Source organism: Eulemur rufifrons, chromosome 20, assembly GCF_041146395.1.
Source record: "Eulemur rufifrons isolate Redbay chromosome 20, OSU_ERuf_1, whole genome shotgun sequence".
Classification (NCBI taxonomy): domain Eukaryota; kingdom Metazoa; phylum Chordata; class Mammalia; order Primates; family Lemuridae; genus Eulemur; species Eulemur rufifrons.
This window is the reverse complement of record NC_091002.1, coordinates 24,483,342-24,552,527: the sequence shown is the minus strand read 5'-3', so window position 1 is coordinate 24,552,527 and position 69,186 is coordinate 24,483,342. Positions and strand designations below refer to the sequence as shown.

The following is a 69,186-nucleotide window of genomic DNA, read 5'->3' as shown; positions in this document are numbered from 1 at the left end:
CCGTCGACGCTGAGATGTTCCATCAGTAGGGCCAGAGCTCTCCAGTGAGATGTACGAAACCAGGCTGTGGGCCTGAGTCTAAGCCGTTTAGAACAAAAGGGAATGGATGTTGGGTACAGTTACCTGGAACCCCGACCCTGCATCCCCAGTTAACCACACCTCTGCACTCCGCCTTCCTCTCCTGCATAAGAATGTGCTCCATAGTCCATTTCTCAGTGTATGGGGTTCACTTCAGGATCTGCCTGGGGGGGAAAAATGGAAGAATGCCAAGATAATACACATTTAGAATTCCAGAAGGTCAGAATCTTGGCCTCAGAGGCCCTGGGAACCCCAAGACCCTGGCAATGGGTGGGAAGCAGCAGGATGAGGGGCCTGTGGCTCCACAGGATTGAAGCCCTGAGCTCTGTCTTTGCATGAAACCCTTGTGATGCAGCAGCTGTGTGGGAAGTGGGTGGCCCCTGTCAGGGCTCTTTGGTGTGACTGTGAAGGGGACAGGCTCAGGTAGAACTGGGTTCAAATCCCACCCTTCCGCTGACTCTGAACTTGTTTCCCCTTCTGCAAAATGGGAGTGAGAACAGTACCTATTCTATAGGATGATCATGAGAAAATGGGTGGAGGAAGCCTGAGTGCGGAGCCTGGGATGGTGCAGCACACCACCTCCACCGCGAACTGTCCAAAAATCACCAGGCGGAAGGAACAGCTTGAGCAAAGGTGTGACGGGGGCACCGCAATCAAACCCTCCACCTCACCCTGCTCCCCAGAGACGATCCCTCCCTAGAGACGATCCCTCCCTAGAGACGATCCCTGTACGACCACAGAGGCTGCCAACTGCATGCACTTGAGCTGCCCTCTGCCTGAGGCGGGCCACACGGGCACGTGGCAAGAAAGGCCCAGGGGTGCCTGCCAGCCTCCCGCTGGAAGGGGTGGGGCGGGGCAGGCGCAGTTCCCAGAGTTGGCCACAAGGTGGAGCCGTGACCCCGCTCATCCGTGTTTCTCACACCTCTCAGAATGCGAGGATTTCTGTAGAAAGTAGCATTTTTAATGCCAGGCACTGTGCTGGGCGCTCCGTTTGCATGATGTCGTTTAAGTTTCACAGCCACTTCCTGAGGTCAACAGCATCGCTGTCTTTATTTTAGAGATGAGAAGACCGAGGCTCTGAGTGGTGATAGGACTCAATGTGTGGACCCGGGAGTCGAATGCTTGGGTTCGAATCCCAGTTCTTGGGCCTGCTGGGGTACTTAGCCTCCCCGTTCCTCGGGCTCCAGGCTGAAAAGTGGGGCTAATAATAGCAAGAATGTTTTCAATAGGCCGTAGTTATGTGTTTATTTTTATCCCATGCCCAGCCACGGATCATTTCACTCAGTCCTCACAGTCACCCTAGGTGGCTGTTTGCACCCCTGCTTGGCAGATGAGGAAACTGAGGCTGAGTGAGGTTGGCTGCCCGGCCCGCGCCCACAGAGTCGGGCAGAGCCGGCCCTCACCCCCAGGTGTTCCGGCGGAGGGCAGGAGGGGGAGGTGGTGGGTGTCAGGGGCCTCAGGGGTGCCCTACCGTGTCCTTGCTGAGTCTCCCTTGCCATTCTGGCCTCAGTTTCCCCATTAGTACCACGAGTTATTGGGGTGTATGAAGTGGAGCCCCTTCACCACCCCCTGGTTCTCTGACTGCTCTGGCTGGGCCAGCTGGGGGACACAGCCAGCCCCCCAACCTCCTCATTAGTGGAGTGCCTCCTAGAGCCCCCCCCACCCCACCCCCACCCCCGCCTATCCCCGCCCTTCTCGCCCTTGTGCTTAGAGAAGCTATGAATCGGGCGCCAGCCGCGGCAGCTATTGTCCCTGTGACTGGGGTGGGCAGCCCCCTCCCCAGCACCGCCAGGGAAAGAGACCCCCCCCCTGGGGCCAGGGGTTCCCCGGTACACCCACACCAGCCCTCAGGAAGTGGGGGCCTGGCCGGGCTGCCTCACTGGGGGCAGGGGTGGATTTCGCTGCTGTCAGCTGGGAAGGAGGAGGGAGCGGGGTCCCCAGGGGACCGGTGGCTGAGTGTCAGAGCGAGGGAGGCAGAGAGACAGGAAGAGAGAGAAAGCATGGGGAGGAACAGGAGGAAAAGGGAGAGCAACCGACAGATAGAGCCCGGTTTGTCCCGATAGAACGAGGAGAGACGTAGAAACCAGAGACACAAAACCAAAACGCAAGGCAGACAGGGCGCGCGCCCGGGGGACAGGAGCGAAGTCGCCAGGTGTGAAGGCCTCCGGGCAGCCCGGGCCGAGGGTCCCGCGGGCCGCCCCTCCTCCAACCATTCTCGGGTGACCTTTGCCAGCGGCCGGAGCAGGGGAGGGGGTATCGATCGGATCGCCGAGGCCGAATTACAAAGAAGCGCGCGCTGGGCCGGGGGCTGAGCACGGCCCCGCCTTTGCTGTTGTGGCGCCGGCCGGTGCCCCGTCCCGGAGCTCTGTGGCACCGGGCTGGAGGCTCAGCGGCCCCCCTCCAGGGCCCTTCGGAACAGGGGAGTGGCACCCCAAGCTGATAACAGCGGCTCGTCGGGGGACACAGCCCCCCAACGCGTGCGCGTGTACACACACACAATGAGCTACCCTGAGCGCTGTTTCAGGGAGATGCCTGCACCCTCCCCGCAGTCTAGAAAGAACTAGAGAACCCCTAAAAAAGGGCAGAGGAGGCGACGGGATAAGGGGGCGACGAGACGGCACAATCCCTTTTTCCCTTTTGGCGACGGTACAAATGGGCAGGGGCACAGATCGCAGTCTAGCCTCCTGCGAGGGGGTCTCGGGTTGGCGGGGCGCACAGTAGGTGCTGGGGAGCCCCGGGCCGCCGCCCCCGCGGTCGAGTGCTGCGAGCCGCGCTCCTACCTGCGAGGCACAGCGCAGACACGCTCTGGAACTCGGGCTCCTGCAGCCACTTCCACACCCTGCGGAAGGTCTCGCGGCCGGATTTGAGCTTGCTCCACGGCTTGGTGTTGTGCAGCAGATCGAAGAGCGTGCGCTGAGAGCGGCACAGGATGCGCTGCGCGAAGATGGCCTGAGGGATGCTGTAGCGCTTCAGCCCGCGGTGATGCGCTGTGCCGCTTCGTTGGTGTCGATCTCCTCCGCCGCAGCGCCCGCGCTGGGGCCGCCGCCTCCCGCGTGCTGCCGGCGCGCCCCGGCCGCTGCCAGCCCTCCCAGCGGCCCCAGCAGCCCCGCGGCGTCTCCGCCCCCGCTCCGCCGCTGCCTGCGCCGCCGACGCCTCCGGGCAGCCCGCGGGCCGGAGCGTCCTCGGCGCGTCCCAGCAGCGCCGCGTGCGGCTCAAAGGCGGCGGGCGGCAGCAGCTTGTCCCTGGCCAGGTGGCCTGGCTCACCTTAGGCGGCCAACGGCGGGGGCCGGGGCGGCGGCGGGGGCTGCCGGGCACCGTGCAGCGGCGGCGGCAGCGCGTTGGGCAGCGCCGATAGCGGCGACCCCATGGCGGGCAGCTCCTTGCCGTAGGGCCCGTAGAGGAGGCCCACGGAGGCAAGTGCAGCGCGCTCGTCGCGCATGAGAGTGAACCTTGTTCACCTTCATAAAACCAGCTTGAAGCCCTGGGTGGCTGCACCTCTGCAGCCTGTGAGCTTCCAGCCCCTCTCTGAGGGACTGTGGGTGGCGTCCCCTGCACAGCGTGTGAGGCGCCCTGGGCTGGGCCCTGGGAATGGAGTTAGCCTCTCTCGCGGCGGGGATAAGGGTGCCCAGAGACTGTCCAGGGGGCTTAAGGAGACCAGGAGGGCAGCTTCGTGTTGCATATCCCAAGGAAGGGTTGGGGACCCCAGCCCACCAAGAGCTGCCTATCACCTTACCAGCAAAACCCATAAAGCTTGCAGAGCACGCACAGCCCCAAGCAACCTCAGCTGAATCGGCCCCCATTTGTGAATTGTTCTGGCTTGGTGGGGGGAGGCTCAGGAGTGCTCAGGCCTTACAATTTCCATTTAAAGTATAAACGCTGGCTGGTATGATGTTGGGCACCTGTGGTCCCAGCTGCTCAGGAGGATCACCTGAGCCCAGGAGTTGGCGGCTGCAATGAGCTATGATGATGCCACTGCACTTCAGCTGGGGCAACAGAGTGAGACCCTATCTCAGAGGAAGAAAGAAGGAAAGAGGAAAGAAAGGAAAAAGAAAGAAAAATAGCCAAGCTGAAGAGCTTCATGGAACAGAGATGCTGAGGGACCCTCAGCCCTAGCACCTGGGGGCCCAAGTCTGACGCTTGAGCACAGATTTCTGGAGGGGAGAAAGTCCTCAGGGAAGGCCCCGTCGGGCTGGGTGGGCTTCCCCCTGGTCTTGGGATGGGCTCAAAGGCTGTAACCCCAGCCCGGCGCCCAACACTGCACCTGCACTTAGCAGGTACTCGTTTAACGCGTATAGGACAGATGAGCGACAGATTCAGGTGCATGGACCACACACACGCCCTCATACCTGAGATTACCTGCGCGTCCTTCCTTCCTGGCCCCACGCTGCCCCGCTGACCTCCGCTCCAGCCAGTCTTCGAGGCCTTCCTGGGCTGACCAGAACCTTCCCAGGCCCTGCTTTACAAGACCCCCCGAACCGCACCCTGCAGCTCCCTGCTCCACCCCAGCCCTGCCCTGACACCCCCAGCTCCCTGCAGGCCCCAGCCCTGCCCTGCCGCTCCACAGACACCCCCCCCCGGCCCCGCCCCCAGGTCCCCACCCTGACCGTGCTCAGAAGGCTGCGTCCCCACGTCCAGTCCCGCCCTTCCGTTTACCTAGGCCCCGCCCCTAGTCTGGCCCCGCCCCGTCCTCTGCCTCGGCCACGCCCACCACGCTGGGAGCCGCCCCTGCTTTGGCCCCGCCCCAGGCCCCCTTCCCCACCCCTCCTGCTCTGCAAGGATCCTCTGGCTCCGCCTTCTACCTTGACCCCACCCCCCCACGTTCCGCCCCCCCCGCTGAGCCCCCCCGTCCCCCCCCCACACAGCCCCGCCCCCATCCCAGCCCGTTCTGCATGGCTTCTCTCGGTCCCGCCCTCTGCCTTGGCCCCGCCTCTGCTTCAGTCCGGCCCCGCCCCTAACGTGGCCCCGCCCTCGCCCGGCCCATTCTGCAGGCTCTCTGGCCCCGCCCCGGCCCGGCCCAGATCCCGGCCCCGGCCCACGCCGCGCGTTCTAGGGCGGCGGGCGCGGTGGGGCGGTTAGCCCGGCGCCAACCGCTAACTGCCCGGGCTAACCGCCCCATCACGCCCGCCGCCCTGGACGCCCGCGGCCCGCCCCAGGCAGCCCGGCCCCGTCCGCCCCGGCCCGCGTAGATGAGCGGGGGCGACCCCACTGCTGTGCGTCCCCGGGCGCCCGGGCACCCTCTCTGGGCTCCGCCCTGGCTGAGGGCTGCGGGATCACAGCAGCGGCGGAGAGAGCGCCCCCTCGAGGTTCGCGCGGTCGGGCCCTGGTCGGACCAGTGGGGGCGGGACCGAGGCTAGCACCGCGGTGTCTCTGCCCCGGACTGGCGGGCGGTCCCGGCCTCCCCGGCCTCCCCTCCACAGCGCGACCCCGGCCCTTCCCGCCGACAAGCCTGTTTCCCTCATCTGCGGAATGGGCGCGGGCCCCGCCCAGCCTCCCGGAGGCCAGGGCCAGCCCTGCCCCGCGGGGCTCCGGGGACACCGGTGACTCAGACACCCGCCCTGAGCGCTTGGGCTTCTGCTGGCGACCAGAGGGAGAGAAGTGGAGGAGCGGAGGCCTCCGGAGCTGGGATGGGGGACACCGGGGCAGGGGGGGCGCCCAGCGGCGGCTCAAGGCCCAGCCTGGCTGGGCTGGGAAATACGAACTGAGACCCAAGGGTGAGGACATGGCCATGCAGAGGGAACAGCCTGGGCGGGGGCCTGGTCAGGAGGGCACTGCTGGGGTGCTGGCGGGGTGCAGGGAGCTGCCCAGGGCTGGCGCACACTGTTCCACCCTCCACCAGGAACAGTTAAGAATCGGAAAAACCTGGTGCCTTTGAGTCAACCACGCCCCAAGGTGCAGACCTTGTCAGGACCTGCTTCTGAAGATGTGGTCATTGCCCACTGCTTTCCGGAGTCTAAAGTGAAAGGAGGTTTATTTGAAGGGAAGAGACCAGGGCAGCCTGGTGGAGGAAGAGGCTAGATGGTGCCAGAATTGGAGTTTATAAACCTTTGGGGGAGGGGCCAGCCAGCGAGCAGTGGCAGGGGCCAAGACCATTAAGCAGAGTCTGCGCATACCTTTCTCCCTTTTGGGAGCAATGAAGCTCACCCGTGTGATCTACCCCAGAGCAAGGAAGAAGAAAGCTTTCCCTGCAAATACCCTGTGGGCCACTAAGGGCCAGTGTTCTAACCTAAAAAACCAGGAAAGACTATTCCACGTGGCTTCACAAAAAGAAGTGTAGGAACAGAGTGAGCCTAACCAAGCCCCGGGGTCAGATGCACCCTGGTTTATTAGAAAAAGAAAAGGATGTGGTGTCCTTGTCATCAGAGGAAGGCTTCCTGCTGGCTGCTTGACTTTTACTGGCAATGAATGCTGCCCTGGGGGCAGGGGTGGCCCCTCCACCAACTCGGGTGGAAACTGGTCCTCAGTGGGCATTGGCTGCCGCTCCGCCAGGGCTCTACCTCCATAGGCTGCTCCTACAAAGACCACTCTCCTGTACTTGGCAGAGTCTCCACCACTGTCTCCTCCTTGGAGGCGTGGGGCTCCTTTGGTGAGACGTATGACTGGCTCTCCCCCAACGATACTGATGTACTCACAGATGACGGCCTCTCCGCTGAGGATTCTGTCTGGCGGTCCCAAAACGGCTGGCCCAAAGGCAATGGCTTGGTTGCTGAAGGTTGTGGCTGACTCTCCACACCTGTGTGTGTCATACGAAGGTGTTTGAATAGGATCCAGGAGTTCTGGGCTGTGACAATGGGGCTTGGTCCAACCCAACCGCAATTCATCATAACTAGAATGTTCCACGTCCAAAAGTATCCGGAGCTTATGCTTTCCTAGCAGGGGACAAAACAGGAGGCTCCGCCCACCCGACCCTTGGGCCTTGGAGGCCAGGGACCCGCCAGCGACTCACCCAGCAGAGGGCGCCCGGGAAACCCGTCCCCCATTGGCTACTGCCTGGTGGTCCAAGACCCCCCAGCATGGATTCCCTAAGGTCGTGGGGCCGGGGCCACAGCGGGACCCCTCTGGACCTGATGCACCTCATTGCCTTCTTCCACAAAGCGCATATATAGACCATATTGGCATGGAGACAAATATATTAATATGGTATATAAAAGTTTTATGCCACCTGAAAGTTGTTTTTTCTCTCCGCTCCACTTCTGATATTGAAAGAAATTAAAATGCTTTCATGGGCCTGGGCTTGCGGGGCCCAGAGGATATGTCCAGTGGGCAGGAGAGCTCCTGATCCAGGTGGGTAACTTGGGGTGGGGACGGAGCACTACTGGGCCCAGGTTTTAGTGGGCAGTTGGAGGAAGGAGCCTCTTAAAATTGAGCGCCCAGGAACACCACAAGAGGAACGGGATCCAGTATGTGTGCGTGTGTCTGTGTGTGCCTACATGTGTGTGCATATGTGTGTCTGCATGTGCATGTGTGCATACATGTGCCTGCATCTGTATGCATGTGTGTGCCTGCATATCTGTGTCTGTGTCTGTGTGTGTGTGTTGGGAGAGGGGTTCATTGCTGAGTGGGAATGGGGACGCTTTTTACTTTTAGGATTCTGCCCCAACACCCAAAATTTCTAGAAGCATAACTCAGATCCAGCTGCTTAAAAAGCGGGGAGAAGAGCGAGTCGATAAGGACAAGAGAACACTCCATACATATCTTTGGTTCAAGAAGAAGGCACTCACGGACCTCACTATCTTCTCTCTCTCTCTCCCTCCTCCTCTCTCTCTCTGGTGGGGAAGGGGCAGCCCCTTAGGGCAGGCCCAACCTGGTCTCACGGCCACCAGGGAAGTGTAGCAACCAGCACTAGTCCTTGGGGGAAATCTTTGGTATCAGGCATGATTTTTCCAATCACAGACATGAACGTTTGAGTGAGGTAGGCTTTAACTGGGGGAGGAGGAGGGCATTTCACTAGAAATGTCTTTTGCATTCTCGGGGGAGTAGGCAGGTGGCCCCCTCCCTGTGAGGAGCAGACTGTCCCGTGGGGCCGCAGGGAGGGTGGGGTTTCCTCCCAGCCTGGGGTCTTGAAACCGCCCCCCCACTCCGGGGAGGCGGCGCTCGGAGTCTTGGGCTCCTTGGCTTCCCGGGCACTGCGGGGCAGTGTTGGCCCACTGTACTGTGCAAAACTGAGGCACAGACATCCCCCCGGTGGACCCTTGGATGCGGAAGGGCGCTTGGAAACTGGTGGGCCTGGCTTAGCACTAACTTTAGAGAGCAAGAGATACTCAGAGAGCTGACATGCCTTGCTTAAAACCACATAGCTGCTAAGTAACAGAGTCTGGATGGAGACCCTTCATCCTGTCCCTGGATTGCTGGGTTATTTTTACCGAGCACTTAGTATGTGACAGGCACTGGGCTAATTGCTTTCCAGGCTTAGATCTCAAAGCAGCTACATCAGGTGGACGATAGATCATGGGTTCCCAATTTGCAAATGAGGAAATGGAAGCTCAGAGAGGCAATGTGACTTGCCCAAAGTCACACAGCTAGAAGGCAGCAGGTTTAGGACTCAAACAGATGTCTGGCTAATTACCAAAAGTTCCTGCAAGGCAAATAACGCTCAGAGTTACCCCGGTTTGGGAATCCTGCCGACGTCTTCTGTACTATCTGTCCCCACCTACCCCACGGTGTCATCTCATTTTCTCTTTCAAGTCCCAGGGAGCTCAGTTCAACCCAATTCAGTGCTTACGAAGGGCCTTCACCCAGGCCAGGCTCTGTTCAGGGACAGCAGCTGCTCATTTGCTTGGGGCTATGAATGCGCAGAACATTTTCCAGAATGTCACCTGCTTTGCGGAAAGCAATTGTCAGTGTGCACGTTTGCCTCCGCCCCTGCCACTGAGATCCCAGAGGGCTCAGCCCTCAAAAGGACAAAAGGATGCGTGGCCCCAGTACAAAACAACTTGCATTTGTTCAATGAGTGAATGAACGAATGGGGGGATGGATTAGATGAAAGGTCAAGTTCACTTTAGCAGGAAGGACCCAGAGAGCTCGTTCATGCAAGAGGTTCACTCACCCAGTCAGTCACGGCCAGAGAGGTGAACCAGACCCTGCACGGGGACCTGGGAGCTGGAGTGGTCTCGTCCTCGGAGATCTGGACCGGTAGGACAAGGCTGACCTTCTTCCCTCTCTTGTCTCCCTCCATCCTTCCCTCTCTCCTTCCCTCCATCATGTCCCCTCTCTCCCTCTTTGTCTTCCTTCACTCTCTCCTTTCCTTCCTTCCTTCCCTCTTTCTCTTTCCTCCTCCCCTCTCTCCCTGTCTCCTTCCTTTCTTCCCTCTTCCCTCCTGCAAACATCATTGACTCCCACTGTAGACTAGACCCCGCGCCAGCTCTAGGGGACCCAAGGGGGAAAAAGACAAGGTACCCAGACTTCAAGGGACTCAGGGGAGAAGCCAGACCCATTGAAACCTCCTTTAAATTCTCTCTGGGAGTTTTGGGCAAAGTGCTCGGGGAACATTCCATGGGACAGGAAGAAGAAGACCCCAGCGCACAGGACGGTGAGACGCCCTGTCCATCAGTCCGTAGGAAGCGGCTCCCCATTTCCTAGTGGCAGGACCTGGAGGGCGCCTGTTTCACCCAATAGGTGTTCCAGGTACAGAGCCCAGGGCTTAGGGAAATGTTTGCAAGCTGAGAAAATAGAACGTGCTGCCTTCAAAATCAGAAAAGAAAACGGCAAGGTGGAAATTGCTAAAAGTTTAATTAAAGGCCTTCAGAGTATGACACTATTAATTGTTACACTTAGCTGTCATAAGAACGACGGTAGTGTCTGAACACATATTGTTGCCTTGATCTGGCTTATCTGCCAAGAATTCCCGAGTGGGCAGTTCCAGAGTGAGAAACTAGGGCCTGTCAGAAGTTGGATGAATGATCCACTGCCTGACTTCAGAAGCAAAATGGTGACAAGCCTTTGCTTTTTAACAGCAAAATTAAGAAATTGCATTTGGTGGGCCAGGTGGGGTGCCCATCCGCGTGCATGTGGTCCTGTGGAGAAGGGGTGGGAGCCGGGCAGAGCCTCGCAGGCGCCACCAGGAGCCCTGAGCCTGTCCCAGCACGCCCGCCCTGTGTGGCGTCACCCTGCCACTCGCCCTCTCTGGTCTCAGCAGGCTGGATGACCTCATGGGCCCTTTGGAGCCAGGGCTCTGGGCGGTGTTTGGAAAAAGATACCGCTGGGAAGCTTAAGGGCTGGGTCCGTGGGACCAGGAAGCTGCCACGGCCAGGGATTAGCAGTCACGCTCGGGGTAGCATGTCCTGGGCCTGGGACAGCTAATCCTTAATGCCTCAATGGAAGTTTTCAATGAGAAATTCATCTCACGACCCTCATGGCTGGGGCCTTTGTCCCTAAGACACAAACACCTTCCATGTGAGGAGACTTCATGTACCATGGGGAGGGAGGAGGGGGAGGAGGAGGAGGAGGAGGAGGAGGAGGAGGGACACACGGGAGGAGCTGCCACCCCTTCTCTTTCCAGAGTGACACAGATCAGCCAGCCTGCACCTAGGTGGCATCTGAGGGGACCAGCCTCCCACCCACCACAAGGACCCTTTATATATATTATGGAATATTAATATTATATGGTGCTCCTCGATGTACGATGGGGTTATATCCCAGTAAGCCCACAGCAAAGATGAAAAATCCTAAGTGCCACCATCCTAAGCCAGGGACTGCCTGGATGTGTAGTCATCATCATCGTCACTGTTGTTGTCACCACCATGCGTGGAGGGCCCACCATGTACCAAGCCTTTCACGTGCTCACCCTGGCAGCGCCCTGGGAGGTAAGAGCTGCCATCAGGCCCATTTCACAGACTGAGAACTGAGGCTCAGCAGGGCGAAGCCCCTGGCCCAGGCCACGCCGGCAGCAACAAGCAGGGAGCGGGGATCCAAACCCAGGCCTGCCCAAGCCCAGGGTGGGCTCTGGCCGCCACCCTCAGAGCCCTCTCACCGCCCGTTTGATGTCCCAGGCTCTTGTCCCTCCCTCATGCCACAGAGATCCAAGGACGGGGATCCTGCCATCAGGCCCATTTCACAGATGAGGCAACTGAGGCCTGGGGCAATGCCAGGTCTCAGGTCACCACATCAAGTCCCCTGGGGTGGGAGAAACTCTCTTTGTAAGATTTCAGCACAGCCCTCAGCTCTGTGTCCCACAACCAGGGAAGAGGTGCCTCAGGTGTTTGTGGAACTTGGTGCCAGCAGCCAGGGAAGGGGGTGACTTCCCAAGGCCACAAGCAAGGCCACAGCAGGGCTCTGATGGGCCAAGCTCCTGGGGTCCAACTGCCACCATCTCCCTGCTGCCACCCTGCTCTGTGCTCTAATGGTGGCGCCATGGTCAGCATGCGGAAAAGGAGCTCCCAGGGCCACTGGTCCTGTCCCACCCTCTGCCCTGGTCGTGTCATATTGAGGACAGGCCCCCAGGCCATCGCTGGGTGCAGGTGGGTGAGCGGAGAGGGCAGCCCTCTCTTCCAGGCCTCCCCAGCCCCAGGCCAAGCGGGTGCCATCTGTGTTTCCTGTGCTGTTCCGGTTGACACAGGCCCCACGCGACAACAGGCGTTACAACCAACTGAAACAGCAGCGGCTGAGGGAGAAACAGGATATTCAAGCCCAAAGACTTTCCTGTTCTGCCACCTGGCCTCAGCTTGACGTGGGTGGCCGGGCTTCCCTGAGGCCCCAAATGACCGGTTCTTGTCCTCGCCAGGCCTGGGCAAGCCGCCTTCCTCTCTGAACCTCGCTTTCCTCAACTGGAAAATGGGGCTGTCCAAACCTGCCTCTCAGAGTGGCATGAGGACGGAGGGGACAATGTTCCTGCAGTGCCAAGCCCAGTGTCAGACACAGAGCAGCTGCCAGGCATCTGTCTGCACCTACCTGGTCCTGGGCCCTGGCGGGCAGGAGAAGCATGCGACTCGCTGCTGCCCCCAGGAGGTCACATGCTGAAACAGCCACCCCCTCCCGGCAGAGGCACAGACCTCATGTCTCAGCTCTGCCCTTTTCTGTCTGCCGGGCCTTGAGCAGCAAGTCGTCCTCCCCTTCTCAACCTCACCCTTCTCATCTGAAAAATGGGGGCAATAACACCCCCTGGAAGTTTGCTGAGGAGATGAAACCTGATGAAATAGGAAAATCCCCTGGTACACAGTAGGTGCCAACTAAATGGCCACCGTCATTGTCAGTAGTCTGTGCTACGTGAGCTGTAGGGTGATGAGGGTCATGTCTAGGCTGAGCTGAGGCTCTGGGGGTCAGAGCTCACGGCTGAAAGGCACCTTGGAGTCACCTGGTCCGGCCGTTCCCACCTGGTGGGCCACTCTTGGGCAACTTGGGTGCTCCGGCCCAGAGCCACCAACTCAGGTTATCCAGGGGACTCGGGGTCTTGGGAGGTGGGGGGTGGCGAGAGAAGGAGAGGGGCAGGCGGCTGAAGGCAAGATCTCCACGTGGGATGGCTGGACTCAGGTAGAGAGGAAACCCAGGAGGAAGAATCGCAAATGTGCGCAGCGATAGTCTTTCAACAATAGACCTACAGAAATTCCGAGTCACGGCTCGCGGTCACGCAAGTACCCCGGGATCCTAGCGGTCACCTGGTCCCATTTCTGCACATCTCTGGTGGTGGGGTCTCACCACCTTCCTAGGCAGTGGCCGGCTCTAATAGGAGGCCCCAGAGAGAGACTTCGAGCATTCTAGGGCCAGGTCAGCATCTTGGTGACCCACGTGGGAGGAAAGCCCCGGAGCGCAGGGACTGCCCTCTGCTCAGGACAGAAAACAAATCAAATAACCAAACTGCGATCAAGCTGTGAAAGACGCCGACAAGGAGCTGAGGTTGGGGAGGGTGGGGAGGGTCACCCCAGCAGGCAGTCAGGAAGGGCGTTCTGGGAAGATGACACCTAGAGCCAGAGACAGCTGGGAGGAGAGGTCTGGGCAGAGAACAGCCTGTGCAAAGACCCAACATAGGACAGAGGTTGGCATCTTTCTGGAACGTAGGAAAGCTGGGTAGGGGGGGAGAGGTGGGGAGAGGCAGAAGAGGAGTTTGGGGGGGCGGGCAGATGACACAGGCACCAAGCTGCTTGGATTAGCAACTTCTGAATAGAGCAAATTTAGATAACAGATTAGTGTAGTAAGGGAACTGTCCGACCTATGAGCAATGCAGGGTTTTGAGTTGGTGTCCATTGGTTTATTCCTACTTTTAGTCAACAAAAATTTATCTCTTTACTGTACTAGGTGCAGGCTTTTTATTGGGTTTGAGGATTCAACAGTGAAATAAGTCATAATCCTTGTCCTAAGGAGTTCCGAGCCCCGGAGGAAAGCAGACAGATACATCATCAGGGAGTTGGTGCCTGGGACGCTGATCAGAGAACGAAAGCAGCAAGGCAGCGGGGTGGCGCCCCCCAGCCTAGACCCTGGGGAGGGGCCCAGAGTAGGCTTCACAGAGGGCATGATGTCTTCCCGAAGCTGGAGAGTTGGCAGGAATTGGCTTAGGTGGAGAAGTGAAGAGGAAGAAAGATATTTCAGGCAGAGAAGACAGCACGTGCAAAGGACCTTCGTGTGAAGGGCATGGGCTTGGAGTCTAGTCTGACTCTTCTAATCCCGGCCCCTCCACTTACCGGCTGTGTGTCTCTGGGCAAGTTGCTACAGCTTTCCGACCTCGGCTGCCCATCTGTAAACAGGAGACAACCACATCCGTCTTCAAGCAATGCTAAGTATAAGAGTGATAGGTGCTCACTGAAGCCTCCAACTCCGCCTGGGCAATTCCCACTCCTGTTCCTCCCATGACTGTCTAGGTTTCAAGGCAAAAGATGCTTCAGCTTTGGAAACTTGTTCTTTTGTGCGGCCTGCTCACTGGGACCTCAGAGGCTCTTCTTGAGAATCTTGGCAATGACCTGCATGATGCTGTGGAGAAGGTGAAAACTGTTTTTAGCAATGACCTGCGTGACGCTGAGGACCAGGTGAAAACTGTTGTTAGCAATGACCTGCATGATTCTGCAGACAAGGTGAAAACTGTTGTTAGCAATCACCTGCATGATGCTGAGGACCAGGTGAAAACTGTTGTTAGCAATGACCTGCGTGATGCTGAGGACCAGGTGAAAACTGTTGTTAGCAATGACCTGCGTGACGCTGAGGACCAGGTGAAAACTGTTGTTAGCAATGACCTGCATGATTCTGCAGACAAGGTGAAAACTGTTGTTAGCAATGACCTGCATGATTCTGCAGACAAGGTGAAAACTGTTGTTAGCAATGACCTGCATGATGCCGTGGACAAGCTGAAACCTGTTGTTGACAAAGGACTTGAGACAGTTGACAATACTCTCAAAGGTGAGTCAACAAAGGTGAGGATCACTGTGCCTGCATTACCAGAGGCTGCCACCAGGGGCTGCCCTTTATGTGCGCTTTACCGAGAAAGGCGGCTATTCAATTCCCAGCTCATTCATTTATTTTTCTAGAAACAAGCAATGCTACAATGAGTATCCTTCTACATATTATATCCTGATAAACTTTTACCAATGTTTACATAAGATAAATTCCTAAAAGTGGGATTTTAGCATTGTTGTGATGATTCCATGGACTAATTCAGGTTAAATACTTTTTAGAAGTGCCTGCACATAATTTGTGCTCAATACATGTTAACTAGTACTATTTTAATTATTAATATAATGCCGTATAAAAATTTCATATGAACTAAACCCACGTGGCCAGGACAAGAAGCCTCTAATATACTTATAATCCCATAAAGAACGTGGACTATGTTGACATGACCTGGACCATGCCGACATTCTCCATAGACATTCTGGAAAACGTCCACGCAGGTAGGGGAGCCCAAGTGGTCGCATGCAGAGCCTTCTAGACTCCGCTCGCTGTTCGTCTTGCTCCCTGCAGACCCTTCGTTGGCCGGGTTGTCAGCCTGACGGCCTCCTTGGACCTCCTGACTGGAGTCAGAGTTGAAACTGATGCCCAGACCCAGCTGCCCACGGTGGTCCTGGGAGAATGCACCAGCGACCCGACCAGCATATCACTCTCCTTGCTGGACAGGTAAGGCCCGTCCATCTTAGCAGAGCTGGGATCTCAGGGGAGTTGAGGACCCCTAATTGCAGCCCTACCCTAAACCTAAGAGGAGACACAGTGTGGCAAAAGAGCTCAGGCTCTGGAGTCAGAGTGACCTTGGTTCAAATATCAGCCTTATAATTTTATAACCAACTTTATAATCTCTCTAAGCCTCAGTTTTCACATCTGTAGATTGCGGTGATGGTAACAGCTACTCAGAGGCTTCCGAGATGACCAGATGAGACCAGATGTTGAGCACACAGCCTGGCATGTGCTAGGCTGCCTTTGATGACAAGCTCCACCCTGGCTCTCCCGAGACTGAAGCAGGAGCGCGGACCTCTCCCACTATAATCATGACTTTCCCCGTGTCGCTTTTCAGCTCTATCAGTTTTTGCTTTGTGCCTTTTCTTCTGTTGTTAGGTGCATACACATCAGGGTTGTCACATCTTCTTGGAGAATCGACCCCTTTATTGTTTGTGTTATATCCCTCAATAATGAGAATGGTAAGGAAATTGTATTTACCTTCTAGGCTCCAGTTGGGAGGGAGGGGGAACTAAACTCGAACCATGGGCTCCAATTTCAGACTATCCCCATCTGTCCTCCACCCACTGGAAAATTCCCGAAATGAGATCCTGAACACTTAATCCTCTCCATTTAAATCACTGATCCCTGTTAATCCACAAAATCTACATCTTAAGCTGTGTGCTTGAAAGAGCAGGTTCGGCCCAGGCAAGAGGGTGGAGGGAGGAAGTGTGGCCCTGGCCCGTGGCTGGGAGAGGAGAAGTGGTCGGGAAGCCGAGGGCTGGGGCTGGCTGGCCTTGGCCAGGACCAGGGCTGGGTCCTGGGCTTTCAGCCTGATGGCCAAGAGCAGAGGTCACCCCACTCTCCCCCTACCCAGGGTTCTGCCCAAAGACCCCCTAAAACCACTGATGTTGGTTGGCAAGGCTGGGATGTGAATTCAAAGGCCTGAGCCCTGCCAGACGCTGCCTCACCAAGCAGCTCTGTGCAATTCATCCTGCCGCTCTGGGTCTGTCCACATCTGTAAAATGACACCACTCCCTGGCCCCAGATGCTCTCGGGGCTTTTCTCCACACTTCGGGTTCAATCCCAAGTGTTCCCCGTGGACACACCCTCCTCTCACTGCACTCTCCCCTCACTCACTCTGCCAGACACACAGCCTTTGCTCTGGGCCTCGGACTCGCTCTTTCCTGCCTCAGGACCTTTGCACGGGCTGTTCTGACTACTTAGAACACCTCTTCCTCACTTCACTGCAGCATACCTTCTCATCCTCCTGGGCTGCAGCGAGGTTCCTCCTGTCCTCTCTTGTAAGAGTCACTCTTGTCCTTTAGAGTACTTGTCACAAATCGTCATTATATATTTAATGGTATGTTTACTTTATTCATTCTTTCAGCCAAAAACTTATTAAACATCTGCTATGTGCCAGGTGGGAATTGGTTGGTGATGACAGACAAGGTCCTTATTCTCATGGGGCTCATCCTGAGAGAAAAGTGGTTGAGTCCGTACATATGGAACCCTCGGGCGAAATGCTTGGTCCTGCACACAGATTTGCACCTGACAGGGTACCGTGACAGCAAAGCCCTCTCTCAGGAAAGCGGCAGGGAGGGCCCTGAGGAAGTGGCAATTACGCTGAGTTGCAGGTGGGATGCGCCAACCTTGGCAAGATGCGTTTGATGTTTAGGTGCCAGGTCAGGGGCTGTTTGTACTTTGCTTGTCCCGGTGTCCCCAGGGCCCAGCTGGGTTCCTGGCACGTGGTTGGTGCTCTGGAAATATCGGTTGAATGAATGAGTAAATGAGATCTCAGGGCTGTGATTGGGGTGAGCAGCTGGTCAGAGGTGGGATTCCAAGCGGCGATCCATCTGGCAGGAGGCTGTCTGTAGTTAGGATGGCACCTCGGTGTCCCTGGGGTTTACCTCACTTTAAGTCTCCGCACGCCACCACCCCACCTTTGCCCACCTGACGGGGCTTTATCCGTTCCATGTCTTTTCCAGACGCAGCAAACTGATGAACAAGGTTGCAGACATCACGACCGGCATCCTGGAAAAACACGTGTCCTTCCTGGTGCAGAAGGAAGTGAGTCCCCCACTCCCTGGGGCCCAGAGCCAGGCCTGGTGGGGAGCAGGTGTGGCGTTTGCAGGCCTGGCTGTGGCCTCCAGGCACTTTTCCTCCAGCGGTGAAAATTCCTCTTTGGGAGGTCAACCGGCGCCTGCTCCTCTGTCACCCAGGCTGGTGGCCGGGGTGGGGAGCGGGGGCCGTCCATCAGCTGACGTCCCCAGGTCCCCAAACTCGAGCCATTTGCCATATCCATGCATTACCAATATGCTTTTGTAGCTAACGTTTTCTTTCAGTCAACACAATTTCACTTAAACAAATTTATTTAAATGCATTTATTTTGAAAGAGGAAACTTTATATCTCTGTCAAAAAATAGAAAACTAATGTCACATATCATAACTAGTTGGCAAAATAAACAGACCTATAAAATATTTTTTTTTCATCTGTGCATCATCCAAAACCATATGGACCATGTGTAGGATTCCTGGACCTGAATCCTCTCCCGAGCTCCCCTGCTGAGGACCTGAGTTCAGGTTACGACTGAGTTGCTTGGCCCAGGGTGAGACCAAGGAGTTGGGCAGATCTGAGCTTGAGTCACTTTCTAGCAGTGTGATCTTGGGCAAGTTACTTAACCTCTTGGAACCACAGTTTTCTCACCTGTCACATGGCATTAACAGTAAAACCTCCCTCCCTGGGCTTTGGAAGGATTAAATCAGTCAATGAGTAGAAAGTGTTTAACCAGGGCCTGACGCGAGTGAGCACATGAGGCTCTACGCACTGAAATTGCTGTCATCACTGCCACGCCCCTGTTAGCTGATTGGCAAAAGCTGACGTGGCAGGAGGACTCGTGGCCCAGAGGGATCTTGGGTTTCTACTTTGCCCCCATGAGGTAGGACTGCTAACTTCCACCTGACGACATAAGGGATGGGCTATGGTCCACACCTGTGGCTCTCAGGTGCCTGAAGTCAGGACATGGAGTGGGTAGGGCCAAGGCCACCTGGCCCCCCTGGTGACTGATGTGGGCATTGAGGGTGGAAAGGGGACGGGGAGGAGAAGTGAGGGAGCATTCTCCCTCTGTGGGCTGGCACCTCTAGGACCAGCTCTGGCCACACCTCAAAGTTGGGGGTGAGGGCTTCCTGGAGGTGGTGACATCCCATGAAGGGCTGGGGAAGAGGAGGACGCTTTGAGGGGATGAGGAAAGAGGAGACATCTGCCATAAAGGGACATGTGGGAAGAACAAAGGCAAAACCTGAGTGGACGCTGAGTCATCCTGAAGTGAGAGCACCCAACCCCGGTGTGGGCTCTTTTGAAAGCTTAATCTGGTTAAATAAATGCTGCCCATTCATGCGGATCTTTCCGATGTTTGCACACTTTATTCAGGAGAACATCTCCGGATCTATGCCTTGGAACATTTCATGACCCCAGGAACACAGCACAAAATTATTTAACAAATGAGATCTTTCTGTTTACACTACGATGAGAGAGTGTACCATCTCACTATATCATGGCTAGCAGACGGATACTTTAAAAAAAATATTTGCTCTTTGAATGGGAGTAGAATAAATTTTATCCTTTTAGCGAAAAAGCCAAATCAGGGGCATCAAAGATGACGTCGACTCCATAGACTATTTTCTGAACATTTTTTTAAAAATTGGAAAATACTTGTAGTTTCCAGCGGGGTGAAAATACAGATATAAGAATTTGCTTAGTTGGAATCATAATGATGCAAAAAAATGAAACTGGGGGATAAAAACCCCGAAAGGGGTGCCAACATTTGACAAAAGTTTGTTTGTTAGGGATGACTCATTTCCGTGTTAGTGTTTATGCAAGACATAGAATGCATTGTTTAAAAATAGGAAGGTTATTGAATATCTCTCTGAGCCAGGCCCTGTGCTGGGCATTTCAGGGGTGACTTAAGCAGGAGCTCCCCAACCTCAGCATGCAGGGACTGCCCTGGAACATTTTATGACCCCAGAAACACATCACAAAATTGTTTACCCGACTGACCTTTCTATTTGCACTACGATAAGAGAGTGTACATATCTCACTATGTCTTTGCCTGCTGGGTGGATGGATACTTTTACTTTAAATATTTACTATTTGAATGGGAGTAGAATAAATTCCATTAGGGTGAAAAAGCCAAAGTTCCCAAATTACTGCCACATACGTGTTGCAAGTGCTGGGGGGGAGGAAGGGGACGAGAGGGCAGGATTTGTTCCCGCCATCACGAAGGCACGCAGCCTCCTGGGAGAGCTGGTTTCATGAAGAAACAATGCAGGGCTGAGAAAAAGAACTCAGAGGAGGGGCTGCTGTCCCCACCTGGAATAGAGGGGCAATCAGAGAAGGCTTCCTGGAGAAGGTGCCCTCTGAGAGAGAAGGGAGGGAGGGCTTTCCAAGAAGAAGTGACAAAATGAGCGAAAGCTGGGAGGCGGGAATCAGCCCTCCAGACTGCTGGATCAAGGTCAAATGAAGGTCAAGTGGACGGCAGGGGCTGGAGCGCCACACCACGCTGGGGCAGTTTAGAGGCGATTCTTTAAGCCAGCAGTTCTCGGATGTCTTTGGTCTTAGCACGCTCACAAACTGAGGGCCTCAAAGAGCTTTTGTCTATGTGGATTCCATGTATTGATATTTGTCATAAAAGGAATTAACACTGAGAAGTTTTTAAAATATGGACATATTAATTCATTTTAAAATAATAATAAATTCATTATATTTTAACAAAATGATATTTTTATGGAAAATAAACATATGTTCCAAATGCATCATTAATGAGAAGCGAGGCTCTGGTTTCCATTTTCCAAACTCTCTGTATGCTGTCTGGCACAGTGGAAGGCAGTTGAATGCTGCCTGCATCCGTTGCGGTCCTACCTGTCACAGTGCCCAGGAAATCCTGCTCTGCACTTGTGAGAGAGTAAGAGTGAAAAGACAAAGAATGTATTGATATGAATTCAGTATTTGTTTTGACCTCGCTGACCCCCTGAAAAGGCGCTCGGAGACCCCCAGACTACACTCTGGGAAACACTGGGCTAGGCACTAGGGAGCCAAGGAAGGGCTCTGAGCAGGGGACAGCGAGTCTCAGCTCTCAGCTGCAGGAAGTTTCCTCTGGTGGCTGATGTGTTGGGTGGGTCGAAAAGAGACAAAGGCCAAGGCAGGGCCAGGTGAGACACTGCAAAGTCCGATCCGGGGGGAGCTGTGGGGGACGGGGGGCTGTGGGGGACGGGGGGCTGGCTGCAGACCAGGAGAGAGGGTGGCTTGCGAGGAAGGGTGCTCGCAAGGGAGGGGCGGCCAGAGAGGCCCTTCCCATAGTTCACTCACGCTGAGATTTTGCCACCCTGGGCCCCCGAGACTAGGCTCTGGACAGAGACGGGGCTGATGGTTTGAGCCCTGCACCCCGCCCTCCTCGCATGGGAGGGAGAGAGTGTGGCAGGAAGGAGCAACACTTCATCTTTGTTCCAGAAGAGGAAACAAACGATGCTCTTTAGCTCCTATCCAAGGCCAGCAGTCAAAGTCAACATTTGTCCCCCTTGTCCTATTAACTGGCCCTCGGTGCCTGCAGACGTGGCTGCTGATGGAAGCCCATGTGCCAACAGCAGGGCCCAGGGATTGGGATGTCACAACCTGAATCAAAGTTTCCAGGGCATCTCACCACGTGAGCCCGCAATCACGCTCCTGGGTATTTACCCGAATAAGCTAAAAACTTGTGTCCGCGTGGAAACCTGCACACGATGTTTGTGGCAGCTTTATTCATGATTGCCCAAACCTGGAAGCCACCAAGATGCCCTTCAGTAGGTGGGTGGGTAGATAAACTGGCACATCCAGACCATGGAATAGCATTCAGTGATCAAAAGAAATGAGCTATCAAGCCACAAACAGACACGGAGCAAACATACATGCACATTACTAAGTGAACGGAGCCAATCTGAAATCTTCACGCACGTGATTGCAGCTACATGATATTGTAAAAATGGTCAAAACTATATAGAAGGTAAAAAAAAAAAAAAAAATCAGTGGTTGCCAGGGCTTGGGGGGACAGGAGGGATGAAGAGGAGGAGCACAGAGGGTTTGTAGGGCAGCGGAACTATCTTGTGTGATTCTGTAATGGTCAACGCATGGCAGTACACATTTGCCAAAACCCATAGAATGTACGACACCAAGCGTAAAGCCTAACGTAAACTGTGGACTTCGGGTGATAACCATGTGGCAGTGTAGGTTTATGACCACTCTTGGCGGAATATTGACAGCGGGCGAGGTTGGGGAGGGTGGTGGGAGTGTACAAGAGTTCTCCTACTGTTCACTTGATTTTGCTGTGAACCTAATACCGGGAGGGAGGGGAAGGCAGGAAGGGAGGGAGGAAAGTTTATTTTAAAAAATAAAACAATCTTACAGAGTGGAGGCTCCAAGCCTAGCATTGCATTTCCCCTAGAACTTGACCTCTTCAGCCTCCTCTGCCGGGCTGCCTCGATCTGCAAGGAGGAAGCCTGTGGCAGTGTTTCCGTGGGTGATCGGGGTCTGCCTGTGACCCCTGCTCTCACAGGACCCACGTTAGAGAGGACATTGCTGCGCCAACACATGTGAGCAGGTAGGAAACACACTGGGATAAAATGGAATCGAGGGTAAGAGCTTGGCCCGGGGATCTGCCTCCTGGGTTTGAATCCTGGTTCCTCCAGGAGCCAGAGGCACGTTGCTCATCTTCCCTGAGCGCAGCCGCTTTGCCAGTAAAGCCGGTGTTAGAGCACCTGTCCCTCCTCGCAGGGTTCGGAGAGGACGGAGTGAGGTGAGGTGGGCAGAGCATGCGCACAGGGAGACAGTGCGACACAGGCGTGCCCCTCAAAGCTGACAGATTAGAGGCAGAAGCAGGTGTCCTTAGACTCAGGGCAGAACTAGGGGACAAATGTCCAGGTTCGGATCAGAGAGAGACTCATTTCTACTGGGGTAGAGCTGTAACAGCTTCTTGGCAAGGGTGAGATTAGAGCAAGGCCACACAGAATGGGTCATTTCTTCTTCAAACACAGGTTCATGGAGCATTTCCTGTCTTCCAGGCAGGCCATAGGAACAGTTTGAGCAAAGGCCCTGGGGCAGGAGGGAGCAGGACGCTCCAGAGAAAGGGGTAGGCAGCCGTGGGGTCAGGCCGCACGTGGGGATGGTTCGGGGGCGATAAGCTCGACAAAGTCCTCGTGGCTGGGGCCCTGGGAGACTGCCTGAGCTTTGCCCGGAACAATGAAGTGATTGAATGTGGCACACAGGGAAGACACCGCTCCGTGTCCCTTCGAGGGGCCTGCTGCACGGAGGGGAGTCAGCCGACCGTGCACGTCGTTGCATCTACGTCCGTGTCTAGTCACACAGAATCAAGACTAGCGGGACACAAAAATATTCCCTTACAAACAGGGATTATTTGAATAATCTGAAATACGTGTTGTCTTAGTTTGTTCCTGCTGCTACAACAGACTTAGACGGGGTAATTTATAGAGAATATAACTTGTATCTCGGTTCTGGAGGCTGGGAAGTCCAAGATCAGGCACCGGCAGGTTCGGTGTCTGGTGAGGGCTGATCTCTGCTTCCAAGATGGCGTCTCGTTGCTGCGACGTCCCTTGGTAGAAGGGATGGAAGGGCACAGGGGGCCACCGTGTCCTCACGTGGCAGAAGAGAAGCAGAAGAGATAGAGAACAGTTTCCCCAGCCGACAACGAGGATCCAGCTCGGCTCTAAAAGGAGGAGTGTGTGACGTGGTGTGAAGGTTACAAGCTTCGACATAAGGTTCTAACCCTGATTCTACTGCCGTCTAGCTCTATGACCTGGGGAAAAATTCATCCTCCCTTAGGTCTTGGCTTCCTCAACTTTAAAACGGGGCCAATCATATTACTACTTCCTATATCATAAGGATGCTCTGAGGATTCAGCAGGCACTTGTGAAAATTGCCTGTCGGTGTCAGCTACCATTGCCAAAGATGGAGAAACTGAGGCCTGGAAGGGCAGGGGCCCACCCGGCGTCAAACAGCAAGCAATGGGCACAGCCAGGCTGGAACTCCAGGCTCCAGGACCACAGACCAATGAACTGAGGCTGGGCCACCCTCTCCCTCGTCACTCGGAGCAGGCTGAGTGGCTTCCTCCCTGAGGGTCACCAGGTCCCCCCGCTCATCGTGCAGATGAGGAAAGGGGCCCGGCGCAGGACAGGGATGAGAACATGAGACACGCACAGTCTCCCGACTCAGCGTATCTCAGTGCTGTCCCCTCTGTCCCCGCATGTCCATTTGATGACACCCGTGATGTACAGATTCCAATATGTTGTTGACATTCCCCCGGGCCTTCCGGGCAGGAATGTTTGCTGTGGAGGTAGTGGATGGATGTGGTGAGATGGAGGGCTTTCCGTCAGTTTCCCAGATGTCACCCAGTGCCACGTCTCCCCCAGCGATGAGGTCACTCACCATTTATAAAGTCTGCAGAGCCCGTCAGGAATCAACCAGTGGAGGCCAGGGCACCTCTATGGACTCTGGGGACATCCAGGTAAGCACCATGCAATGACACTCTCTGCCTTTTATCAGATGCTGAGCCAGACTAAAACTTTCCATACACGTTACCGTTACATCCTGTGTTTGGTTCTAGCACAGAACGTGACAAATGTCGCTTCGATAAGGAAGAGCAGTCCAGAGGTGGGCTGGGGCATCCTGCCCGCTCTTCCCTCGGCTACTCCTAGGTTGTGGCTTCCATCGGCATGCTAATAAAATAACTGTCGCGCTCCAACCATCGTGTCTTATTCCAATCAGGAAAAAGCAGGAGAGGAAAACGAAAGTATAAATTTCCCAGTTGGGCCAGCCACTTTAAAGAACTTTTTAAGACGTCCCAACCTGTGACTTCCCTTTATATCTCATTGACTATGCCCAGTGGCAAAGAAGACTGGGAGTGATCGTTGCTTTTTCAGGCACATTTCTGCCCTCAAAAATGAAAGGATTCTGTAAAGAAAGAGGGAAGAATGGGCGCGTGCCCTCAGCTCGCCAGGCTTCGTTTCCTACTCCGTAAGCGCGTCAGTGTCTGTCTCACGAGAGAGGCTGTGACGAGGACTCGGTGCTGTCCCCCAGCTCCAGGCAGGGAAGAGGCTCTCCCGGCCACCCTCCCTCCTCCAGACTCTTGGTCTGTGGATCTTCCTAGGGCATTGTTAGGACCAGGGAGGGATAAAAAGAAACTTTCATTTGCAAGTCCAAAATTAACTTCCATTGAGTGGCACCAAGCTAAGAAATTTTCAAAATGCTTGTTGAGTCCTCACAGCAACCTGTTTTTAGCGAGCAGCGGGATAAAGTATACGCAACTAAAGGCGGGACAGCTGGGCTCCAGCCAGTAACTATATACAGCCGGCCTCAGGAAAAGCCTCACCCTGCTCCAAGCCTCAGTGTCCTCCTATCCGTAAAATGGGTGCTGGGTGGGTAGGAACGAGCCCAGATGAGGCCTTTGGTCTCTCCCAAGCCCCGTTAGCTCCACAGAGAATCTCTCCAAGGGGCTCTGAAACTGACTCTGCTTACCTGGGATCCCCACAGCCACTGCCCCAAAGTGCTGAAGGTCTTGGGCCTCCTCCTCATCCTCTGTGGGCTGTTTGTTCTGTTGTCTGCTCCATGTTTGAACATTGGACTCACCTGTGGGTCTATTATGTTGTATATTTTAATTTCTTGATTTTCAGTCCATTGATTTTTTTTTTTTTTTTTAGCATGCGTGCCTCATAGTCTTTTATTGAGTGCTGAACATTATGGTGAAAATTGTAGGGGTTCTGAATGGCAATATCTTTTTCTAAAACAGAAGGAAGATAGCTCAGATTTATGCTTTATTAGGGTGGAATGATTTTGGTCTTGCTCTTATTCCTAGGGGGAGACTTGATTCCCAGGACATAGCCCTTTCCCCTAGAGCATGGTCTTCCGGCTGCATAACTTCATAAGCGTTTTGTAGAGACAGGATCTTGCTATGTTGCCCAGGCTTATCTTGAACTCCTTGGCTGAAGCGATCCTCCCGCTCAGCCTCCTGAGTAGCTGCGACTACAGGCGTGGCCACTGTGCCTGGCTAGTCCTCTGGGCCTTAACTGAAAGCCCAAGGTGTCGATCAAGGTCACTGTGGCTCCAACCATTGCTTCCTCGACACTGCACAGCGGAGGTGATGAAATCCCCATTCAGCTTTTTAATTTTCAGCTGCTGTCTTCTGCCGGATGTCTTAAGAGTCTCAAACGGCACAGGACAGCTTCAGAGCAGTCCAGGGAGTTGAGGGAAATTTGCACCCCAATTCCAAGGTTCCTTCCGTGCAGTACTTTCCTCTTTGGGATTTTGCCCCTCAACTCCCAGTGACTCGGTCCCAAATTTCAACTTCCGTCTCCTCAGCCCAGGAAGACTGGCTCTTTCTACTTGGACTCTATTTCCCCACAGGTGTTTTGGGAAATGACCTCAGGCAAAATTTGGGGTGAATAGGGAGCTCACCTTGAATGATACCCTTCTCTCAAGAATCATAGGCTCTCAGATTGTACCTGTGCAGTTGCTGATAAAAATCCCTCAGTCGTTTTTGTATATTTCTACCGTTTATAGTTGTCTGCAGTTGGGAGGATTAGTCTGATGCAAGCCACTCTATCATGATCGAACCGGAGCTCTGCGGAGGGAACTTGAACTTAGATTTCCTGAGGACTGCGTAACTACTCCCATGGGATTCAGGGGCAGGGTGAGAGGTTCAACACAGAGCATGCTTGTGTATTTGCAAAAACGACTTCGAGATCCGTTATTCCCAGAAAATGCTTCCCGGGACATAACGTGGCAGATAAGCCAAGAAAAACACCTAAGTGTGTTCATGCCAGTGCTGTTGGGGATAAAAACATGAAGGTGAAAATAACAAAAATGGCCCCAAAGAGGAGACTGATTAAATGAACATCGGCCAACCCATATGCTAGAAAGTTCTGTGAATAAGAAAGTAGAAAGATAGGCACCATGTGTTGCTCCTCACATAAGCGATTCTACAGGAGCGTGGCAGGACAACCGTGGGTTTTCATAATGTTACCTGAATGCATAAATATGTAAAGAAAAACTTCTGAAAGAAGATACAATAGCAGTTATCTCTGTGAATTGATTTTATTTACTTTTCTTCTTTCTTGGTACCTATCTTTATTTTCTAATTTTTCTGCTTATCTGAAAGCAGGTCACCAAAATGAAAATGCTAAACCAAATAGGAATAAGGACGAAGGACTGGGGTGAAAGTCACCCCCGAATCTGCCAAGCGTCTAAAGAGAGAATTGGCGACTACCAGCATCTCCCTGTTAGTCTCGCATTCCACTAGGTGCCATTTGCATTGTCACTTGGTTGAAGTCCCAGGAAGTCACACCAACACCTGCATGCATGTTCTTGACCCTCCAGGAGGTGTGCAGTGTGTCCCAAAGTCCCGAGGACCAGTCCCCAGCCCAGGGACTGCACTGTTCAAGCAGAGGGTTCCGAGCCAGGAGCACTGCAAACTGGCGCACAGTGTCCACACACTCCAGACCAGCCCTTGTCCCTCGGCCTCTGCCTATCTTGTCCACCCTGCTGAGCCCACTCTCCTCACCACTCGTGAAAGCAAACCCTTGGATCAGCAAATGAAAAGAGACTCGTTAGCACAGTGGCGGTCATTTATGGCGCATACACCACGTGCAAGGGTGCCATGCTATGCGCTTGGGACAAAGCCGGGAGGGAGGTAGGGTATGTCTCGTCTGCATTTTCCAGATGAGGAAACCAAGGCTCCAAGGGTGTCAGTTGTCCAAGTTCTCCAGCAAGTAGGTGGCAGAGCTGGGATTCCATCCCAGGCCTGCCTGGCTCTGAAGCCCGGGCACATCGCCACCCACGCTTCGCTGCAGAACGAGCATAGTGTGCCCTGCACAGCATCATGTGGTGAAGCAACTGTCCCTAAACCCCACAGTCCCACTGCTGGTAAGAGGTGGAGGGCTTCAGAGACCGTTCTCGTAACTGTGCCGTTACACTGCCTCTCAGCGGCAGAGGGCAGCCCCGCTGGGGAAGGCCGTGTCCCTGCAGGAAAAGCCACATGTCCAGCTCTTGGGTATGGACATCAGTTGTGTGGCCTTGGGCAAGTGATTTCCTCTCTTGGACCCTCTCTTTCTCGCTCAGTACTATGGGAAAATCACACCCCGTCTCTGAGCCTCAGTGGACCCATCTGTGAAATGGATATTGTTGAAATGGGTCCACATGGGTTCTGTGGCCACCTCAGACCTAAGCTCTGGGAAGACCTCTCAGAGAGTTTCCCCAGAACCGACCTCTTTGCCCTGATCTCCCGCAGGGACCTGACTCGAGATGCTGAAGGTCTCAGCCCTCCTCGCTGTCCTCTGCGGGCTGCTGGCCCCATCCTCTGCTCAGGAGGTCCAGGCTAGAGTTTCTCCGCAGCTCACCGATGGTGAGACCATCCCACCTGGGTCCTGCTTTGGATCCTGCCTTGACCCAATAGGCCTCGTTCGAAGGCCAGGCCCTGAGCCCACACCAGTTAAGTTCTTATGAGAGTCATGCCGGGGATGCAGTTAACACTACTGATTCTTAGCTGTTCTGATCGCCACTTCATTTAATCCTCATTTCCCAAGATTCTCCCCTTCCCTGCTTCCTTGCCCTGCTTCATCTGTCCAAGAGCCCACCACCATCAAAGGCCCCAGTCGCCTAACTCGCCCCCTACCCAGGCCCCTGCCACAGTGGCCTCCTCGGCACATGGGCACGCCCAGGCCTTTGCGGTCACTGTCCCCTCTGCCCAGAACTCTGGTCCCCTAACTGGCAACACTGCCGCCTCCCTTCCTTTGAGTCTGCTCTCAAATGTCGCCTTTGCAGAAAGACTTTCCTCGACCTCCTTGCGTAAAGCAGCACCCGAATCCCGTACCCCCAATTCCTCACCTCTGATTGTTCCCGCGTGGGCGGGACTTCTGTTCAGCTGAGTAACCAGCGTGGCCACAGGGGTTAAAACACTGACATTTTTCTGTACTATTTGACAACTATCTTATGCTCAGAGACTCTCCAGGTGGCCTCCCCCTCCTCATCCCAACCATCCCAGCTGCACCCCCAGAACTCCAGCCTCCCCGCAAACCAAAATCTAAGGAGTTAACTCCTGGCCCCGCCGGGGGAGCCCAGGGCCTGGGGACAGAGCTCTGGCTGAGGTCCCCTCTGATCGGCCAGTGTCGGTGCCCAGACCGACCCCTTCACAGCACTATTGGCACCCGACTCTGCCTGGCCCTGTATTTTCTGCGTCATCGTCTGTCCCCTCCTCCCCACTAGCACACCAGCTCCAGTCTGCTCTCACGGGTCACCCCAGCCCCTGGCACGGCCCTGGCACACAGTAGGCCCCAGAAATGCTGGCTGGATGATTGTGTCGGGCATGTGGCCCGGCACCCAGCGGGCCAGAAAGAATAGGTGAACAGTGAGTGAGCGCCACGTACGGGACATGCTTGGAGGTCAAGTTTACATCTGAGAATCTTTGGCATCTGAATGTCTAATTGGGTTCTGGGGGAGCCCCATCTTTTTTTCAGATTTGACTCAAGGACTCCTCAGGAGGGACTTTCTTCCCAGCCTGCAGCCAATCAGCTTCCAGGCATCACTGAATAACGCCCTCCGCCATGCGTCGGGCCTCCTGAACGCCGTGGGTGGCCCGCTCTTCAGTGAGATCAGCCTCGTCAGGTGAGTGGTCTCTGGTCACCAGCCACCCCCAGTCCAGGCTGTCCTGGTCTTTGTTGGTTTGTTAGAGCTCGCCCCATGTTTCCTGACTTTGCAGAGGCCCTTCCCTCAGCCAACAGCCCTTCCAGCTCTGCTGGCCTGAGATCCCGCGGTTGGGAGAAGCTCGCAGAGGCAGGAGGCTGGGAGGTGATAAAGACAGAGACAGACACAGAAATTCAGTCCCCTTGTCCTGGAAGAGGATGCTGCCCACCAGCTGTGAGAGCACCCCAATCTCCTCCCTTCTCTGAGCCTCAGTGTCTGCCCCTGTCCCATGGGGAACAATGGCATCTGTCCCCATAGGGCTGTCGTGAGCATTACATGAAATAACTTGTGTAAAATGTTTGCACAGTTCCCTGTGCTCAGTAAGCCCCCAGTCAAAGGCAACAAAACAACAGTAACAATAATAAATGTAGTTACAGATGACACCGAGCTTTGAGGTTAGACTGACCACCAGAGCGTAGACGACCCGGGCCCCTTGTCTCACAGGCATCTTAAACGCAACACGTCCGAAACTCAACGGCCAGTTCCCACCTTCACCCCCCCAGCCTGCTCCTCCCCAGCTCCGCCCACCTCAGCTAAGGGCAGCCCCACCCAGCCAGGTGCGCTGGCCAGAAATCTTGATGTCCTTGGCTCCTGGGTCTCTCTCATACCTACACGCAGCCTGTCAGCAAACCCTGCCGGCTCTGCCTTGGGAACACACCCAAGCGTCCGGCCATTTCCTCCATCTCCTGTGGTCTGAGCCGCCATCATCTCAGCCCTCGGCTGACTGCCCCAGAGCCCCCCTTCCATCTCTTCCATTCTGTTCTGCCCGTATCCAGAGGGATCTTTCTAAGAAGGGGCACAGACCCTGTAACTCCCTTGCCCAAACCCTCTAATGTCTTCTCATTGCTCTCAGAACCAAACCCAAAGTCCTTGCCACCGGCCCACGGGCTCCACGCACTCTGGCCCTGGCCACCTCCCTTACCTCTTCTCCTACCATCCTCCCCTCCGGCCACATGGAGCCTGTTGCTGTTCCTCACACACGCCAGCCACATTTCTGCCTCAGGGCCTTTGCACTTGCTCTGTCTTCTGCCTGGCCCTTTCTGCCCCTGACTGTCTGCATGACTCATACTCTCACTCTATTCATGACTCTGCCCAAATGTCACTTCCTATGAGAAGCCTTCCCTGACCACCCTGTCTAAAATTATACTCTTTCCAAGGTCGCCTTCCATCTCCTGATCCAGTAGGTCCTTTTCCTCACAGTGCCTATCACCTGACACTTTCTGCATGTCCTCATTTACTGAATTTATTCTTTTACACATATATATACCTTCCCCCAGCATCTGCTATATATGGCTTTCAGTTCTTTATTTATTCACTTATTCACTCATTAATTTCAGCCTGCTTGGTGCTGGGCGAAGTGTTGAACATGCTCATTCTGAGATACATTAAGGCAAGAGTTCCCTTTTACTCAGGGCTGCACTCCCAGTGCGTATAACACATAGTAGCTGTGCAATAAATGACACGACTGATGAGTGAGGAACCACCCTTACGCACCTTCAGCTCATGCTCTGCGAGGCACCTGCCTTTGCAAAAAGCGAGGTCCTCCTGCAGGAGGAGCCACACCCTTCCCCTGCTGTGCTGTGTCTTCCGCAGGCTGCAGGTGCAAGATCCTCGACTGCTTCAAGTCTCCCTCGAGATCGCCCATCAAAGAAAGGAGGCCACGTTATGGGTGCCATTGGCATTTGGTCTGACTATGGAGTAAGTAACAGCTGTGAGTCTCGCAGGCACCATCTGCTTTTGTGTAGGTGTCCGGGGGTGTGGGAAGCAGCTGCCCACCAAAGGGCTGAGCACCACACTCACCCTGTTTGGGCCTGGGTCACCCCGTGTGCTGAATTAGGGGCAAAGAGCTGGGCAGGTTCCTCTCCCTGCTTTATTCAGACAGCTGCCAGCTTCAGTTACTTAGGCTTCATAAGCCCGCCTGGCTCTGACTGAGTACGACTGAAGACAGGAACACAGAATCAGCTCTGGGCCTCAACGATCCTTGGCACCCTTGCCTAGGGGTCGCCCCAGGAGCCGTCCCTGGCCTACAGATACACCGTGTCTGGTCTGCGCAGTGTGTTTCAGAGGGCAGGCATCCTCAGTGCGCTACAGCCCTTGCCTCTCCCTGTGAAATCACCCTGGTCGACTTCGCTCATTTCCACTCAAGCCAAGCCCTCAAGGCAATGGCGTTTGAGACCTCTAGAAAAGTACTTTCCAGCCAGGTGTGGCAGCTCACGCCTATAATCCTACCTCTCTGGGAGGCTGAGGCAGGAGGATCGCTTAAGGTCAGGAGTTCGAGACCAGCCTGAGCAAAAGTGAGACCCCCCCCCCCACCCCGCCTCTACTAAAAAGAGAAAAATTAGCCGGGCATGGTGGCACATGCCTGTAGTCCCAGCTACTCGGGAGGCTGAGGCAGGAGGATTGCTGGAGCCCAGGAGTTTGAGGTTGCTGTGAGCTAGGCTGATGCCACGGCACTCTACTCAGGGCAACAGAGTGAGACTCTGTCTCAAAAAAAGAGGAAGAGTACTTTCCAAGGTCAGAGCAGCGGCTCAGTCCTGACAGGATGCCCTACTTAGGGTCAACATTTTCCTTTCTAGCAGCTCCCAGAGCCACAGGTGGCAGGTCTCGGTTGGCCTCCCCGAACGCACATGGCCGCTGGCTGGATGCAGGACTTGGAGAAAGCCATTCCGATTCTCTAGTCCTGAGTCACTTCTTTTGAAAAATGAGGAAATGGCCTTCGACATGTGGCTTGGAAAGTTCTATTCAAACATGGGGACCCTCGTCCTAGAAACAAATGGGACACAACAAAGTTCTTTCCCAACAGCTCCCACCCTTCCTCCCCAGCTTCCCCGCCTTGAAGCCCTTCGCAGTGAACATGCAAGCAGATACACGGGTCCAGCTTCACCTGGAGAAGAATCTAGATGGCAGCTACGCACTTGCTTTTGGGAACTGCAGGGCCACACCTGAGACCGTGCGGATCCAAATTGGAAGCGCGTGAGTTCTCGACCTTCTCTTCCCTGTGTCCAGCTGCTTATTAGGAAGCCTTCAGTGCGGTCCCACCTAAAAGACGTCACCAGGAAAACAATACCCTACAAAACTAGCCTTTTGTGTGTAGGCGGATGTGTATGTGCTAAATATACCTTTACTCGCTGTTATAATTTTGCTTATAATAAAAGCCATAGGCTGGGCGCGGTGGCTCACGCCTGTAATCCTAGCACTCTGGGAGGCCGAGGCGGGTGGATCGCTCGAGGTCAGGAGTTCGAGACCAGCCTGAGCAAGAGCGAGACCCCGTCTCTACTAAAAATAGAAAAAAATTATATGGACAACTAAAAATATATATATAGAAAAATTAGCCGGGCATAGTGGTGCATGCCTGTAGTCCCAGCTACTCGGGAGGCTGAGGCAGGAGGATCACTTGAGCCCAGGAGTTTGAGGTTGCTGTGAGCTAGGCTGACGCCACGGCACTCACTCTAGCCTGGGCAACAAAGTGAGACTCTGTCTCAAAAAAATAAAATAAAATAAAATAAAAGCCATAATTTTATTGACATGAAAAGATGTTCACCAAATAGAACTGAGGGAAAATAAGGGAAGGTTGCTTGGCCATGGGTTGATGGTTAGGTTATTTCTAAATTTTTTGCTCTCACAAATAATCCTAAACATTTTGGTATCGGAAGTTTTTTTTAAAAATAGAATTATTTCCTTATTATAGATTTCTAAGATTACTCTGAAAGTATAAACAGTTCTATAACTTTTAAGTTTAAGGCATATCATAGTTGTACGGCATCGCCAATTTGCTCGCCAAACGCCTCACCAGTAGAACCGAACCAAGTGACACAGCTCTTGCCGGCCCGGGTCAGTTTTGCCTTCTACACTCTCAGTACCAGTTGGCCTCATTGTCACAGCTTTGCTCTTCGGGAGGTGGAAAATCCCACGGAAGCTATTATTTTTATTCCTTTGACTACCTGTGGCAAAGCATTTCACTATTTGTGTATTAGTCTTTAAAGAGGAAATGTCATCAGAGGGTTTTGTCCTTTTATTAACTAGAGTCTTAGTGTTTTCTTCGAAATGTATAATCTCTTTTTAAAAATCTTTTTTTGAGGCCGGGCGTGGTGGCTCACGCCTGTAATCTTAGCACTCTGGGAGGCCAACACGGTTGGATTGTTTGAGCTCAGGAGTTCGAGACCAGCCTGAGCAAGAGCGAGACCCCATCTCTACTAAAAATAGAAAGAAATTATATGGACAACTAAAAATATATATAGAAAAAATTAGCCGGGCATGGTGGTGCATGCCTGTAGTCCCAGCTACTCGGGAGGCTGAGGCAGTAGGATTGTTTGAGCCCAGGAGTCTGAGGTTGCTGTGAGCTAAGCTGATGCCACAGCACTCTAGCCTGGGCAACAGAGCGACACTCTGTCTCAAAAAGAAAAAAAAAAGAATTTTTTTTTTTGAGATTTTTAAAGTTGAGGCTGATACACATATTTAAGTGAATCCAATGGTCATCATCAAAGCCATTTTATACCCTGCCCTTTTTTGTTCACAAATTCTTTATTTTGATTCGTCTCGGCTGCTCGCAGTTTCGAGGCGATCCGAGTGTGGTGTCCTTTCTGAACCCTTGCGCAGCTGGTCACGTCCTGCCCTGCTCAAGGACAAGTGAGAACCAGACACGGCAACGTTGATTCACGGCCGATCTCCCCCTCTGAAGACGGCAAATATGGCTCTCCCCGTGTCTCTTGATATAGTAAAGAAGTATAGTATAGTATAGTAAAGTATAGTAAAGAAGTCCCTTTTTTGTGGAGAACCTGAGCGCTCGGGCTAGAAGCAGGAGATCGTAGCTGATTTCTGTGCCACAGAGACATAAACGCTTCGCCTGAGAATAAGACGGGTTTCCCTCCCCTGTAAGGGTTGGGAACCTGAGTCATGAAGACGCCCTTATGCTGTTACTTCCTGCTGCTCTCTCGTCTCCCCCTACGGCGAAGGACACTCTTCCTTCCATGAAGGCACGGCCCACCTGGCACAGGAGATAGTGCCGCCGTGGCGTCCGATAATCAGGGAAATGGGAGAGCAGGTAGGAAAGAGAGAACCCAGGGTTGGCTAGAAAGGTCAGGACGGGCGCCCCGGAGGAAACCAGTTGGCTGGGCTTACTAGGGTGGTCGGACTGGAACACAAAACAGTTACAGAGAAGATAATGATGGGTGACAATGACAAGGGCAAGGTGACTTAAATTGAAGGATTAATTGAAGGATCCCTGGAGGGTAGCTCTGAGCAGTGGGGCGAGGCTGGGTCATGGAATGCTATGGGAACAAGGAGAGACTTGAGGCGATTCAGGGCCATTGAGCAAAGAAGTGATGTGGAGAAAAGAGAGTTTGGGAGAAATTAATCTGTTCTGCACATTTTCCTCATTCCTCACTTAGAACCCACCCGATTACAAAATTTCTTCTGGGAAACATAGAGAAAATCCTGAAAACCGTAGTAGCCCATGATTTGGGAAAAATAGTAAGTATGCGAACCTAGGTTACTTCTATTTTTGAGCTGAGACCCATGGCACGGTGGGTTGGATCTTCTTAATGAAGTGGGAGGTAATCTTCCAGGAAAGAGAGTTAGGGAGAGATGAAGTGGCATTTATTAAGCTCCCATTCTGCGGCCAGGCACTGGTAAAGTGCTTCGCAGACATTATTTAGTTCAATAAGTCAAAATCAGCATCCGTGTGACTGGAGGTGCGCTGACAAGCCTCTGCAAAACTCAGCTTCCTCATCTGTAGAATGGGTATGAGTAATCATAAAATTAACAGCTAACACCCATTAAGCACGCATGTGCTGTGCTAAGTATCTGAAATGATATTACCTCATCCTCCAAACAATCACATACTCTGGGTAACAATATTATCTCCATTTTCCAGGTTTGAGAAAAGTTTCCAAAGACAGCCAATGGCTTACCCAAGTTACTCAGTGGCCAACTGTCTGAGCTGACACGTGACTCTAGGGCAGTCTGTCCCCAAAACCCAGCTACTTGGTTGTTCCCTAGAATGGGTTGGCTCAGGAGAACTTGCCTTGACCTTTCCCATTCAGGTTTTATTTTTATTTACTGAGATTGGTTGAGTCCTCCTCCTAACTTGTGCGTATTTCCTTGTCTTTCAGCTGTGTCCCGTGATTAATAGATGGCTCTATGAGCTGGATCTTCGTGAAGTTAACGAGTTGATTAGTAAGTGCTGGAAGTGGGGAGGGACAGGAACACTCTGGGAGAAAGCTCAGACTCCTCCCTTACCTTGCTCAACTCATCTGCCCTCACCTCACCCTAACACTTCTCTTAGACCAAAAATCTCTCCCTTGCTGAGGCAGAATGGTCCCTAATAATAACAACCCTAATAAACTCAGCTGCCATTTCCTGAGGGAGTCCCGTGTGCCAAGGCCAGAGTGAAGCACTGTGTCTGCCCCGGCCGTTGAGTGAAACCCCACCACGAGCTAAGGATGCTGGTTTCAATTCTGTTCTTGTCCCGAAAGCTTAGAGAAGCTGACATATGAATGGAGGCTTCTCTGGAAGGAATACCTGACAATTCCTCCTTTACCCTCCTCTTAAATTATATGGTGTCACACGGTGGGCAGAAAATTGGCCAGGTTTCAGCCCAGACAGAGACTGTCTCCTTGTAGTAGTCACTACCTCAAGCACGCAACGTTTCCGTGTTTGCCAGAACTCAAAGCAACAAACACAAGATTGAATCTTGGCAGCTCAGGGCCCCAATGGGAATCAAAAACCGAAAGAATTGCTGGGCTGAAAGGTCTATTTCTTCGTTCACTGAATATTCACTAGTTCTGCCAAATGCTAGGTGCTGGAGTTTCTAAAGTTCCCTTAAGTGGCTCTTCCAGCAAGCAATTTTCTGGCCTCTGCTCACACACCCCCATTGACAGGGAGCTCACTACTTATGAGGTAGGAAGCTTGAGGTTATTGACCTGGATGGGCCTTAGAACTCCCAAACCTTGGGTTCCTAAGCTCATCCAAATGGGTGACGCAGCTTGGCCAACAATTTCTGCTATTGGGCCATCACTCTGGCTGGGCACAAATGGGGACTCTGGCAGCCATAATGCCAACCTCCCTGACTGTCTCATTCTCATGTACAAGCTCTTAAGTGATCAGTTTGGGAGGAGGTGGTTGTTTCCAATCTACAGAAACCAAGGCCCAAGAAGTTTAAGCAATTTATCCAAGATTACTCAACAAGAAATAATAACAACAAAAGCTAAGCGTTTATGAAGTGCTTTACTGTCAATACATGCCAGGAACTTTGAGGACTTTACAGATACCAGCTTGATCAGTCCACACAAGAACTCTGTGAAGTAGGTATCATCACTAGCTGCATTTTACAGATGAGGAGACGGAGACACAGGGGTATCAAATGTTTGCCCGTATTTCCATGGAAGAAAGTGGCAGAGCCAGAGTGAACCCACACACGCAGCTGCAGAGCCCACACTAGTAGTCGCTCCACAGTTTCCATAAAGAACTGCCAGTGAAGTAATCTGAGTCAGCCCGTGGCAAATCAGAGCTTCCAGCCTCAGCCTTCTGTCCCCAAGCCTTTGCTCTTCCCCCAACCCTGCTCTGCTCCCAGCTGGAGCAGGGGATCCTCCTCTGGCCTCTATGATTGTCCTCCACCCCTGCCATCTGAGGCATCTGTTTTGCATTCCAGATCTGATACTACAGCAGGTCCAAGTCATCATCTAAATCTCCCCAAAGTGAAGGAGCTACGTTTGCACCAAGCCGGTGAGAAACCAGAGCATATTTCCATTCCTTAGCCATTACGTTTGGCCTTTAGGGTCATTAGAAGTGTGTCATTCATCTTCATAAAATTTTAGTTATGGATGTCTACTATATATACTAGGCACTATTCTAAATGCTGGGGATACAACAGGGAACAAGATAGATGAGGACTCTGATCTCCTGGAGCTCGTATTCAGGTTGGGAATATTAACAGTGAACAAAGAAATGAGTACACAGCCAACTAAATTCCAAAGGATGGTGGGTATTATGAAGAAAACACAGCAGGAGGATGTAAGAATGAGTACAGGGGCGAGGACAGAGAGGGAGGCATCAAATTAATATAGCCAGACAGAAGGCTCTTTGGGGAAGAGGCGTTTTGGCTGAGCTCTGAATGATAAGACAGAAGAAGTTGTGCCAAGACCCAGGACACGGGCACCACAAGCAAGAGGATGAGCATGTGCAAAGGCCCTGAGGCAGGAATGAATGAGCTTTCCTTTTTGAAGTAAAGAAAGGAGGCTGGCATGGCTGGAGTATGGAGGGAGCTCAGTTATAGGAGACATCTTTACAAGAGTAATATTTGGCAGAGAAAAGGCAGGGAGTTTCTAGGAGATGTAACCATTTATTTATTGTGTATTTATTTGCAACTATTCTGTGCTGAATACACTCTGCTCAGGTGTCACCATCTCAAGTCTTTCAAAAAAGGCACATCCTCCACTCTCTTTCCTGAATTATTTTTCTTCATAACGCTCATTATTATCTGACTTTCCGATTACATTACTAGTTTCTTTTCTGTCTCCCTCACTAGACTGTAGACTTCACGAAGGCAAGAATTTTCTATTATTCCCTGTATCATCCCAAGTGCCAGGATTACAAAGATGAATCACACATGGCCCCCAACCTCAAAAGCCCCCCAGACTAGTAAGGGATAAATAGGCAAGTTCACGTGCCGTCAGGTGCTCTTGTTGAGGTTCCATGCAAGCAGAGAGGTGAGGCCCAGCAGCCTTGCCAAAAGACTTCGAGGAGTCTTCACCTGGGAGGCAGGATTTAAACTGGGTATTGAAGAATGATTAAGAGTTTGTGGGAAAAGACATTTTGAGCAGAGGACACAGCGTGTGCAAATACGTGGGAGTGGGAAAGGATCTGGTCTCTGGCCAAGGGGAGAGGCTCTGGGTGGCAGGTCATGGAAGTCACAGAGGGTGGAGGGATCCTCTGAGGAGCAAGGATGAGTTTGTAGTGGGCTGTCCACGTGCCTTCTGAGGACAAGGGCACATGTAATGAATCAAGCTGCTAAGAAGAAGGTACAATCCATGACAGGGGACATAAGAAATTGAGCGGCCACTGCTATAATTGCATCCACATCCTTGTGTTGCTTAGCTTAGTTATGTAATACTTCAAACCAATGCTGTCCAATAGAAATATAACATGAGACACACATGAAGTTTTGAATTTTCTAGCAAAGACATTTAAAAAAAACAGATGATATTAATTTTAGTAATTATATTATTCACCCAATATGTCCAAAATATTATCACTTTAACATGTCATCAATATAAAAGTTATTAATAAAATATTTTACATTCCATTTTTGTAGCAAGTCTTTGATCTGGTGTATTTGTTATACACACGACACATTTCAGTTTGGCCTGCCTGCATTTCAAATGCCAGTATCCACGCATAGCTAGTGGCTACGTGTGGTCTGCGCTAATTTAACTAAGCTAATTTGCCGCCAGTTGCAAGATGTTGAAAGGCATAGAGCATCTCATTTTGTCCCCACCAATACATCTAGGCTGCCACTTATCACAGAAGTCCCAAGTTTGTGGCTCCCGTAACGTATTCAGCCCACAGACATATTTGGTTTCGACTAGAAAGTGTTTTAGGAATGTGAATGAGTTGCCAAGATTAAAAGTAAGAAATAAGTCTTTTTATCAACTGATGATAGGGCATCTGATGATATTTTGCATCCTTGTGTCATGAAGTAGGCCAAGGGGAGGAGGAAGGCCCATCTTAGTTGATGAGAAGGAATCCAGGGAACCAGTAAGAAAACAGGGACAGACAGTGGATGGGTGAGGGGACGGGAATCTGTTTCAGCACCATGGACAGTGGACAGCGGCGCCCGTGTGGAGGGGCGTGGGAGGAGGGGGAAAGGCTGGCAGACCTGGCTCACAGCCTGCTTAGAAAGGGTATGAAGTTGACTAATACCTCGATTATCTCACACAGAATCAGGTCCCGCTTCCTAGTCTCCTCCCTGGAACGTCTTCCACGCTGCAGGACACCCCCTGCATAGATCATGTTGATCCTTCAGCTGCTGCTTGGAATTGCATCACCCACCCTGGACTCAAAGATCCCCCACTTCTCCCGGCACACAGGCTATTTCCCTGTAGATCCTCACCAGAACCCATGCGCTGATTCCCTGTAATTTTCCCACAAATAAATTTTTTTGCAGCTCTGAACTGCAGACGGCCCTGCTTCCACTGTGTCATGGAGTGGGGGCATGAAATGGTGGTCGCCAGGAATGGTGGTGGATCTGGCCGGGCGTGGGGGCTCACGCCTATAATCCTAGCACTCTGGGAGGCCGAGGAGGGAGGATCGCTGGAGGTCAGGAGTTCGAGACCAGCCTGAGCAAGAGCAAGACCCCGTCTCTACTAAAAATAGAAAGAAATTAGCTGGACAACTAAAAATATATATAGAAAAAAATTAGCCGGGCATGGTGGCGCATGCCTGTAGTCCCAGCTACTCGAGAGGCTGAGGCAGGAGGATCGCTTGAGCCCAGGAGTTTGAGGTTGCTGTGAGCTAGGCTGACGCCACGGCGCTCTAGCCTGGGCAACAGAGTGAGACTCTGTCTCAAAAAAAAAAAAAAAAAGAAAGAAAGAAAGAAAGAAAAAAGAAATGGTGGTGGATCTGGTCATATGACAAATGTCTGGAGGGCAGGGAAGAGTGCCTGGGTTAATTCATCCTTTATCTCAGAAATCTCTGAGCACTCTGGCACAGAGTTTCCCAAAAGCAAATGAACAAGGCTTCCTATCTTGTCTAGGTGTTTCCTGAACTGATTCTGCGACTTGGGTAGCTCCATTCTCTTGGCCACAATACCCTCACTGTACAGCGAGGGTGTTGGTCTCACCCTCTAAGTGCCCTCAGGCAAAAAAATAGTCCACAAAGTTGCTGGTTTATGGGAGAAATTTTATCTTGGCCCTGGTAACCCCACTTTCTTCCCTGTATCACCAAACTTCTCAAAAGACATAGTGCTACGCACTGCCTCTACTTCCCCACCTGCATCCACTGCTCAGGGTTTTTGTGTAACTGACTTCTTCCAACTCCTCCAAGTAACTCGCTCTAGGTCATAGACGACCTCCTTAATGCCCAACACCAGTGAACCTCATTCAGTGCTCATGTTCCTCAAGCCATTTAACAACGTGCACCTTAGGTGACTACTCCAAACTACTCCCCATTCACTCCTCCAGTCCTTTTTCTTCCCTACCATGATCTTTTTAAAAAACTGTTTTGACTCATGCCTGGCACTCTTCTATGCATTTTACATATATCACGTCACTTGCTCTTTTGAATAAACTGGTGGTTATTAAGCTTTTGTCTCTTGGTTCCAAAGTTATCTTTCTGTACTCTGCTTTATAATGCTGGGCTTGGGATTCCGCAAACCACAGACCTGGGTGAGCCCTGGGCTCGATGGGTCGGTCCCTGCACCCCGTGGTGCGGAGTGTGCAGGGTCCTGTGAGACCTGCGGCCTGCACTCCCCCTGCTGGATCAGCTCCGGCTCACTGAACGTTTTCCTATTTGCCATGCGTGTCCTGTGCAGTCTTTACTGGCCTCTGTAGAGCGTGAGAGGAAATGCAACTGGACAAAAGAGGTTTGCAGAGACCGGGGTGAAGGGCAAGGACTGTGAGTGAATTTACCCAGAATCAAGATAGAACAAACAAACTAGAGCCAGATGGCCTGGGTGCAAATCCCAGCTCCACATTTCCCAGCTCTGTGTCCTTAGGCAAGTGACTCCGGAGTCAGGGCTCAGTACCAGCCTGCCATTGTCAGTCTTTCTGCCTCTCCTTGCAACTCCTGTGGCTGGGGCGGGCAGAGGGATGTGAGGATCATGTTGGGGAGAGGGTGCTGGGGAAGGGGCCACAGCTCCTGTGCGCTCCCTCCTGCAGGTCGGGCTGTCTGGATTCTGCCCCAGCCCCTCTTCCCCCAGCTGGGTGGCCCTGGGGATTTTACTCGACATCCTTGTGCCTCTGCGAAGGGAAGCTGATAATACCAGTACCTACCACAGAGGGCTGCGTTGAGGATTAAATAAGTCATTACAAGTAAAGCACTTGGCCTGCCTGCTAGGATGCCAGCTCAGTCCTGCCCTGGCTGGGAGCACGGGCAGCCGCTGGGTTTCTCTGGGTCCCTGTCCCCTCACCTGTGTGGTGTAACGATGGAATGAGATGGCACACAGAGCAGGCTTAGCGCAGGGAATGAATGAGCCCCAAGAAACAAACGCCAGCCCGACCACCCTCCAGGCAGCTGCTTATGACGGAGCGGTCCTCATTCTGTCACCGCTCCCCACCCCTCTCCGCCACCAGGAGCACCAGCAGGGGACTCCCAGCCAACTTGTGGCCTATTCCCTTGGATGTCAGCTCAGACTCCACCTCCGCAGGGAGGTCTTCCCTCCGACACCCCCTTCCCCCATGGGCCAGGTCTCCCTCACTGTGCCCCCGCTCTCAGGGACAGTTGAAGTCATCGGCCTCCCCACGGGTATATGAGCTCCATGAGGACAAGGACTCTCTGCCTGGCTGCTCTCCGTGGGAACCTGCGTGCCCACAGCACCTGGCACTTAGCAAGCAATGATTTCAGCAGCTTTCTGCTTTGAGTGAATGACAGCAAAGCCCACCGTCCCAGCAGCCACGCACCAGCTCCCTCCAGGACGATCACACCTCCACTGCCACCCCAGCCTCCCCGTTGTCATCTCTGCCTGCTGGAGTTGCCTTTCTCGTTTGTGAAATGGATGGGTTGAGGGCCGTCATAATAGCGTGGACTGTGAGCCCTGGCCCAAGCGTGAGTCCCTGTGGTCCTCACTACAGCTCTGAGGTCTGCACTGAGCTCCCTTCACAGACCTGGAGACCAAGGCTGCGGGAGACATGGGCGGGAGCTGACCGCTGGTCGGTGTGACCCCGAAGCACATGCTCTTAGCTGCCCATGATTCTGCAGCGAGCTGGCTCCAGATCCTGAGCGAGGCCCTCTCGTCCCTCTGCTTCTGTTCTCCCTTGTCATGCATCAAGCTCTGAAAGTCTACACCCTGCACGTTGTCATTTCCTCAGACTCTGTGACCCTGAGACCCACAGCCTGTGATGAGGCAGGACTGACCTCCCCCTCACCCATGTTAAGACGTCCAAAGGACGTCCAAGGACAACAGATTTGTTCCTCTCGATAATGTCCACTCTTCTCCAATTTTCTTGGCAAAAAATAACAAAATTCCAACCAGTTACACAAGACCAGGAAGGCAAGAAAAGTACATTTCAAAGTAACCGATATTCTACAAACATCCCCTGGGGGAACATGAACTCTGAGAAAGAACCTCACATGGGGAAAGCCAACACCCAAACCAAGCCTTCCTCAGCACAGTCTCCTGCAAACCCAGAGGGAATGGCCCACGAGTGGTCCCAGGGCTTCTGTGAAACTCGCCAAAGATGTTCCCATCCCTCACCCCATCAGGACCCTGCACATCCCTCGCGCCTTTGTCTAGGCTCTCGGCAGCGGGGTTCCGGGGCCCAGCCCCTGGGGGCCTGTGCGGCTGCAGTGCAGTGGGTTGGGGAGACAGTGGTAGGAGGTGAGGTCCACGGGGTGCAGGGGCCCCGCGGGGCCTGGCAGGCATGGCGCGGAGGGTGGCCTTTGCTCTGTGTGCAGTAGGAAACGTTGCAGGGCTCTGAGCAGAGGAGCAGCCTGGTCCGACTCGTGTCTCGGGCTGCTATGGGGAAGAGATTGCAGGTGGGCAGCGTCAGAGGCAGGGAAATCAGGGAGGACCCTTTGCAATAATTCAGGCCAAGCTGATGGTGGCTGAGGGGCAGTCGTTAGGCGTGGTCACGTTCTGGAAGTGGTGGTTGTGGGAGACAAGAGAAATGCGAGGACAGGAACAACTGGATGCATTTGACACTGTCCCCAAGAAGGTGAGAATGGGGGATCTGAACCGAATTCTCTCTGACCCGCAGCCCCAGGGCACGAGGTAAACCTTTCTGTTCCTCTCCTGTAAATCTTACCAGAAAGATAAGATCCACCCATCCACCCATCCAATCATTTATTCCTTCATTAGAGGCACCGTAGACATAAGGATTAATAACACTCACATCCTGCCCTCAAGAAACTCAGAATTTGGTGGAGAATCAGAGATGAGTCATCCCCACACATATATTCAGTCATTTAGTCATTCAACAAACCTTCATTAGCACTTAGTTTCTGGGAAGCAAGCATCGTGGTAGGGATTGAGGTTGCTCTTGGCCTTAAGAAAGTCCTAGTCCTATTAGAGAGCCTGGGGTTAGCCGTCCTCACTCCTTCATCCATTCCTTGCTTTGCTGAAGAGTCACCAACATCGAGCCTGTGCTAGGGCCTGGGAGAGGACCCCCCGCCATTGGGTGACCCAACAGTGGGCTCTGGTGAATGTCCCCAAGCAACAAGGCCTCCCTCTGGAGCCCTGGCCTCCCCACCAGGGTTCCACCTGCCACTCTCACATGTGAGCCAGCCCTGGTGGCAGCTGCCAGAGTCCATTGCACCCCTCCCCACAGCATGCTGGGGGCTAACTCTGCCGTCATCTTCCTGCAGAAAACCGTGAGACCATCCCTCTGGGCAGCCCCCCTCACAGCCGTCTGCCCAGGCCCCTACTGACACATCTTGACACTTGCAGACCCCAGACCCCAAGATGCATCCGCTCTGGAGGCTCCTCGCCTGCCTTGGATTGCTGTGCTTGGCCTGGCCAAGGCCCCACAGACAGCAAAGCCACCTTGGCAAGAAGTAAACTGAGCTCAAGCTCTGCCTGCTGCCCACAGAGCAGGTGAGATGGCATCATTTGGGCCCCACCACTGACCTTGGGTCAGCGAGCCTCTTTTCTTCCTTTTCTTCTCAGACATCAAGCCCAGAAAATTAAGGTTGAGTTGACCATAAGCCAATTCATAGGACGTCGTCATTAGCATGAATCCCTGCAAGGTCCTTGTTTATGTCATTTTCCCCTTTTATCCCTTATCCTGACTCCCATGTCCCTACTGCTTTGGCAGGCACTGTGGTGTGTTTAATGTACGCATTTAAATATGCCTGTATCCTTGTGCATGCAGCGTGTTGATTCGCATAAATTATATTGCCACATAGATCTCATTCTGTTTTACCGTTTCCACTCGACACCATGCTGTTGGCATCTGTGTTTTTTCAGCTGGCGCAGAGAGGTCCATAGATTCTATATGGCCATTCCCCTAGCGATGGACACTTAAGCTGTCTCTAATTTCCCACTATGATAAGCTAACTGAGATGAACATCCTTGTATGTGTCCCTATTAGACCCCGTGGGAGAATTTCTAGGATATACCCAGAAGGAGGAGGGCTGGACCTTGGGGTAGATGTAAACTCAATTTAACTAAAACTGCCAGAATCCTAGAAATGGCTTTGCTGGTCTACACTTACTTCCGTAATAAATAAGCGTACGTCTCCCCATTCTCCCCAACACTGACTGGAGAATACGCATCTGTATCAGTCAGCTAGAGCTTTCATAACAAGATAGCACACACTGAGTGGCTTAAGCAACAGGCATTTATTTTCTCACAGTTCTGGAGTCTGGAAGTCCAAGATCAAGGTGCCCCCAGGGCTGGTTCCTGGGGAGGACTCTCTTGCTGGCTTGCAGACGGCCACCTTCTCAGTGTATCCTCACATGGCCTTTTCTCTGTGCATGCAGAGAAAGAGATCTCTGCTGTCTCTTCTTATAAAGTCACCAATCCTATCAGTCTAGGGCTCCACCCTTATGACCTCATTTAACCTTTTTTTTTTTTTTTTTTTGAGACAGGGTCTCTAGCTCGAGCTAGAGTGCCATGGCATCAGCCTAGCTCACAGCAACCTCAAACTCCTGGACTCAAGTGATCCTCCTGCCTCAGCCTCCCGAGTAGCTGGGACTACAGGCATACGTCACCATGCCCAGCTAATTTTTTCTATGTATATTTTTAGTTGTCCAGATAATTTCTTTCTATTTTTTTTTAGTAGTGTGGGGGGGAGGGTCTCGCTCTTGCTCAGGCTGGTCTCGAACTCCTGAGCCCAAACGATCCACCTGCCTCAGCCTCCCAGAGTGCTAGGATTACAGGCATGAGCCACCGTGCCTGGCCTCATTTAACCTTAATTGCCCCCTTTAAGGCCCTATCTCCAAATACCTGCACATCGGGCTGAGGGTGGGACACAATTCAGTCTCTAACAACATCTTGATAATTTTTTGCCAGCCTGATGTGTGATCTCTAGTTGTTTTAGCTTGACTTTGTCTGATTAACGGGAAGTTTGAACATCTCATCATAATTTTAACCATTTTGAAGTCTTTGAATTCCCTGTTCTTATCTTTTATCCATTTTTCTATTTGCTTTCCTGGTTTTTTTTTTTTTTATCCTCTTTGATTTGAGGATCCATTAATTTATTCTTGACATTAGTCCCTTGTCAGATTTAAGCATTGCTAATATTTCTCCAGAACTGTCATCTATTAACATTGTATGGCCTTCAATTGAACAGGAATATTTTCAAACTCATCAATATTTTATCTTATGTTTTATGTCTGGAGAGTCTTAAGACCTTGCCCCTATCTCAGACGTATCCGACTTTGCTTTTTCTAGTAGCTTTAGAGTTTCACCTTTTACATTTAGAATTTCAACCCATCTGGAGGCCGTCTTTCTGTCAGTCTATGTAGGGAAGGCAGAGATTCAGCTTCACTTCTCGCCATGGAATGAATCGTTTTTCCCAAACCATCTGCTAAATGACCAAATTCTGAAACATGAGGATTCATTCACTGCTGAGCCCTGCATCTGTTTCTATACCAATAATGCAACATTGTAAATATGACATCTTTGCAGAATGCTATTTTATCTGATAGACTTTTATCCTTTCAAATGACTTTTAGAGTGTGTTGAGTTCCTTTACAAAAATTTCCTCTGGAAATTTGACTGGGGTTACATTGAATTTGCTTGTTAACTTAGAAATTCTGAGTTGATATTTTTGCAATATTAGACCACCCAATCATAAAATTAGTATATCTTTTAATTTATTCAGAGTCTGCTATATATCCCATAATAGAATTTTAAAGTCCTGTCAATGTCTTGAGTGTTATTTGTTAAATTGATTCCTAGAGAATATATCATGTTTTTGCCACAGTAAATGCTACCTAATTTTCTGTTATATTTTCTAATTGGTATTGCAGGTTCAGAGGAGAGGAAAGCTGTTGACTTTTGAAAATTAATCTGATATTCAAAAGTCTTTCTGATCTCTCATGGTTGTCATTGTTTGTTATATATATTCCATAGGATTTTCCATCTAGAGGATTATATCATCCAGAAATAGTGACAGTTTTATCTCTTCTCTTCTAAGCCGTATACTTCCTGTGCCTTTTTCTTATCTTGCACTGGAGCCAGGGCCTTCTGTAAAAATGGGAATGTAACCAGAATTCTCCACTAAGTTTGGCATTTTCTGTAGGTTTTTTGGAATACAGCTTTTATCACATTAAGGCAATTCCTTATGTTCCTAGTTTTACGAATTTTTCTTAATCATAAGTCAGTACTGGCCTTTAACAAATGTTTTTCTGCATCTAAAAGTTAATCAGGCCGGGCGCGGTGGCTCACGCCTGTAATCCTAGCACTCTGGGAGGCCGAGGTGGGCGGATCGTTTGAGCTCAGGAGTTCGAGACCAGCCTGAGCAAGAGCGAGACCCCACCTCTACTAAAAATAGAAAGAAATTATATGGACAGCTAAAAATATATATAGAAAAAAATTAGCCGGGCATGGTGGCGCATGCCTGTAGTCCCAGCTACTCGGGAGGCTGAGACAGGAGGATCGCTTGAGCTCAGGAGTTTGAGGTTGCTGTGAGCTAGGCTGATGCCACGGCACTCACTCTAGCCTGGGCAACAGAGTGAGACTCTGTCTCAAAAAAAAAAAAAAAAAAAAGTTAATCAATTTTTTGCTCTAAACCATTAAATGATAAATTGTATTAATAGATTTTCTGCTGTTGAGCCATCCTAGCGCTTCTCACATAAACATATTTTACAATGTACTATTAGATTTTATTAGCTAATAATTTATTTATGAGTTTAGCAAATTTTTTTTGGTCACTACTTTGTTTTGAACTTGGACAAGCAAAGTTTTTATACATACAACAAATATGTAACTTTCTTTCCTCATACTAACCTTGAGGCTAGGCAAGTTGTACTGGCCTCGCAGAATATATTTGACACCTTTCTCTTTTTCTGTTTTCATTCACAAGTTCCTGCTTTATAAAAGTTTGGTGAAACTCTTCCATGAAACCATCTAGGTCAGAAGCTTTGGGGGAAATGAGCTCTTCAATCACTATTTCCATTTAAGAAATTTCTTAATTTCTTTGATTATGAATGTTTTCCATTCTCCCTCATTTCATTTAGGTTATCAAACACATGGGTGTGTAGTTGTGTGCTTCATCTGTAACTCATCCGTGCAACGTGTGCAGTTAGGCCATTAGTTCCTAGAGCTGATTTTGAGACGTGAGTGAAGGCGAGTGCGTGCAATGTGCTTCTTCCGCTGCGGACATGTTTATCGCTACGACCAGCAGCAGCTGCTGCTCTGCAGTGACCCAGAGTCCCAGTGTGGGACCCGTCTCGGGGCAGGCCGAGTCAGCGAAATTGCAGTAGCGTTAGAGTGCTTAGCTACAAGCGCTAGAAAGCCCAACTCAACCTGGCTTACGCAATAATAAAAGTTTTCAGGAAAAACCCCAGGTTTGGTTCAATCAGCGCTACACGCAGCATTGGGCAGGGAGTTGGCGCTTGGTACGCTGGCCACGATTCCTGTGGGAAATCCAGTGCAGGTGAAGCTTCCAGCCACAAGCCCTTCAGTTTTCTCTTCCCACCCCCGGCCTGACCCTCCTCGCTGTGCTGGTGGCCCAGGTGTGTCCTGTGAGCGGGGAACTCCTCAGGCAGCTGGATGTGAAGCTGTTGCAAAGTCGCCTGGATGCGAGTCTGGTCCATCGAGGGAGGATGACTCCGGGTTGGAAAGTGCCTGAAAGAGGCCACTCCAGCCCTGGAGTCCCCAGAAGGCCTGCTGGGGGGTGTCGGCATGTGCTATGAGAACACTCTAGAGGTGACCACATTATGATGACCACTACTGTCCCCCAAGAGGGCTGTGCCTGCCGAGGGGTCCCCTACCGAGCAGGCCGTGCCTGCCAAGTCGCCCAAGTTGCCGGGGATTCTTGCTTCTCCCGAGATTCCACCCAATCCAGTAGGGAGCATGGCCGCGCCCCAGCCCTGAGACCACCCCCACTCCTGCTGCAGATACACGGTGACAGCCCCTGCCCTCCTGGGGCTCACAGTCTCCCGAATGGACGGCATCGAGAAGGGAATAACTAAATATCATTTGGAGAGCATTGTCATGTGAATGGCCGGCATGGATGGGAGAGAGTTTCCCTTCAGCGTGGACCTGGGCTTGGAATGGGGACACACTGGTGACCACTGCTGCCCCTTCTCCTTACACAACAGGCTGCTGCTCATGAACTCAGCCAGCCGTGATTCCTGCCAGCCCCCCCCACGCCCGGCTGGAGAGCCCGCCAGCTGCCTGCTGTTCATCGGGAGATTGCACATCCTGGACTTTGAGAGGACCTCTGCCACCCTGTAAACCTTTCCCCAAGCCTGTGGACATCCTGTCCTCCCCCACAATAAAGTCTAGAATGGGGCAAGGTCCCCCCTGCTTGGACCCTGAGATTTATTTTAGGTCCAGAAGTCAGACCAGATAAAGTGTCCACTCCAAAAACACATATCCCCAGCTCCACTCATCACCCCAGAAACCCCAGAGAAGGCATTTTGCAGCCAGCAGCCCAGCCATGCTTTGCTCTCAATGCAGGGAGGAGCCGTTGAGATTTCCCACATGCCCTTGGTCGTTCAACCCACATTTATAGAGCACCTACTATGTGCCAAGAATGTTGCTGGGCTCCAACACGGTGCTGAGAAAGGGTGACAGAGTGGAAACACAAAAACATTGACACAAACAGATCTGAGTTCAAATTAGGATTTAGCCCAACTGCAAGTTGCATGAGGGTATGGATGGCATGCAGCATGGTGACCAACGAGTTCCCAGGCCCTGGCAGAGGGCTGGCACAGAGCGTGAGAGCTCTGCAAATATTTGTGGCTCAACGAATGGGTGAATTCTAGTCTTCGGACTCACTGGCTGTGTTTGGGACCAAGCACTTGACCTTTTGGTCTTTGTCACTTGCAAAATGGGAGTAGAAATCTTGCAGGATGAGGAGCAACAGGAGCCCTCACGTGCTGCTGGTGGGAGATAAATTACTCCTGCACTTTATAAAGCTGTGTGGTAATATCTACTGCAGCTGAACACAGGCTTGCGCTACAACTTAGCAACTCCACTCTCAGTGTCTACTCCCAGAAATGCGTGCACACATGCACCCAAAGACAAGGACGCCCACAGCAGCAATGATCGTCATAGCCACAACCTAAACACCCCCTAAACGCCTATCGAAAGAATGAATAAATAGAATAGGTAAATATCTTGTAGGATGGTAACCCTGGAATTCTCTAGAGTAAGGCAAGTGACCTACAGCTGCACACGGCCACGTGGACGGATCCTACAAACATGACACTATGTGAAGCCAGACACAAAAGAGTGCATGTCGCATCCCCCGTGCATATGAGCTCAAAAATAGCAAAACCATCCGCAGCCGATAGAGGTAAGATAGTGGTTACCTTGGGGCAGGGGTCAGCGACTGGGAGGACCCCCAGGGGGGCTTCCAGAGAGCGGGTGACACTGTTTCTTGATCTGGGTGCTGGGTATTCGGAGGGACGCTTTGTTTATGAAAGCTCACTGAGCTATTCACTTATAAGTAATATATTCTTACAACTTTAAAAATATATTAAATCTATTAAAATTAGTTCTTTTAAAATTTCACAGTTTTAAAAATAAAAATATTTACCATGCAGAATACTTGGAAGGAGCACATGGAAAAACCATTTACAGTATGCTCGGCATGTGCTAAGTCCGTGGGAAATGCTTACTAAATGTCATTTAATTTAGTGTTAATTATTTGGCTATTGGCTATTCAATTATTAAATATTGATTCCCACCCTTCTCCATCCCAGGGTAGGGAAAGTGTCCTGAGAATTCACGGGGAAATAACACACACATATGAAAAATAGTCATACACGCATTAAGCACTTGGTGTGTGCTGAGCTTGGTGCTTGGGGCATACATTCAGCATCTCACCAATGCCTCCCAGAAACCCCGGGAGATACAAAACTGTTAGCCCATTGTATGCATGAGAACACTGAGGATCAGAGAGGTAAGGTCACTTGCCCAAGGTCACACAGCGAGGAGATGGACAAGTTGACTGCACTCGGGCCAGACTCTAGAGCACATGCTCTTAACCATTGTTCATCCCCCCCACTCCCTTCCAACAACCCCCACCCTGCCCGCCACACACACGCTGAGGGGGAAATGATGAAATATGTGTTCAGCTGGATTGACAAGCTCAAACAAGGAAGTGTCAACAACTCAGAGACCAGAATAGGGCAAGGGAGCCTCATGTCTCCATCTTTCAATTCAAACTCCCTAATCTGAAATGCTTCACTGGGGATTTGCAACCCTAAACGCCCAAATTCACGTAGATGATTCGGCGGGACAGCCTTGAGCTCGTGGGGTTCTTCCTGCTCCTGATGCAAAGAGCAAACAAGGGAGGGCTGGGCCCGTCCCCCAGGGGGTTGTCTGGTCCCCCAGTGAAGGCAGCTTTTGTCTCCTTCCTCACGGCCCCACCCTCGGTCAGCTCAGGGGCTTCCTCAAGGGGCCTGCTCGGGTTTCTTGGATTCTGTTTTCATTTTAAGGTTCAAGGAGCCGTGGACTCACCACATTTTCTCCCAGAGGAGCTTGTTGCACAACAGAGCCCAATTAGGACACTGGGGTCCACGGTGGGGCGTGGTTCAAGCCGAAATTCAGGCCCGTGTTCAGAACCTTGGTGGGGGCCCCGCCCCTCCGTGCCTTATAACTTCCATGCCCTTCCCCTGCAGGGCACTGACGCTGTGCCAGGCATTGGGCTGGGAGCCACGTTTGTTTTCCCAAATTGTAACCCTCCTACGGCCCAGGAGGTGAGTGTCGTGGGCTCCGTGTTATAAGTGAGGAAACTGAGGCTCAAAGAGGGAAGCAACGAATACGTTCTAGAGACCTGCTGTGCAGCGTTGTGCCCGTAGATGACAACACTCTACTGCACACTTGAGAGTCTGGAAAGAGGGTAGATTCCATGTTAAGTGGTCTCACCACAGCACAATTTTTAATAATTAAAAAGAAGAAGGGAAGCTCCTCCCCCAGTGTCACACAGCAGGTCGGGAACTCCGGGCGTCTGACCAGAGCCGATGGGGCCAGGGAAGGCGGTCGGCGCTTTCTGAACCAGAGACTGCGCGCAAACTTGTCCTTGGAGTAAGAGCAGCGCTGAAGCTGGACAGCCCCAGATGACAATCTGAGGTGTTCTCTCCCCAGCTGAGGTGACCCTGGGCAGGTCACTGCCCTCCCTGAGTGTGTCTTCCCATAGGACTGTGACAGATGCTCTACAGTTCCAGTGTCTCACAAAAGGTCATTATTAGTTTTATTATTCGCTCGTAAATGCAGGTGGGAAGATTAATCTCCAAGGCAAGGGGAGCTTGCCTGCAGCAACTCTACTTAAGAACATAGTTTTCTCATCGAAGTCAGGGTGCCTAGCTCTCCGGGACCCTCTGCAGCCCACGTGAAGACCCTTTCAGACTCAGCCCCCGCCTGGCCTTTCCCCCAGGGCACAGACCCAGCATCGCCCTTCCCGAATCCTGGAGAACAGAGCTCGCATAGGTCAGGGCCCCTTGAAAACTAAAATCAACTCCACCCTTTAAAAATGAACCTTTTGGCCGGGCGCGGTGGCTCACGCCTGTAATCCTAGCACTCTGGGAGGCCGAGGTGGGCGGATCGTTTGAGCTCAGGAGTTCGAGACCAGCCTGAGCAAGAGCGAGACCCCGTCTCTACTAAAAATAGAAAGAAATTATATGGACAGCTAAAAATATATATAGAAAAAATTAGCCGGGCATGGTGGTGCATGCCTGTAGTCCCAGCTACTCGGGAGGCTGAGACAGGAGGATCGCTTGAGCTCAGGAGTTTGAGGTTGCTGTGAGCTAGGCTAATGCTACGGCACTCACTCTAGCCTGGGCAACAGAGAGAGACTCTGTCTCAAAAAAAAAAAAAATGAACCTTTGATTCACAAAAACGACACCAGTAAAGGTTCCCAAATATAATCGCAATCTGATAAGCTGAAAGAAAGGGGCACCACCTACAGCTTCTGAAAAATGCATTGAGATGACATTGACAGTCTTAAAACCTCAGTGGTGTGTCCGTCCACTTGGTTCCTGACGCCCTGAGACCCGCCCCTGCTCAGGGACTGGGACGTGTAGCCCTGTGGCCTCAAGGAAGGGTAATTTCAGCAGAAGCAGAAAGAAGTCTTTTGAGTTTCCAAAGCCTGGGTTTCTGACGAAACTGCAGCGGCAGAGAACAGATGGGTGGCTGCCAGTTGGGGCTTTGACTATAAAGGGGCCACATGAGGTGTTTGGGGGAAGAGGGAACTATTCTGTGTCCTGATTATTTCAGCGGCTACGTAACACTGCACATGTTAAAATTCATAGAACTGTACACCGAAAAGGAAAAGTCAATTTTATGTATGTTCCTTTTTTTTTCAGTTTTTAAAGTTTGAGTTTTTGGATTTTAAAACTCAGAGCACAGGAGGCTTTGAGCACAACACACAGGTAATGAAGTCAAAGCAAGGTGCTCTACACCCAAGACTAGAAAATTCCCCATGTTGGGTTGGTGGAGCGTGAGAGTCCAGGAAAAATTGAAGAAGGTGTAGTTCTGGTGGGTTCTGATAGTGTCTCGGGCCCTGGTCACTCCCCAGGCAAACCTGGGCATGGGAGCAGGGGCAACAGGAGCCCTGGGCAGGTGTGTGGGATTCAAGAACAGAGGGTGGATCGGGCGTGGTGGCTCACGCCTGTAATCCTAGCACGCTGGGAGGCCGAGGCCGGTGGATTGTTTGAGCTCAGGAGTTCGAGACCAGCCTGAGCAAGAGCAAGACCCTGTCTCTACTAAAAAATAGAAAGAAATTATCTGGCCAACTAAAAATATATATATATAGAAAAAATTAGCCTCCCACTTTTGCTTGTAAGGTGTTAGAATTTGCAGGGCAAGAGCTGCTCTCACAGGTCCAAGACCTTGGCCTTTCCATAACTCGGTTTTTCCATCTGTTAAACGGACTCCAGAGGCCCAAGTGCTGAGGCCAAATGTAATTTCCCTGGGGAAGGGGGAGAAGGAGGTAAGATGAGACCAGGATGCCACACGGTCCCTCAGGCCTGGGAACATAGAAAGACTCTTCCCGGATATAAAAGCGGGAGGCATGAAAGCGAGGAATTCACAGACGCGGGAAATTCATCTCACAGTGCGACGACGACGGAGAGAGTGTGTGTCTCGCCCCAGGCCAGCGGTGCTTCCCTGGACATGGCACCTCACGCTCTGAGCCTCAGTTTCCCCTTTGTAAAACAGGAATCCTCATCCCCACCTCACACAAGGCTGTGAGGATTCGTGAGATGCTGCACGTGAAAGACAGTGCCAGACCTGCATACAGCAGGAGCTCAGCAAGCGTCAGCTGTCGACCTTGTGCTCATTGTTATCACTGTCCAGTGAGCTGCATTCTAGCTCTGTCACATCCTCACTGTGTGCTTGGGCACTTGTCCCACCGGGCCTGGAATTGAGGGACGCGCCAGATGCAGGGACGTCCGATGCAGTTTGACCCTTCTGACACTGGGGGGCGCAGTCCTCCAACCGGAGAAAAAGACTCAGACCAGGAGAGGGAAGGGGCCGCGAGATGAGACCGAGGTCCCTTCCTGGCCTCCGACCGGCTGCCTCCTCCAACCTTCCCAGCATGGTCTTCCAAGTCACCCGGGACCGTGGGTCCCCAACCTCGGCCCTGCTCGTGAAATCGTAAAGTCTTAAGTAACATCCCATCTCAGGTTTTTGTCTGTTTAACTTGTCAACCAAATAGCTTAACTGTCCCACCTGCTAATATGATCAGCAATTATTTACTTTGGAGAGCCCTGAAAGACACCACCAGATTGCACACTTCTGAAGTATCTAGAAACCCATCACCCAATCATATGTTTCCTGATTCCCACACTATAAAAGAGGCTGCCTCCTCGGCAGAAGTGAGCAGGAGAGAGAGGAGACCAGGACAGCCGCTGAGACCTCTGGGAAGCCCAGGTGAGACCCGCCCGTCCTGCGGCCCCTCCGCTGCCCTTGGTGGCAGGGGTGGCAGGCTCCTCGCTGTGGGGTGGCACTGACGGGCTAAAATCTCGGGATCACTCCCCCGGGACCTTGCAAGAGAAATAGGACTGGCCAGTGTGGTGGCTGTGGGGATGGCCGGTCACTCTGCCTTCCTACGCGACCAGTAACACTGATACTGAAATGAGCGCTGCTCATGCCCTCAGTCAAAATCTCTAAGGCAAGAGTTTTAACCTGAGGTTACCAACGTGGACACAGATGATCCACAAACCTCCTAAACCTGCCCACCCAATGTTGCACATTTGGATGCATTTTGCTGGAACTGGGGTCTCTGGCTTCCATGAGATTCATAAAGGGTCTGTTGCCCAAGAGATTCAGAGGCCACAACTGGCTCTTTGGACCAAAAAGACCTTTCGGTTCCAGGCAGCCACCCCAAGGAGGGAGCTGGGCCGAGTCAGCCGGTTGATGGGCTTATGCCCAAAGCAGCCAGTTGTCTCCAAGGTGTAGGCACCGGCTCTGGCTTTGGACACCCAGACCAAAGAGACCCCGGAGAGGATCAGTGGCATCTGGGAGGCATCTGGTTCAAAAGGCAACCAAACCTCAGGGGTTGCCCCAGGGTTTCATCCAGGGCAGCTCGAGGGAGCAGAGAAAGGTGTAGGAAAGATGGAATATGTGTTTGTGTGTTGGGTGAGCTGCCTCCAGCCACAGGCCTGCCATCCCTTTGTTGAGTGACCTTGGGAAAGTCACTACTCCTCTCCGGTCCCCTGGTTCCCTGTGTGCGGTGAGGACTTCGGGTGGCCCCAAGATTTCCCCAACACAGGTTTGCCTGAGATGGTGGCCACGGCCATGCGACCCGATCTTGCATGCCGTGCAAGGGCGTCCACAAGCCATCGTGGCCTGAACCCAGGCCACAGGACTTAACAGGGACGGTGGCAAAGCAGTTCGGGTCTTCAGCTGCTCGCATGCTTAAGCCTTTTCATTTGCTCTGCGTGGGCAGCGGGCTCCAGGTGCAATGATTCAAGCCATCGCGTGCAAGCCCAGCTGGGGAGTAAATCTCTGATGGGCACTTATTTTAATAGAGGCCTCTGGTTCACACAGCTCTGGCTTCTAATCCTCTCTCCACCGTGTACTTGTGACCTTGGGGGAAGTCACCTGCACTCACCGGCTCTCCGTTGCCTCACCTGTGCGATGCAGGCGATAGGTGCCCCCGTCTTAGGGTCGTGATGAAGATGAAATCGGTCACGGAGTGCACAGCAGTCAGCTTGTTGCCTGGTGTGGAGAAGTTGCTCAGTACTGTCAGCTGTTACTAGTCACACACCCACCCCCGGGTGTTCTGGGAAACAGAACCCCACCCCCCAGGGGGCGAGGGCAGGTGGCGGATAAATTCCCCTGGGACATCCGTGCCATGTTGGACCTGTCCTTCTGTCCACAGATACCAAGAGAGAAGATGATTCCAATCGGGGGCCTCCTTGTCTTCTGTGGGCTGTTGGCTCAGACCATGGCCCAGCTCAGAGGCCTGCCCCTGCCCGTGGGCCAGGCCCTGCCCCTGCCCCTGGGCCAGGCCCTGCCCCTGCCCGTGGGCCAGGCCCTGCCCTTGGCTGTGACTCCGGCCCTGCCCTCGAGTCCCACAGATCTTGCTAAAGGCTTAACAAGTGGTGAGTGAGTCTGTGACAGCCTCTTCCAGATGTGTGTGTGTGTGTGTGAGTGTGTGTGAGTGAGTGTGCACCCCACTGTCCAATGCGGGAGGGCAGGGAGGAATGGGGGAGAGGGTCTGAGTGTCTGGAATTGCCAGATCTGACCCCCAGAGACCCGATGCCCATTTCCAGGCCTCAGCAATGGCCTGCTCTCTGGGGGTCTGTTGGGCATTCTGGAAAACCTTCCACTCTTGGACATCCTGAAGCCTGGAGGAGGCACTTCCGGTGGCCTGCTTGGGGGCCTGCTTGGTGGCCTGCTTGAAAAAGTGACTTCAGTGATCCCTGGCCTGGACAACATCATTGAGTGAGTTGCCCTAAAATAGGACCTTGGTCCCCACTAGGGAAGCCCAGCTGGTGATCTTCCAGTCCCAGGCAGTGACCCTGCAGGAGGGAGGCGGGTGGCCGGAGGTGGAACCAGCACTGGGTCCTGAGGCCCATCTCCAGCCTGGCGGGGGACCCCAGCCCTCTCATGCCAGTAACTGCCCCACTCCTGAGCACATCCTGGGGTCCCGGCGTCATCTGTAATCCTCACTGCAGCCCTCTGAGGTCGATTTAATAAGCTCCAGTTTACAAATGGGAAAACCGGGCCTGTGCTCACACAGCCAGAGTGACGCGTCTCACTCACACTCACACAAGTCCAACGCCAAGGCTTTCCCGCTGCACTGCGGTTACCTTACTCTCCCCACCTGCGGAGCCCCTTAGCCCAGACGGCCTTCGATGTGAGCAAGAGAGCCCGAGCTGCCCTCGATTATGTCATCCATGTGACTAAGATCGATGCGCTGCCCGTGGAAAGATCTAGCATGGGGTTTCCCATGAGAACCTAAGAGCTCGCTAAGCAAGAAGCCATGGAAAGCTTGGTGGCCATGAGCTGGCAGAGCCTGGGTCCCTGAGAGCGCTGGTGCAAAGCCATTTCAAGATTCCTACCCACCTAGCCGCTCGCTTCCTGACCCGGAGACAGGCAGACACACTCTAGAGCTTGACCTCTAAATGTACCACGTACTTGCTAGATGACCTGGGACAAGACACTCTGTCTCTGTGTGATGGTTTCTCCATCTGTAAAGTGGAGATTGTTGTCCCCACAGAGAAAGACTATTGGCAGGACTGGAACAGATGTGACTCCCCTGGCACCGTGGCTGGCTCAGAGAGAACGCCTACTTCCACCCTTTCTGCCTTCTCCCCGACTTCCTGCTCCTCCATCCCATGCTAACACTGGTGACTGACCTGCCATTGAAGGCCGTGGCAGGATGCATAATTCCTACCCACCCCTATCTGTGCAGGGTCTTCTCCAGTTGCCCACGCATCATCCATCCATCACTGACCAATCCATCCGTCCACCCATCCACCCTTCCTTCCATCTAACCGCTTACTGTCCCATCCATCCACCCACATATCCATCTACCCACCCTCCCGTCAATCTAGAGTCCACCAACAGGGACTGGCCACTTTCTTTGTAAGGCTCCGAGCTGGCATACAGGGAGCAAACATAATCCAGACATGGTCTCTATCCAAGAGCACCTCACAGACTGGCGGGGAGGAAAGGGCAGTGTGTGTCCAGTCTGGTCCAGGGCAGAAGCTGGGAGAGACCAGTGTGTGACTTGGAGCCCATGTGGCTTTGGCTGTAAGACGCCCCTCCCATGTCCCCCGTCCCAGGTGGGGAGCTCTGCGTCCGGGATGAGTGAGGTTGGGTTAAAGATGGCTTCTGGGTTTGGGGCTAGAGGAGCTGGTGTTTCTCCCTCAATGTTGCTCCCTGAACAGCCTAAAGGTCACTGATCCTCAGCTGCTGGAACTCGGTCTTGTGCAGAGCCCCGATGGCCATCGTCTCTATGTCACCATTCCTCTCGGCCTGAAACTCCGTGTGAAAACGTGAGTGGATCCCAAAGGGGGATGGGAGGATGGCTAGCCAAGGGAGACCCTGGTGACCATGGGTAGCTAAAATGGGGGTGTGGGCGTCTTAAGGACCGGAGCCTCCAACTACTCGTCTGCTGCTGTGCTGAGTGACCTTGGGTCACTTGGGAAACTCACTCGACCTCTGTGAGCCCTGGTTTCTCCTACTGGACAATGAGATAAGTATAACCGTGGGCGAGATGGAGTGAGGCGAAGCTGGCATTCCTGGCAAGGGGAAAACGCTCTCTGCTTGGGAATGGGGGCGATCAAATACCAGTGGGGCATCTCCTCTGCAGGCTCCTGGTCGGAAGTCTGTTGGAGCTGGCCGTGAAGCTCAACATCACTGCAGAAATCTTAGCCGTGACAGATAAGCAGGAGAGGATCCACCTGGTCCTTGGTGACTGCACCCACTCCCCTGGCAGCCTGAAAATCTCCCTGCTTGATGGGTGAGGCCAGAGGGGTGGCTGCTCCTGCCCAGAGACAAGAGGGTGTGATGAGGGATGGATGGTTGGAAAGATGGGACAGTGGGAGAATGGATGAGTGAGAGGATGGAAGGGTGGGAAGACGGATGAGAGGGAGGGAAGATGGGCGGGTGGATAGACGGATGGATGATGGATGGCTACAAGGATAAACAGACGGATGGTTAGATGGTTAGGTAGATGGAAGGAAGGATAAATGGATAGATGTATCCATAGATAAATGGATGGGTGTGTAGTCACTTATGCCTTCTTAGGCCAGGCTGACAAATTTTAGGGTGGATTTGGCAACAAGAAATCTGAATTTAAGCCCCTCCTAGGATGGGAGCTGCTTCTCCAGTCTGGGTTGTAGTTTACTTCTCCGTGATAGGGAACTACTAATACACTGAGTTACTGATAGAATCCGCCAAGATAACAGGTGGGAAAGTGCTTTGTCCTGTAGGGGTAAAATAGACATGGAGCCTAGCCGGGTTACTTGTTTCCGTGACCTGTCGCATGAGACGACTGCGTCGTACCTGTTATGCAAGAGTTGTCCACAGCATGGCTGACATTTACTGAGCACATACATGGTGCTTCACGTGTGTCATCTTACTGTATCCTCATGACAACTACACACTAAGCACTGTCCATTCATTTGTGGACTCTAATAAGTCTTACTGACACCCACCGTGCCCCAGAGCTGTGTGTTTCTGCACATACCTGTGTGCGCTGCTGGGTGGGCTGTAACTCCCTTTGCATAGGCCCTTGCTGTTTGCCTATGTGCAGGTGTGCACGGATAAGGCCTGATTTCAGTGACTGAGTGGGGTGCACAGTGGCCCCTCTGAAGCCTCCATATCAACCCCAGGCCTCTGCATGACCCCGTGACCCTTCCCTTTCAGACTTGGCTCCCTCCCCATTCAAAGCCTTCTTGACAGCCTCACAGGGGTCTTGAACAAAGTCCTTCCTGAGCTGGTGCAGGGCAAGGTAAGTGGGACAAAGTGGGGTCCCCTGATCCTCAAGTCTGAGAGCTTCTCAGGCTGGTAGAGAGCCCTGGGGTGAGCACATCTGAGCCCCTCTGTTTGATGAGTAAATTCCATCCATCCATCTAGCCATCCATCTATCCATTCATCTGTCCATGTTTCTTCTTTCCATCCTTCCAAACGCCTTCACCCCTTCCTGTTCTGCACCAGGCTCCGGCCTCTCCACACTGGCCCTGCGCTGAGATGTTCTCCATCCAGGCTTCTAGGGCCACAGACAAACAGTCTCCCAGCCTGTGCCTGGGTGCCTCCCGGAACCAGAGCGCACCACCCTATTTAGAATCAGATGTGCTGTCGCAGAGTCACCCCTGGGCTCAATGTGTGATTTAGGGCACTTCACAGCACCCTCACGCCTGCAGTTTCTGCTTCTGCCTAATGTGCACGTGTGACTGTCGCTTAGAATCAAACGCTTTCAGGAAAATGATAGAAAATCTTCCTGGAGAATCTATCAGGGGCTGCTTCTGCTCCCAGGGTCTTCCTACAGGTGCCACTTTGCCTGACTCCCCTCTCTGCCCTGTGTCAGGTGTGCCCTCTGGTCAATGGGGTTCTCGGCCAATTGGACGTCACCCTGGTGCATGACATTGTCAGTAAGTTCCCAAGACCTCTCTCCTCTCTGCAGGAGCAGTGACTCCCCCCAAGAGGTTTTGTCCCTGCATGCCACAGGACAGCTAGGACTCTCTGGCCTCCACTCTCCCCTTTTGCGGTTTCTTTTTACCCCTGAATTATCCAGATAATTTTGAGGTAGATACCCCATGTCCCCCCTCGGCCTTGACACTGAGAACAGCTGTGCCAGTTGGTGGAAGGGGGCCTGGCCCCCTCCAAGCCCTGCCTGGGCAGGGCTGGGTCTCCAGAGCTCCCATTCCCTGGCCCCCCAACTCAGGGAACATGGGGTCTTCCTGGACCCCTTCACATCAAGCTCATGACTTTAGACTGTTTTCTGTTTTCCAGACAAGCTGATCCATGGGCTAGAATTTGTCATCAAGGTCTAAGCCTTCTAGGAAGGGACCTGGCCTCTGCTGAGCCGGTGAGTGCTGTCCCCTGCTCCCCAGGGTGTGGAGACTGTTCTCCTCCTGGCAGGGGTGGCAGGGGTTGGAGGGGGCCAATGACAGCCAAAGAAAGAGACAAATATCCACAGAGACACACACGGGGATGCACAGAGAAGTCCACAGAAAGGCTGGCAGAAGTGGTGGAGAGCTGCAGGCGGCACAGCACACAGCTACACAGAGAAACACGCATGGCCACGGATGCACACAGACACACACACACACACACATGCATGGCCACGGACACAGATGCACACACTGTCACACCAGCACGCTCACACATGTGCTCGCGTATGCGGACTCACCACGCACAAGCACATGTGTTTACACAGACACACACTCACTCAGACACTTGCACAAGGAGCCCCCTCAGCCCAGGCCTGGGCCACCCTCGTGGCTGAGACCAGACCCCCACGCCCAAGGCCTTGGCCTCCTCCCATCACTCAGGAGGGTGGGTTTGATGATGGGCCAACACCTGAGACTCCAGGACCTCGAGTCTCCGTTCTGATTGGGGTCTCCCCAGCAGAACCGCTCCTCGCTGCTCGCTCACTCCCTCCTGCCCAGCTTCCCAGCGCTCGCAGGAGGCCGGCCCGTGCGCTGGAAGATGACATGGCCGCCTTCTCCCTGAGGAACCTGCTCCCCGTCCCTTCCCACCAGGCACGTGTAACATCCCACGTCCCTCACCTAATAAAGTGGCTCTCCTTCTGCACTGGGGGCCTTGTCATTCTTCACCACCACTTGAGAGCTCCCGGGTTGGAAGAGCGCTGGCCCGGGCGGTTGGTTTGCACCCTACACCGTGAATCCTAATGTCTTGAGCAGGTCCGGGAGACGTTCGGATGAGTGCAGATTTCAGCATTCCTGCCCGGGGAGCCTTAGGAAGGGGGGACAAGGAGGTTGGGGGTAGATGTCATCCTCCAAGCACAGACGATGACACAGAAGGTTGTCCCACCAGGAGTGCAGATGGCAGATCAGAGAGAAGTTCAGTAGGTGGGCCCGGAAGTGTGTGGGTGAGGCTCCCGGCCAGCTGTCAGGCTGGGGGGCCCAAGGGCAACTGGGATCTAGGGAGGGTGAACTGATTCCAGCGAGAAGGTTACACTTTAGTTGTGGCCACTCCGTGCGGAAATGCCTGGGACACCTGAATGAGACGTCCAGGAAGCTCACGGATACATACATCACCTACCACCTCTCCTTTGATTACTTGGAACCAGCCAGACTGGCATCTTTTTGGTTCTCTCATCAAGAGAAGGACAAAAATGACAAGGAGGATGTGTAGGAGGAAGGACAAACTGGGGCCAAGTATGAACTGCTGAAGGGCTTGAGAAATACAGGCATAGAGAAAAGATCATTGGAGTTGTAAATAAAAAGATTTTTTTTTTTTTTTGAGGAGAAGGAAAGGGAAGTTTATTAATTTTCCAGAAAATGAGGAGGGTGGAGCCTCCTGTCTAAAATGCCATCGTCCTCCTAATAAGCAGAATACGGAGCTTTTAGAGGGAGGCCGCTGAGCTTCGGGCTGCTAACATCTCCTGTTCCTTTGTTAGACTTACCATGGAACACGAGGATGTTGTCTAAGTCACGGGAAGACTCATGGATTTACCACTTCTCTCTAAGCTGGGCTAATACGTCTTCAACACCTCACCAACCGCTGGCTGATCTCCCCTTTAAAAAGAAAAAGCATCTGTCTCTAGGGTAGGATTGTTGAAGGAAGGAAGGAAGGAAGGAAGGGAGGGAGAGAGGGAGGGAGGGAAGGAGGGAAAAGAAAAAGCAGGCAACGTGTGCTGGCCCGAGCGTAACAGTACGTTCCTGTATGTTTTCACTGTGACTTCGGGGACGGTATTGCACCTCGCGCTGGCAGGTGGTGACGCTCAGAAATGGTCAGGCCGTTCCTGTTCTGCACTTCAGGCAGCCTCCTTCCTTGCACACATAATCAGCCCCCAAAATCATGTTCCCAAGTCAAATGTGTGAAAGTTGAAAAAAGTATCAAAAACCTCCCAGAAGGCCCTGAAGCCCCCAGGAGGCTGCGAGGTGTCGTTCCAGGATTGCACGCACGTTCTTGATTTTGTTCAGTGTCCTCACGACTGTGACATGTGAGCACTGGGTATGTCTGTTTCCTGCACTTCCTGTCTCCCCAAGAGAACACGAGCCCCAGGACGGCAGGGGCTGGTCCGTGTGTTCCCTGCTATGTCCAAGGCACCCAGGACTGAGTCTACACACAGAAGGGGCGTAACACCCACCGAGTGACCAACTGGCCTGCTGGCTGACGGCACCGTCTGTGCCACCAGTCCTGATTCACCAAAGAAAACGAGAGAGTCAGGGGGAAAACGTTGGGGGATGGGCCCCTCAGAGCCCACAAGCCCTCCCCCGTACAGCCAAGTCTCAGTCTCCGGCCTCCCTGGCCCTGCCCCGGGCTGCTGGTGGGACCTTCCCCGCCCTCCTCGCCTGGGAGAATGAAGGTGGGGTGGGCCAGGGGCTGCCCTGAGAGTCTGTCTCCAAGGATGGCCATCTGGGGGGAGATGGGGCTAAACCTGAGCACCCCAAACCGAGGCTCCCCATTTGAGGGACTCAGCTGTCCCCAGAGGCCTGGCCCAGTGATCCCCATCTCCCAGAGACCCCCATATCTCAGGGACCCCCCGTTTCGCAGGCCCCCCACCCACATAGCCACCCACGTGGATGGAAGTCCCAGCACTTAGTCACTTAGCACACCTGCACCCACTTGACCTTGAGGGCAGGGGCCAGGGACCTGGCCTTTGTCACCACGCACCACTAGGACAGAGTCTGGCTTAGTCAGGGTTGGTTTGCATTGAATTTACCCTATTCCTGTCCCACAAAAGGGCGATTATGTTCGTGAGGTTCCCGTAATGATTTCTTCCTTTCTTTCCCTGCGGTTCCGGTTCCGGGACTGGCATGACTGGGCTTTTGTTGCTGTTATCAGCAATGTCATCGCAGTGTTCTTCTGGAGTCCTGAGTTGGTGGTGGGAGTGGTGGGTCAGTCGCTGGGAAAGGAATGAGGCTTCTTCCACTCCCTCGTCCTCTGCCCAGCCTTTCTGTACTCATTCGTGAGCCATTTAATGCGGTTGTCTGCTGATCAAAAAATGTATTTAGTGCCAAAATTGTTTTAATTCTGAAAAACACTAAGAAGATGATAAAGGTCACCCGTGATCACATTACCAAGAAACCAGTATTGTTGGTGCATTTCCTTGTAGTGTTTTTTCTAGATGAAAAAACTTTCTTATTATAAAATAGGAAGAACTGTTTCCCTTTTCACCTGCCTCAAGGGGTTTGTCTACACTGTTTGTGACATAATTTATTTAATAAATCCCCTATTGCTGAACATTAAAGCTGGTCCTACTTGGGGGCTACTTAGGTAACGCCATGGTGAACATCCTAGCAGTTCTCTTTGCCCAAACCACTGGGCAATTGCCTTGGTAGGACCTACACATACCGTGGGGAACAAGCCTTCCTGACAACGTATTTGTCCTTGGGAGCAGCCGGGTCCCCACTGTGTATTAACTGAGCTCCCCCTGCTGTAAGCAAAGCGTCACCCGACCACAGCGTCATGGAGCCCAATGTGCTTATTTTACAGCGGGGGAGACAGAGGCCCAGAGCTAAGAACTGACCTGTCCAAAATCAACCTGAAGGCAGTGGCGAGCTCCATGTCATCTAGAGCTTTTCTCCCCCTCCATTACCCCTTTAGTATCTTGCAAGAGAATCCATAATCTTCAACGCGGATGCAGGTGGGACGCGGCAAGGCTGTGTGGCATCTCAGTCTGCTCATGGCCAACTTTGCTAATCAACCGTCACGCTCTCTTCTGCCGAGCCCAGACCCGCAAGGACTTCCACAGCCATTACTAGGCAACTAGAATTGGCACAAGAGTGACATGGGTCCACCATGCTGGTGTAGGTTCTTTGGTGCCAGCAAAGAGAGTTTTTAAATGGAAGAGTTGAGCCTGTCTAGAGGTGGCTTGAATGCTTGCTTTCCTTGTCTCTTTTGAGCTAGTAACCGTGGGTAGGTCCTCCTGATTTCCATCTGTCCAGCCCTGCCATGTCCTCAGAAACCCTCTCCTGGTTCTGCACGCCCACAGTCTTCCCAGGAGGGGATGCCCTCGCTCCAGCTGGGGACGGTGGGGCAGGCTGGGACGGCGGGGCAGAGCACGGGCTCTAACAGCAGACAGAACTGGGTCCGATCCTCGCCCCCTGCTTTATATGGTTGTGGGACCTTAGGCAAGTCACTTCCCTTCTCCCAGACCCTGCTCATCTGGAAAATGTGGGTGATAACACCTGCTTTCTCCTCTGTGGGCCTCAGTTAGGTGAGCTGCAGAATGGGGATGACCTTTTCCACTCTGCCACCCTGCTGTGTGAGCTCCCAGCTTTGATTTAACATCGAACTATCTGCTCCCCCCTAACTGACCGGCTTCGTGGTGGAAGGGGAGGGGAAGAGTGTGTTCTCTCCCTCCCTCCCTCTCTCCCTCCCCAGGGATGGAGCACAGGCAGAAGGAGAAGGCAGGGGCAGGAGAGAGCTTTCCCTAGACCAGTACTGCTGCAAGCTGGCTCCCAGCTCTCTGGGGAGGCATTTCCTGCCCCCCGGTTTACGGCTGAGTCTTCGGGCGCCTCCAAGGAGTGTCCTCACACACTCCCCCCCCACCCCGCCCCCGCTGTTGCTCCAGCTGCGACTCCGCACCAGGGCAAGTCCTGTGGCGACTGCCCCGCACGACACCCCAGCCGTCCCCAGCTCCCGGTCCACCCGAATCCTCTCCTCACCTCTGCAGGCAGTGACATTGGCAAGGACTTAAACCAGCCCCAGACCAATCTCCCTCCTGCAGGGTCCACACCAGGACGTGGGAGAAAAGCGCACACAAGATTTGACCCCGTCCAGGGGAAGCAGAGAACAGTAATTTTCCACTCGAAGCCATTTTGCCCAGTGACTTGAGCCCATCAGGAGACAGAACCCAGTCCCTTACGTGGCCCAACTTCAGAGGACACAACCTCACGCACCCAAGTGGTTGTGAGGGGGTCTAGCCCGCTCCTGCTAGGGTGCACTGAGGGTCAGACACCCCCAGCCCACCTCCCTGGGAGAGGAGAAGGGACCGCAGCTGTCTCCTAAGACATTCTCCACAGATCTTTTCCTGTTTGACCCTTTTATCACCTTGACCTACTGGGTCATGGTCCCCTGCATGAGGGACCTGAGCGCTGTGCACCTGGGTCTTGGCCACCTACTTGCACTATGGTCCAGTCTCTCTCTTTGGTGTGTGACATCTGTGAAATTGTGGTGCCTGGAACAATGCTTGAGTTTTCAGACCTGGCCCCAGTAAATGCTGGTGAGGATAAACGCCGGTGAGGACACCCACCAGTGTGCAGCAAAGAGAGCCCTGCCTTAGACAGGGTGACCATGCCAAGTCTTTCCAAGGAGGAGACGCTGAAGCTGAGACTTCATGAATGAGAAGCCATAACAAGAACTGGAGGCAGAGCACTCCTGGGAGAAGGCTCAGCATGTGCAAAGGCCCTGAGGTAGGGATGAAAGGAGAGAGGGGCAACGTGGCGAGCGATGAGGGCTAAGAGGTGGACAGCAGCCAACCACACTGTGTCTCGTAGAGCTTGGGGATGTTCATGTAGGAGCAGGAGAGGCCTTTGGAGGGTTTAATAAGCAGAAGAGTGACAGGGTCTGAGTAATGTTGTTAAAAGTTCATTCTGGCTGTTGGGTGGAAACTGAATTTTGGTAGGGGGGACTAAAAGTGAAGACAGGGAGGCCAGAGAGAAGGCTGGTACGATAAGGATAAATGAATGAATAGGATGAATGAATGATGGAGGGGAGGAAGGAAAGAGGGAGGGAAAGAGGAACAACGGACAGCCCTCAAGGCAGGGGCACCCAAGCCCCAAGAAAGTAAAGCGTCAGTGCTTTGGGGGCTCAGAGGTGGTGAGAGGCCACGGGGCCAGGTGGAGCAGTGGTTGGGCAGCTTCGTGCCTTCCAGATTGGGCCTCGAAGGGCGGTGGTGTTAATATTTCAATAATAATAGCATTTACCACTTAGTGAATTCTCTGATGTCCCAAGCATTTCAAATCATCGCACGTGACCCTCAAAATGGTCCCAGTTTACATGTGAGGGCACAGAGATTCCCAGGGAGGGAGTGATTTTCCTGAGGCCGCACAGGTGACAGCACAAGAGCAGGAATTTGAGCCGTGTTTGTCGGCTCCAGAGACGTCCCCCTGCCCACCTGCCCAGACAAGGCGCGACCGCGTGTCCAGGGGGCTGGAGGGTGGCATTCCCAGAAGAGGACGCGGCACAGGCAGAGGCCTGGGAGCTGGACGGAGGTGAGGCCGAGACCAGGAGGCCCCCAGCAGTCCAAGGAGGGGCCGAGTGTCACCGAGGCAGGCCCAGGTGCCAGCATGTGCAGGCCCACAGGGACGTGGCCCTGCTGGCTGACCCAGGGCGCAGCAGGAAGCAGGAGCTGACGTGGGCCCAGGCGCTGGCACTGGGCTCCAGCACCCACAGAGGGGCATTGTCCCTGGGCAGCAGGCATGGCCGGCTGGGGAGCCAAGGAGGAGGCATTTGCCTTTCTGAGGTGCGTCCAGGGGATTGGCCGGGTCCTCCTGGCCCCCGAAGCATCTCGAGGTGTTCATGGCCTTCGGCACGTTTGCAGACATGGCCAGATGGCGAGCACTCCTCGCCTTGTTCCTCTTGGCAAAACCAGGAAGAGGAGACCAGCCAGGGCCTGGCCACACACGGTGTGACCTCAGGACACTCGCTGCCCCTCTCTTGTCCCCCTGCAGATGGAGACAGAATTCAACAGTGTCACCCCAGCTCTAAACCACAACTCCGTGCTTCTGGGCAGAAGTCGGGCAGCAAGGATGATTCCCCAGATGATGCCAAAAGGCCATGTTTGCGTCACCACCGCCCCCAACGCCAACCTGGAGTCACTGGGGAAGAACAGTGTGGTCACTAAGAGTGCGTGGTCTGGACGGGGTATTGGGCTCAGGTCCCAGCTCTGGAAGCCCTGGTCGTGTGGCCTTGGGCAAGTCGCTCACCTCTCTGAGCCTCAGACCCCTTGTCAAGTCGGGGTGCGGACGCGCCCTCCAGGCAACTGTGCGGGAGAAGTGAGCCCGGCGGCGAGTGTGGGGGTCCTGGTGGGCTGTTCACGTCTGCCCCTTGGTTGTGGTTGCGCCTCGTTACTCTGTCACTCCACAGCTGCTCACTGAGATTCCGCAAGGTGCAGACGAGGTGATGTGGGTGCTGACTGCTGCAGCGCGAGTGGATGCAAGCCCGTCGCAGCGCTGCGTGGGCAGGCACCGCGGTTCCCGCTCGCAGCAGCCTGCGGGCAGGCGCTACTATCATCCCATTCTACAGAGGAGGTCACTGAGGCCCAGAGAGGCCAATTACCTTGCCCAGGGGTACACAGCAAAGAAGTGGCAAAAATGGGACTCAAACCTATTCTCTCGAGTGAATTAATGAATGGAGACATGTATCCTTAGATGCATTTGAGAATAAGGGGTAGGCAAGGCTATTCCTTCCTGTTCCCAGGGGAATTAGCTGGACTAAACTACTACCGTAACCTCGCTACAAGGCTTGTTCCATCATAAGCGATAACAGTAACGGCAGCAGCGACCACTCACGTTTCCCGGGCGCTTACTGTGTGCCAGGCCGTGCTCCCGGCCTGTGCACTGGGCTCCTCCCAGCACCCGAGGGGCGGGTGCCATCAGTATTCCCACCTCACAGATGAAAACACCGAGGCTCAGAGAGGTTATGGGATGTCCCCAAGTCACACAGCATGGCAATGGTGGAGCAGGACTGGAACCCAGTCTACCCCATGACACCCAGTGTCCACCAAGCTGTGGCGTCATCCCAGATGGGTTTTGTACTCAGGGCTCTGGTTCAAATCCCGACTCTGTCGTTTGCTCATTGTGCGAGTGAGGCTGGTTCCTTCTTAGGGGGGACGAGACCCCACTGAGACAACCGATGTGAAGCCTGGGGTGGCACCTGCCACGTCCTAGTCGTTCATTCATCGTCCCTGCTACTGTTCTCATCGTCGTCCCATGGGACCGACGGCCCAGGAGGCAGGAGCCCCTTGCGTGGCTCACGTCATGCCTGGTCCAGCGCCCCTGCCACGTGCCCCAGCACCCCACCCACCCCCATGCCGGCCTGGACCCTCCTTTTTCCAAACCTCAGGAAGCTGGAATCTTGGGGCTGCCTCCAGGCCACGCTGTGGTTCACCAGGAGCCACAAATATTTACCTTGGAGATCTCAGCCCGGCCTAGGGCCTCGGCCCAAAGGCAAAGGGTGGCCACCTGGGCTGGGGTGTGCAGGATATAAGGCCGGACCTCCAGACCCACTGCCCAGGAGAGGACAGGAGCAGACCGAGGACTCCAGCGTGTCCAGGTAAAAGCACAGAGAAGGGGCCAAAAGCCTGGGTTGCCAGGAAGGTTCTGAGTGAGACGCGCCTGCTGGGGTCAGGTCTGGGGCTCAGGGGAGGCTTGGTCCCGGGTACAGGCCCGCTGGCAGCCGGTCACTGAGGGTCAGGGCCGGGGCATAGAGAGGTGTCCGGCTTCCTGGCCAGAAGACCAAAGAGCAGTGACGATGGGATGGGACTGGCTGAGTCCTTTCCTGACCTCAGCCCAGTGACACAAACCCACTCTGCACACACTGATCTGTGCCCCACCGTGCTGGGGGAACCTGGGGACAGAGAGAAGCATCAGACAGTCTCGGCTCCCAAGGAGCCCCCAGCATGGGCCAATGTGGCATGTGTTGTGCCCGAGGAAGGCCCAGGGATGTGGCAGTGCAGGGCAGTCAGAGAAGCCTTCCTGGAAAAGGTGCCATGTTGGTTGCAAGGCTGAGTGGAAGGTGGCTGGGGAGAGGAGAAAAGAAAGGTATTCCACGAAGGGGACGAGCACAAGCACAGGCCAGGAGAGGAGATGCCACGTGGGCACCTTGGATCTGGAGGGGG

At 53.1% G+C, this 69,186-nt stretch overlaps 3 protein-coding genes across 5 annotated transcripts; all 3 read left to right on the top strand.

Moving 5' to 3' along the window:
* Positions 1 to 13,877: 13,877 nt before the first annotated feature.
* On the top strand, positions 13,878 to 27,475 carry BPIFA2 (BPI fold containing family A member 2). The gene is made up of 6 exons (XM_069495754.1): positions 13,878 to 13,982; positions 14,343 to 14,482; positions 14,956 to 15,108; positions 17,130 to 17,211; positions 27,164 to 27,230; positions 27,468 to 27,475. The coding sequence occupies exons 1-6, from the start codon at positions 13,878 to 13,880 to the stop codon at positions 27,473 to 27,475; spliced, it is 555 nt and encodes a 184-aa protein (XP_069351855.1).
* A 6-nt stretch (positions 27,476 to 27,481) lies between these two features.
* LOC138400702 (putative BPIFA4P protein) lies at positions 27,482 to 41,385 on the top strand. Its single transcript, XM_069495753.1, has 7 exons — positions 27,482 to 27,581; positions 28,693 to 28,840; positions 30,512 to 30,616; positions 31,742 to 31,891; positions 34,306 to 34,387; positions 35,029 to 35,092; positions 41,348 to 41,385. Exons 1-7 carry the CDS (start codon positions 27,482 to 27,484, stop codon positions 41,383 to 41,385), a joined length of 687 nt encoding a protein of 228 aa, XP_069351854.1.
* Positions 41,386 to 54,075: 12,690 nt separating this feature from the next.
* LOC138400937 (BPI fold-containing family A member 1-like) lies at positions 54,076 to 60,965 on the top strand. 3 transcript variants are annotated; one of them, XM_069496112.1, is made up of 10 exons: positions 54,076 to 54,122; positions 55,576 to 55,680; positions 55,729 to 55,798; positions 55,970 to 56,141; positions 57,593 to 57,700; positions 58,018 to 58,167; positions 59,076 to 59,160; positions 59,737 to 59,800; positions 60,162 to 60,237; positions 60,821 to 60,965. In XM_069496112.1, exons 2-9 carry the CDS (start codon positions 55,591 to 55,593, stop codon positions 60,200 to 60,202), a joined length of 780 nt encoding a protein of 259 aa, XP_069352213.1. In that variant the 5' UTR covers positions 54,076 to 54,122; positions 55,576 to 55,590; the 3' UTR covers positions 60,203 to 60,237; positions 60,821 to 60,965. The 3 variants fall into 3 exon arrangements, with proteins under 3 accessions (XP_069352213.1, XP_069352211.1, XP_069352210.1); XM_069496110.1 differs by having other exon boundaries at positions 60,783 to 60,965; XM_069496109.1 differs by lacking the exons at positions 54,076 to 54,122; positions 60,821 to 60,965 and having other exon boundaries at positions 55,591 to 55,798; positions 60,162 to 60,202.
* The last annotated feature ends 8,221 nt before the right edge of the window (positions 60,966 to 69,186 follow it).

Bases quoted from the DNA above. Each gene is read 5' to 3' on its own strand.
- BPIFA2 (XM_069495754.1), top strand. From the start codon at position 13,878: ATGCTTCAGCTTTGGAAACTTGTTCTTTTGTGCGGCCTGCTCACTGGG. The intron at 14,483-14,955 runs GCGGCTATTCAA...TGCTCCCTGCAG, and splicing joins TGTGCGCTTTACCGAGAAAG to ACCCTTCGTTGGCCGGGTTG. The intron at 15,109-17,129 runs GTAAGGCCCGTC...TGTCTTTTCCAG, and splicing joins TCACTCTCCTTGCTGGACAG to ACGCAGCAAACTGATGAACA.
- LOC138400702 (XM_069495753.1), top strand. From the start codon at position 27,482: ATGCTGAAGGTCTCAGCCCTCCTCGCTGTCCTCTGCGGGCTGCTGGCC. The intron at 31,892-34,305 runs GTGAGTTCTCGA...TTCCTCACTTAG, and splicing joins CGGATCCAAATTGGAAGCGC to AACCCACCCGATTACAAAAT. The intron at 35,093-41,347 runs GTAAGTGCTGGA...CCCCGCTCTCAG, and splicing joins TGAAGTTAACGAGTTGATTA to GGACAGTTGAAGTCATCGGC.
- LOC138400937 (XM_069496109.1), top strand. From the start codon at position 55,591: ATGATTCCAATCGGGGGCCTCCTTGTCTTCTGTGGGCTGTTGGCTCAG. The intron at 56,142-57,592 runs GTGAGTTGCCCT...CTCCCTGAACAG, and splicing joins GGCCTGGACAACATCATTGA to CCTAAAGGTCACTGATCCTC. The intron at 59,161-59,736 runs GTAAGTGGGACA...GCCCTGTGTCAG, and splicing joins CTGAGCTGGTGCAGGGCAAG to GTGTGCCCTCTGGTCAATGG.